General features: G+C 38.8%; 1 long non-coding RNA gene across 1 annotated transcript; it reads right to left on the bottom strand.

Moving 5' to 3' along the window:
- Positions 1-31179: 31179 nt before the first annotated feature.
- On the bottom strand, positions 31180-47014 carry LOC122703660. The gene is made up of 3 exons (XR_006343555.1): positions 46887-47014; positions 44200-44241; positions 31180-31648 (listed from the first exon to the last, which is right to left on the bottom strand). It is a non-coding gene; the product is annotated as an uncharacterized LOC122703660 (long non-coding RNA).
- Between the last annotated feature and the right edge of the window lie 25075 nt (positions 47015-72089).

The following is a 72089-nucleotide window of genomic DNA, read 5'->3' as shown; positions in this document are numbered from 1 at the left end:
CAGGATTCAGACCAAGGTTGGCATTACAGTAAACTACAGGTCCCCCCGTTGTGCCATGCTGCTGCTCATAGTGCCACATTACTGTTCCCTGTCACTAACGTTGACAGAGGAGAAACCCATTTTCTTGCATCCATCCCAGGGTCATGATCAACCCAACAGCAGAGATAAATGGAAGGTCTAATCCATCTCTACATCCAAAATACTATCTAAGATGCTGTAAAGAGGATGCTGCAGAAAAGGGACCTTTAGCAGGAGATGTGTTTGTGATTTACCTCTAGCTTACTAATTGCATTTAATAGAGGGTGCTTACACATGCGACTTCTCATGAAGCTCTGAGGAAAAATAGAAGGGAAGGACGTTAAAAAGAAGAGTGCCATTCCTGTGGACTAATGAAGGCATCTCTATCTGGTGTGACCACCTTTTCATGTGTTTCTTTTTAAACTGCAATCAATGGAAAGGACAGACATTCTCAGTATTAATGGACATTTGATTAGGCAGAAGTATATGCCTTCCCCATGCTAATGATCGGTAATGTTCCTCTGTACGTGAATTTCATTGCCCTGAGAAAAATACCTCTTTCATTTGCATGATTTAAAAATCCCTCTCAATCATCTAACATTAATTCAGTTAATATTTTTAACTCAAAAGGTAGTTCAGTGTAACGGGGCATGCCTTTTCCCAAAATTGCTTTGAATTTCTAAGTGCGATACCTTGAAAATTGGGATCTCTGTGGACTTTGATGGTGACACTGACTTTAATAGCAAAAGGATTTCTACCCCCACCTCATTGCTTTCTGTTCTGATCCTGTTCTCAAAATTGCTCACAGCTAAGCCCAGTTGGAGCCCAGGTGCCATTTTTGTAACTTGCCCAGCAGCTGTGTCTTTTAAATCATCGCCCAGCCATTGAAGAGGGGACATTTTAAGCACATTTTTCAATAAAGAGGGTATGTCTGGCAGCTGTATAGGAGCTGATCTCATCCTTTCTCTTTTATCTCATATAACACTCACCACGGACTAGCATAATGATCTTCATCCTCTAAAATCTGTAATTCATGCTAGCCGAAGAACGGGAAAAGTTAATGAAAGAAATGATCTTTTCAAATGTTATTCCTTTTCCTTCATTCATATATGAAACACTGAAACTTCAGCTAGTCATTGTAAATGGAGGCATAGAAAAGGAAGCAAAAATAATTCTTAAAGTTGAAAAGAAGAGGTTGGTATATACAACAAAACAGATAGGGTATAAATGAATGACACCTTCCATTTCTCCTCCACATGGTGAACTGCAGAATCTCGCACATATTGAAGATTGGTGCTCTTTTTTTTTCCCCCCAAATAAGCTTCAAATACTTTAATATGATCTAGTCCAAGCTTAGAGATGGGAATGTAGTCCTTCTGGTAGGAACTTATTCCATGTTTTCAGAAAGTCATAAATCTTTGCTTCTTTAATAATAGTTCTTTAGAAAGCTAAGATCAGGAAAAGTAATTATTATGTATGTTTTTATGTTTACTACATGAGATTACAGTTTTCTTTTTGAAGTTTGCCTTTTGTTCTCTCAATTTGCTGTATCCGTGACTTCATGGTGAGATGCAAGTCTATAACTTTGTCCATTTATGAATTCATTATATATAATATATATATATATATTTTTTTGCCCTGTGCTGGATCATGTTGGGCACACAAAGGTGAGTAGCTAATGAAAATATGGGGAGTGATTAAATAAAGAATACAAACGATACCAGGCATATTTTTACTGGAATCAAGTACTAGTTCACAATAAGTGCCACAGAATTTTACAGACGGATGGATCACAGGTTCTTGGAGAAATTGAATAGGTTTCCAAAAGGGAAGTGGTACTGGCTGGACCTTCTTGTGCAAGACTGAGGCAAGCATTGAAAAGCAGGTTGGGCTTTAGAAATGATGCTTTTGCTATGGACCAGGCTCTGAGTTGGAGAAACATGGACAGCATTCAGAGGGGAGCAAATACTAATACTCCTAACTGTGGGATGAAATGATCATCAGGGATTAGCAACAGAGAGGTTCTAATGAGGAATTTGGGGTTGGATTGGGGAAAACTCTCTAACTCACAACAGCCTCTAGAAACTCTAAATATGTGAAGAACTGGTATGAAAACCAAGTTTCTTTTGAGATGACATCACAATATGGTTATCTTATTTTCATTAAGACTCCACTTATTTGGCACCATCTAACACAGAGCACTTACAATGCACCAAGAATTCCATGTAAATTACTGTATTTAATTCTTATGCTAAGGCTGTGAGCTAGACCTTATCATTGCCATTGTAAAACAGAAGAGACTGGGACATAGTAATGAAAAGATTTTCCATAAAAATCACAGGTTTAAGAACTGTCAAAGCCAACATCTGGTCCACAGGTCAGGACACTGATGTTTACCTCAAAGTGCTCCCGCACAGGGAAGCGGTAAGCAGTATGGCCCCATAGTTCAGAGAAATTTCAGTGAAAGGAATCACATCTTTATAAACAGTTCAATTAAACGAGATAAACAAGAAGAGAGGTCTCCCCTGGTGGCTCAGCAGTAAAGAATTCGCCTGCAAAGCAGGAGACGTGGGTCAGATCCCTGGGTTAGGAAAATCCTCTGGAGAAGGAAATGACAACCCACTCCAGTATTCTTGCCTGGGAAATCCCATGGACAGAGGAGCCTGGCGGGCTACAGCCCATGGGGTTGCAAAGAGTCAGACAGGACTGAGCAACTAAACAACAACACAGCAAGGAAGACAGAAAAAATATTAAACAGGAAATGTTTTATTGGGTTGGCCAAAAACTTCCTTTGGGTTTTAAGATGGTACCAAAAAACCCAAAGGAACTGTTTGGCCAACTCAATACATCTTCCAATTTAGATACTTTTCTCTCAAGATCTTTATCATTGATGGAATATTATTGACTTTCCAGAAACATAAAAAGGATGAGATAAACAGCCCAGGATCAATGGGAATATTACATGGGCACCACTTTTTGATTTATCTAAGTGATACTTGATGCAGAGGGAAAAAAAAATCTGTGCATTAGAAGTATCATTTTTTCCCTTCTAAAAATGTTTTCAGATGTGGCAGCTACCAACTGTGCATCAGGCAAGTAGAGGGTAAAATCCTTCTGTTGGGCTAAAAAGAATTAAATGCTTTGCTGAAAACTCACTAGTAAAAAGTCTTGTGGGAATGATATCAGGGAGAAAGCTGCAATGCATGCAGCCTGCAATTATGAATTCAGTAGGGCTGCGTGAGGATGGAAGTGGGAAATAGCAGACCCCCAGAATCACGGTTGCACTTCACCTGTGCTCAGTCGCGACCCCATGGGTTGTAGCGCACCAGGTTCCTCTGTCCATGGGATTCTCCAAGCAAGAATACTGGAGTGGATTGCCATGCTCTCCTCCAGGGGATCTTCCTAACCCAGGGATTGAATTTGTGTCTCTTGTATCTCCTCCCGCGGCGGGCAGACGCTTTACTGCTTGAGCTACCTGGGAGCCCACACTGCGCCTGCTCCGATGCTCATGCTTCCCTCAGCTCCGTTCTGTTTTCTTTTTTGTTGTGTGTGCGTATTTGTGTTTCTTACTTTTTTTTTAACTTTTACTTCATAAACATTACATCTTTTAAAACGCTAGGAATCCAAAAACTAGCACAGTGTTCAAAGTGAAATTAAGTCAGTGGTGTATATCGCATAATGTCATAATATTTTCCATACTATTTTCCCTTGCCTTATTAATATAACCATCAGTCTATTAGCTTTAACTGCTGCTGAAGACTGAGCAGATGTCTTCAATGAATGCTTCCATCCATAATTATCCTTCTTTTTTTTCCTGAGAAGTTCAGCTAATTCAGATCTTACCAATGTATATGAAAAGTTTAAATGATTTTCCCCCAAATGCATTACCTTTTTCTTATCTACATTAAATTCCATCTGTCATTATGTTGCACAGTCTCACACTTTGATTAGATCCTTCTGGAGTTTTTAACAATCCTTGCTAGCTTTTTTTTTTTTTTTTTTAACTAACCTAAATAATCTCACAGCATTTTATAGAAGAACTTTTTTAACAGTTATGACTTTTTGCCAGCCTTGCCCTTGCATGGATTTGCTATTAGTATTGGGTATGCATAGAAATGTGTTAAGCGTGACACTTCAGCGATGAAAAAGCATAGACATTTAAGCAAAAACAAACAAAACAAAAAGGAAATAAAATCAAGTCTGGAAACCTTTTACTGCCTTTTTGTGCAGTGTTCACAAATCTGTGTTTCTGAAATAATGTGGATTAATTGCCACTAATGGAATTAGGAGAACTCATTGGCAATTGTGTCGTCTACCAAAAATTGTGAGTATCTGAAAATCCTATTATCAATGTTTTCCAAACCAATAGAAATAATTTTAACTGGAAAAAAAAATCCTTTCTTGACCCTTATTCTTCAAAAATGTTTCAAGTAAAGATATTTGTTTATTATATTTTTCCCTCTAAAAGGAATCTATTGTTTGATTTCTAAAGCACAGATTGGTTACCTGGGTCTTAAGAACCCCTTCGAGAAGGCATTTTGAGGAAGAGAAGTCATTGTTTCCTTGCAGTTTGCTTTAACCAAAGGCAGAGATGAGAAGTTATCTAGTTGGTTTAGTTCCAACTTGTACTATTATTTTTCTACTTCCTAATCAGGATCACCAAATCTAAGAAGAATAGCTTCTTGAAGTTGTAAGGGATTCTAGTCATCTATCTTATACTCCACCTCAATGGTGTCATCTCTTCTATTTGTTCATTTATTCAAGAAATAGTAAGTGAATCCCAATGCTCTCTCTCAGGACTGAGAATACTTGTGAACAGGACAGACATGGTCCCTGCCCTTCTGAGGTATTCTTGACTAGTGACCATAACACTGGTCTTTCCATTCGTAGGAAATAGTTCAATGCAATTTCTTAAGAGCTAATTATTTCAGGTATTATGTTAAGCAATTTGCCTGTATTATCTAATTAAATATTTATTAATATCTTATATGGATAATTATTCCCCTTTTAAGGATAAAGAGATTAAAGTGTAGAAAGGTTCAGTTCAGTTCAGTCACTCAGTTGTGTCCGACTCTTTGCGACCCCATGAATCGCAGCATGCCAGGCCTCCCTGTCCATCACAAACTCCCGGAGTTTACTCAAACTCATGCCCATCGAGTCGGTGATGCCATCCAGCCATCTCATCCTCTGTCGTCCCCTTCTCCTCCTGCCCCCAATCCCTCCCAGCATCAGGGTCTTTTCCAATGAGTCAACTCCTCGCATGAGGTGGCCAAAGTATTGGAGTTTCAGCTTCAGCATCAGTCCTTCCAACGAACACCCAGGACTTATCTCCTTCAGGATGGACTGGTTAGAAAGGTTAACATCATGCTCAATATAACACAACCAGTCAGTAAATGAGCTACAATTGGACTCCAGCTATATCTCAATTCCTAACCCGTTGCTAAGAGATCCATTCCTTTTGGGTAATGGTCATTGCTACAGATTCTATTTTACACTGATCTCCTGTCACATTCTTGGAAGATTTGATTCATTGTTCATGGTTTTGCCATATGAAATTATAAAAACTCCTTTCTGATTCATCTAGAAATCCCTGAAATCACTGAAGATCATTTTCAAGTTCATCCTATTTTTCTCCCCAATAAACTTAACTTCCCACAGGCTAGCAGCTGTAGTTCTCTTAGAATTGAGACCAATTTTTTTCTGAATTTATGCTTTTATTCAGTTTCCTTCTTGAAATATTTCATCAAGAACTCCACACCTATACTGCCTAGTAGAGTATTATCTCATTTCATGACCACAAAACTTTTGAATTATATATTCTCACTTTCATTGAAAAAAAAAACATGTATTAGTGAAATTAAGACATTAAATCAGAATACACAAAAAGTAAGAGGCAGAAAATAATGGCAGTCCACCAGGAGTCCACCAGGCCAATTATAAAAACAACTATTTCTATATGAAATGATAATAGACATTTGTTTATTGATACTTGAATGTCAACAACATTAAACTTCTTTTCAATAAAAATAAGCATTTATGTTCTCTGGAAATATACAACTAACTCACCTATAGTTGTGCTCATAACTATTCCAGTCCTTGTATGAAGGTAGTGTCCTAGCTGCCTAACTTCTCATGTCCAGAAAAATACAAGAAAATTCTGTTTTCATGTCAAGCCAAGATCAAGTCCAAGTTTTGGAAGCCATTGGGAGCAACTAATCAAAGTTACTCTGTGGGGAGAGAGAAATGAGGGAGATGCAAAGAATACCACGTTGAGACCAGATAAGAAGAGAGAGAGGCAGTCACAAACATATCATAAGACTGAAGAGATTTACACAGTAAAGGACAGAGGCAGTCCTATGACACCCACCAGTATGTGGGCTCATTCAACAAGATTTCACTGAGCTTGTCCATCACCAGGTACTGGTTTCTGCTCTGATGGAAGCAGAATATAAGGTACTCTGCTTTCAAATAATGCACATATTTATTCATATACACAATTTATGTATAACTTACTGTTCATACATATACATTCATAATATATATTCATTGATTACATAGATTCATGTATAAATACATTATTTAGATTAGAGTCAGGTTCTTTTTTCTCCTGTTTCAAGGAGCAACTCTATTGACCCTATAGCAAGTGACACCTCTTGAACACCAAGCATTAGAACAATCACTATTTGCTGCATCCCCAAAAATGCTTCAAGTCACTTACACACCCTTGGAAGGTGCTGGTGCAAGAATATTTTTATATGAGGTGGTTTTTCAGAGTCTTCTCACAGCGAGTATTTCAAATGAGCACATTATTTTGACTGGTATTTTCATGTACAGGTCATTATCAGCATTCAGCATAGAGGTTTATGTAGACCGAACAATTCAATAGTCTTTTTCTCAAGGTGAGTAGTAGTATCTATCCAAACTCGGTTTCAAGTGACAGATAAGGAAAATGCCCTTAAGAATGAAATCTTCTTTACATCTGCACTTCTTCCCATGGCTCAGAGAATGAGCTGGAGAATCAATTTTAAGGGTTGGTGCAACCAGTCATGACCCTTCTCAAGACCAGAAAAGGAGGTGTACGTCTATTTTAGTATATGTGCTGCCAAAGGGAGCACGGGAGGTGTACGTCTAATGAGACAGTTATCATCTGCTGGTGCACATGGCTTCTGTGTATTTTAATAAAAATAGTTATCTAGACTTAAAATGGATAGAAATGCAAAAATGCATTGTAGTTGATAAGATTAAAAAGCAGTTGGCCTTTTTTTTTTTTTTTTTGAATGAGGTATCTAGAATAGTCAAATTCAGAGAGTCAGGAGGAACACTGGTAGATGTTGTGGGCTTGGGGGTGGGGAGGAGGGGAATGGGAAGTTAGTTCAATGGGGACAGAGTTTCAGTTTCAGAAGGTGAAAAACTGGGGAGGTGGATAATTGTGAGAGTTACACAACAAGGTGAAGGTGCTTAGTGCTATGGAACTGCACAGTTACATGGGGTTAAAATAGCATGTTTTACACTGTGTGACATTTACAACAGTTAAAAAAGAAAACTTTTTTTTTAAAAAAACAGTTGGTTACCTAATAGTCTGTTCACTTTTATTTCCCAATGATGCTAGCTTTTCTGGAAGATTTTCTCGAATGCTCCTGGCATTTGCATATTTGTGAACCGTAGTGGGGTCAATAATTTCTCTTGGCCATTTCTCCTTAGTTGACTTTCATTTTTATCAAAATCCAGTTGCAAATCTGTTACAAAAAAAATCACTTCTACATTTTGCTAAGATGAGTATAATACAGTCCCCAAAGTGAGTGTCTTTCAAAACAAGCTTGAAGGAGCCTCTACTTTACTGCACCTGCTACAGGATACAGCAGAACTTGTTTACAATCCCTTCCCATAACCAACTCATAACACTTTAATTTAATGGGATTTGCAACTCATGTTTCAATTAAAAGTAAAATTATTATGTTCTTCAGTTTGTGTGATTTTTTATAGAATGGTACATTTATATGATAATTTTCCAAAGATCAACTTTATTTATTGGTAAGAAGCTATTCCAAGATTGTTGTATATTTTCCTCGCTTCTGAAATGTTATCACATTTAATTGCCTGATCTTATTTGGGTTGCAATCATAGTCATTAATTAGTAGGAAGGTGAAGGACAGCATCATATCTAACTATCTGTTATGGCTGCTTTAATGAGGAAAATACCTGCCATCATTTTAAAGGCATCCTGTATACTTCACAAATACAGCTTGCTATAGCATTCTCATTTAGGCTGCGAACATCAAAGGAAATTGATGTCAGGTGTGAACAGAGCTGTTGACTATATCTGCTGAGGAAACTGAGTGGTGTGTCTGGGTAGGAGAGATGAAGGGTAGCTTATAACATTAACGAAACTACAGGCAATTAGTGTAAGCTTTCAATGGCTGGTATGTCTGAGGAATTAAAAAATGTTATTTGTGTGTGTGGCCTATAAAACTACAGAAGTTTAGGATATTTCTATTCTTTTCATTTTCTACTTCGATAGGAAGGTAGGAAATAAAACTGAACAATGAAAATCTGTAGAGAGAGACTACGGTTTAGAATCAAAAAAGAACTATGTTCATAACTATAATCAAAATAACAATTTATGAGTTTTAGATATTTTTTGGTTGCTGCTATCTTATTAAATTCAAAGAATAAAACCATTAAAAATAAATTATTGATTAATTAATGAAATAAAAGGCTTCTTTGGAGAGCAAAATAGGTACCCTAAATTTGCAATGTTTTTTAATGGATTTTTTTAGAAGTAAACTTAGATGCGTGGCATGTGTGTGCAGGCACTGTGCCAGAATAATATTTATGTACCCAAAAAGAGTGTTATAATGCATTCTACCAAAAATAAGCTTCTTTAAGCAATGCCAAACTACAGATGTACATGGCAGGATCATCTGTACTTGCTCAGTTCTGTCCAACTCCTTGCACTCCCAGGGACTACAGCCTGCCCACCAGGCTTCTCTGTTCATGGAATTTTCCAAGCAAGAATAATGGAGAGTGTTGCCATTTCCTATTCCAGGGGATCTTCCTGACCCAGGGATTGAACCAGCATCTCCTGCATGGCCTGGATTTGTAGGCAGATTCTTTGCTACCTAACCACCTGGGAAGTCCCCATAGTAGGGTTAGGGAGGAAGAAGTTTTCCTCTATTCTTTTAGGTTCTTTTGGTTGGTCTAAGAATTAAAATTGACAGGGGATAGACTAAGAGGAGAACATCAGACAAAAGTTTAACAGCATGTATATATGGGCCTCCCAGGTGGCTCAGTGATAAAGAATCTGCCTGGTAATGCGGGAACCGCAGGAGACACTGGCCCAATCCCTGAGTGGGGAAGATCCCTGGAGAAGGGAATGGCAACCTGCTCCAGTATTTTTACCTGGAGAATTCCATGGACAGAGGAATTCCATGGACAACGGGCTACAGTCTTTGGGCTCACAAAAAGTCAGACATGACTGAGCAACAACTTCCTTGGCTTGGTATAGGTAGATTTCAGTTCCTAACCCATCTTTTTAACATTCTGAAGTTTCTTATCCTTCACCTTCTTTTTACAAAAGGAAACGTTATAATGTACAGTGTTATCTGGAAATAAGCTCCCAAGAAATTATGCTCCTTTGTATTCCATACTACTTTTTCTATTTTGAATAAATGATTTTAGACATCATGCTTGTGATACATGAGGTTACTCTTTTTTAACTTTTTATTGAAGTAGGGTTGATGTACAATGTCGTGTTAGTTTCAGGTGTAGAGCAGTATTCCAGCCATATATAAAAGTAAGTGTGTTAGTCTCCCAGCTTTGTCCAATTCTTGTTAAGTGCCACTTATAAAGTGCCAGCGTCCAGTACCCATCCTCAGTTCGGTGTACGGGCAGCTATAATACAATCTCAATGCCAACATCTTAATGGAAAGAGGAGGCCAGGGACACTGTGGTTATTTGACATAAGGTCGGGCAAACCTGGGTTTAAATCTAAGTTCTGTCGCTTAATGGCTCTTTATTATTGAATAAAATATTTACCTACTGTAAGCCTCAAAAAGTTTTTATATTAAGAGGATCAAATTAATGCTTAGGGATTAATGCAGTGGATTGCTATTGGGAGGACTCAGTATGTACCAAGCACAATTCCTAGCACACTGTAGTCATTCCATTGGCTATAATGATGATATTATTAATTTCAAATCAGACGGTAAGTCTGGAAGCTGCAGGATGGAGACTTTTGATTCATGTAATACATGTTTCTTGATATCCCAGGTTGCAAAGTTCCAATTTAAGAAGGAGCTATAGTCAAGATATTGAAGATGTAGTAGGGAACAAGTGTTTGAAAGTCTCTTCTCTTGGATCTTATTTTATAATGGGCAAGGGGAGGAATAGATTCTGAAAAATCAGATGATGGTAGTTGCTGTGCAGAAGATTTAAAAAACGTAACAGAGGTGTCCAAAAACCCACTTTATATTGCCCTCTCTAAGGAGGTGATACTAAAATTAAATCTGAATGATAGAAAGGCCACACAAAGTATCTTGTATTCCCACAGTCATGGGTTTATTAAACTAATCTAGTAAAGATTCCATCCTATACTTCCTAGTTGTTCAGGTACAGCTAGGAGTTGGAGAGATATAACTTTGGCTGTAATTTGGAATGGAAGCATGCTAGAGTAAATGTTCCTAAACCAACATAATAGTCTTTATTGTAACTCTTTATTCCAGAAACAATATGAAGGACAATTCTGAGGATAAAAACATAACTACTCTAAACTCCATGGAATTTTAAGGTCCCTTTAATTTTTTTAAGGTCCCATTAAAGGGAGAGAATAAGGCCATATGTATCCCCACCACTCAGGTAGAATGGCCATCAGCAGAGACACACAGAAGCTCCTGACTGCCAAGCCCAGTGGATATGTTTTTCATCTTTATCCTGTGAGGCATTACTACTGCATTTGTCAATTGCTCCTTGATTTCAGTCACAACCTGCACTCTTTGCTTTCCTCTCTTCTTCTCTTCCTTTTTATGAGACATCTCCTCAACTTTCATGGTTCCAATTACTATCTGTAGGTTGACCCCTCCCAGAGCCACAGCCCCAGCTGCAAACACTTGCCTGAGTTTGAGGATCATGCCCAACGGTGTAGCGCCCACTTCCCCCTGAATATTGCACAAAAGCATCAGCTTCTCACCAAGCTGACCTCCACTCTCCCTCCAGCTTCCAAACTCACTCACCTCCCACGCTCGCCCTCACAGAGGACAGCAGGCCAAGCCCAGAGCCTCCCAGGTTGGAAAAGTGACCTCAGTTTACAGGTTGCCCCTCTTTCTAGTCTCATGCTTACTGTTTAAACCAAGACTCTCAAGTAGGCTGACTACTAGAGATGTCCAGAGTACAGAGGACACCAGAGGACCTGTCTGTGGCAGAAAAGGCCGCTCTGCCTTTCCCTTAACAGAAATATCCTCCCTCTCAGCTTTAATTTGACTGTGGGAATCGTCACAATTCCTGGCATCCGGTGATAGTTTGTACATCTCACTCTACATGTGGTTTTGCTCATAGAACTGTCTGTATATAAGTAAGATATGGCCCATATACGCAGGCCTGCTAAGTTGCTTCAGTCTCGTCCAACTCTTTGCAGCCCTATGGATGTCGACCACTAGGCTCCTCTGTCCATGAGATTCTCCAGGCAAGAATGCTGGAGTGGGATGAATTATGAGATTGGGGTTGACAAATATATACTATTGATACTATGTATAAAACAGATAATTAAAAGAACCTACTGTAGAGCACAGGTAATACTATGCTGTGCACTGTGGTGACCTAAATGGGAAGGAAAGTTCAAAAAAGAGAAGATATAAAGATATATATAGATATATAGCTGATTCACTTTTCTGTACAAGAGAAACTGACACAGCAGTGTAAAGCAATTATACTAAAAAAAAAAAAAAAGATATCTCATTAAAAAGCCTGTAGATCCGGGGAGAGAGATATAGAATTTACTTAAGCCTGAAAAAGGAAAAAATGTGAGTACAAATATGGAAAATATAAAAGATGAAATGTGTTGGGACAATGTGTCCTGGAGAACAGATGGCTGTTGGAGAGAGATGATTAAATAACTGTCCTCAAAGAACAGGAGAGTCTATAATAGGAAGGTTCTATATAAATCTTCCCAGAAAACTAAGGAAGAAAAATTTAAACTCGGGGTTGAACTGAATGTGTTTGTTTCTTTTTTTTTTTTTTCTTTTCCAGAGCCCAAAGTCGCTGACTAAATCGGCATTTTCTATACTTCAGTTTCCTTGGTTCATTTGTCTGAGCAAAACCAAACATGGGTAAGGCACTTCTAAACATCTTCCACCTCTCAAGGCAAATCCACCTCCATGTTTTTAAAACTGTGTCCTCCTCTACTTCATCCCTTTTATAATTTTCTATTTCCTTAGGACTTTTTCCTTTCAACTGAGAAATGAAATCGTGCAATCATCATTTTTATCTTAACCAATAAATTAGCCCCTTATATTGTCCACATAGCATGTTGTTGCGTGTTAAGTCACTTCAGTCATGTCCGACTCTTTGCAACGCTATGGACTGTAGCCCGCCAGGCGCCTCTGTCCACGGAATTTCTCGAGCAAGAATACTGGAGCGTGTTGCCATTTCTGCCTTCAACCCTGATCGCAGGATTGAACTCTTGTCTCTTACATCTCCTATGATGGCAGGCAGGTTCCCTACCACTAGCACCACCTGGGAAGCACAGAGTTACACCTAACTGTGGTGGACCACGCCTACCACTACAGAAATACTCTAAGGAACCCTAACATTAATCCCCGTTAGTTTCAATAAAAATTGAAATCCTTAGAAACAACCAAATTGAACTGAAAAAAAAATTTCATTCACTATCCACCAGTCACACATTTAAATAATTCAAAATATATTCTATATATTCATCTTATGGACCTGAAGGGGATTCCAAGAAAAGCCAGAACTGAACCCTTCTGCTGTGTGAACCATTTCCTCTGTGAAGTTACAAGTAGAAGAGACTTCCCAAGGTTTTCCCATGTGTTTTTTTCTGGACACCTGCATGAATGTACAGTAATTAAACATATGAAACATCGACTGACCCAGATAAAAGGCTAGTGCATTCTAGGGAAGCTCTTGAAATGCCTTCATCCTTATGCAGCTGTCTTTCTTCATCTCCATGAGAGCTAATGTCAGCACAGCTCTGGATCACCTCCTTATTCAGAACAGTGTCTGCAAACTGAAATGATTGACTCCCTGAAAAATGACAAAGTCATTTCAGTAATGTCTGACACATTGCAACCCTAGGGACTGTAGCCCACCAGTCTCCTCCATCCATGGAATTTTCCAAGAAAGAGTGCTGGAGTGGATTGCCATTTCCTTCTCCAGGGGATCTTCCCCACGCAAGGATCGAACTGGCATCTCCTGCACTGGGAGGCAGATTCTTTACCACTGAGCCACCAAGGAAGCCCTTAATAATTCCATGTAGGCAGCTGCTAATAATGACTGAAGGTGCAGAGTATTAGAAAATGAGTTGCTTTTGTAGGAGCACCTGGTCAAAAAGCATTAAAATATTCATTTGTTTAAATTTCATTTTTATTTGAGTCAGGTCCAGCCTCCACTTTTGTGAACATCCACTTCCCATCTCCTTGTTCCTGGGGTGGCAGGAAACCACCTGCAGGGCTGGCCATGGGTTGGTGGTAACGGACAACAGCTGGAGCGCATACCAGGGATGGAATATTTTGGGGAACTGACAGCTCTTTAAGCGAGGAGCTTTGTGGCATTTTGCCCAACACCTGGAACGTGGCCTGGCATGGAGTAAATCCTAAGGTCTCCGTTTGGAACTTTGGATGCACAACAAAATCAGCTGGGGGATTTGTAAAGACATGAATGCCTGAGTCCATTCCTCAGGGGTTCTGATGGAATTGGTCTAGGCTGTGACCTGGTGGGACTTCCCCAGTGACTCTGAGGTAAGGAATTCATCTGCCAATGCAGGAGATGCCAATCCGATCCCTGGCTGGGAAGATACCCTGGAGGAAGAAATGGCAACCCACTGCAGTATTCTGGCCTGGAGAATCCCATGGACAGAGAAGCCTGGTGGGCTACAGTCCATGGGGTCGCAAAGAGTTGGATTCAACTGAGAACATACAGTATCCAAGCTCCCTTGCTCTCAAAAAGGTTATGTCAAAAATTCAACACTCATTTATGATTAAAACTCTCCAAAAAGCAGGAATAGAAGGAACATACCTCAACATAATAAAAGCTATATATGACAAACCCACAGCAAGCATCACCCTCAATGGTGAAAAATTGAAGGCATTTCCCCTGAAATCAGGAACAAGACAAGGGTGCCCACTCTCACCACTACTATTCAACATAGTGTTGGAAGTTCTGGCCACAGCAATCAGAGAAGAAAAAGAAGTAAAAGGAATCCAGATAGGAAAAGAAGAAGTAAAACTCTCACTGTTTGCAGATGACATGATCCTCTATATAGAAAACCCTAAAGACTCTAACAGAAAATTACTAGAGCTAATCAACGAATATAGTAAAGTTGCAGGATATAAAATTAACACACAGAAATCCCTTGCATTCCTATATACTAACAATGAAGAAACAGAAAGAGAAATTAAGGAAACAATACCATTCACCATTGCAACAAAAAGAATAAAATACTTAGGAGTATATCTACCTAAAGAAACAAAGGACCTATACATAGAAAACTATAAAACACTGATGAAAGAAATCAAAGAGGACACAAACAGATGGAGAAACATACCGTGTTCATGGATTGGAAGAATCAATATTGTCAAAATGGCTATTCTACCCAAAGCAGTCTATAGATTCAATGCAATCCCTATCAAGCTACCAACGGTATTTTTCACAGAACTAGACCAAAGAATTTCACAATTTGTATGGAAATACAAAAAACCTCGAATAGCCAAAATAATCTTGAGAAAGAAGAATGGAACTGGAGGAATCAACCTGCCTGACTTCAGACTCTACTACAAAGCCACAGTCATCAAGACAGTATGGTACTGGCACAAAGACAGAAATATAGATCAATGGAACAGAATAGAAAGCCCAGAGATAAATCCACGAACCTATGGACACCTTATCTTTGACAAAGGAGGCAAGGATATACAATGGAAAAAAGACAACCTCTTTAACAAGTGGTGCTGGGAAAACTGGTCAACCACTTGTAAAAGAATGAAACTAGAACACTTTCTAACACCATACACAAAAATAAACTCAAAATGGATTAAAGATCTAAATGTAAGACCAGAAACTATAAAACTCCTAGAGGAGAACATAGGCAAAACACTCTCCGACATAAATCACAGCAAGATCCTCTATGACCCACCTCCCAGAATATTGGAAATAAAAGCAAAACTAAACAAATGGGACCTAATGAAACTTAAAAGCTTTTGCACTACAAAGGAAACTATAAGCAAGGTGAAAAGACAGCCCTCAGATTGGGAGAAAATAATAGCAAATGAAGAAACAGACAAAGGATTAATCTCAAAAATATACAAGCAACTCCTGCAGCTCAATTCCAGAAAAATAAATGACCCAATCAAAAAATGGGCCAAAGAACTAAACAGACATTTCTCCAAAGAAGACATACAGATGGCTAACAAACACATGAAAAGATGCTCAACATCACTCATTATTAGAGAAATGCAAATCAAAACCACAATGAGGTACCATTACACGCCAGTCAGGATGGCTGCTATCCAAAAGTCTACAAGCAATAAAAGCTGGAGAGGGTGTGGAGAAAAGGGAACCCTCTTACACTGTTGGTGGGAATGCAAACTAGTACAGCCGCTATGGAAAACAGTGTGGAGATTTCTTAAAAAACTGGAAATAGAACTGCCATATGACCCAGCAATCCCACTTCTGGGCATACACACTGAGGAAACCAGATCTGAAAGAGACACGTGCACCCCAATGTTCATCGCAGCACTGTTTATAATAGCCAGGACATGGAAGCAACCTAGATGCCCATCAGCAGATGAATGGATAAGGAAGCTGTGGTACATATACACCATGGAATATTACTCAGCCATTAAAAAGAATTCATTTGAACCAGTCCTAATGAGATGGATGAAGCTGGAGCCCATTATACAGAGTGAAGTAAGCCAGAAAGATAAAGAACATTACAGCATACTAACACATATATATGGAATTTAGAAAGGTGATAACGATAACCCTATATGCAAAACAGAAAAAGAGACACAGAAATACAGAACAGACTTTTGAACTTTGTGGGAGAATGTGAGGGTGGGATATTTCAAAAGAACAGCATGTATACTACCTATGGTGAAACAGATCACCAGCCCAGGTGGGATGCATGAGACAAGTGCTCTGGCCTGGTGCACTGGGAAGACCCAGAGGAATCGGGTGGAGAGGGAGGTGGGAGGGGGGATTGGGATTGGGAATACATGTAAAAAAAAAAAAAAAGAAAGAAAAAAAAAAAAAGCAATATCTCTACTAAAGAAAAAAAAAGGTTATGTCACTGTATAACTTAACTGAAAGTCCTAAGTCTTGTTATCGAGGAGGTGGGCAGAGAGGGTTTGGACCTGTTGACATTGTCAAAACCTGCTTCTCGATTCATAATATCAATTAAGGAGATCAAAAGTTCTGAAATTCAGAAAGAATGCTTTGAAAAAACAATCATTTTTCAGTGACTCAAATGGCAGTAATCACTTTGAGAATTCAGTAACATATACTCAAGAACAGGATGAAAAAATAAAATTGATGGGCCTTATTTCAAACCTAATGTGATTAATATTGTTTTATCATCTCCAGAGGAATAAGAAGAGTGTGCTTTAAATAACATAAGCAAAAATAAACCCTCATTTTTCCAAGTCCCTTGCAAGGGAAATATACTTAATCTCCATGTTGATATTTTCTCAAAATTCTGACATTTTCTAGAACTCTGCTTACAATTATAGCTATGTACATCAAAAGTCTAGGCTATGAATTTAAATACCACAGCAGGGGCATGACTTTTTCATTCAAATAATGTCTAGGTGTGTGCCAATTTGCAAAGATGATTGGCCAGTTTAAATCATCTGATTCTAAGTTGCTTAGGTTTTTATTCATATCTAGAATTTAAGGAAGTGTGCACACACACACACGTGTGCATGCACACACACACACACATGCACACAGACACAGACACACACACACACACACACTGTTATAGCTGAAACTTCAACCAGATATTCACACACTGACATTACAGAGCATCAGTCACTAATGAAAGTGAACCTCCAGAAAGAATTCTGTATGATCTGTGGACAATTTATACTCCCTGATGGAAAGTCTAAACAGACTTAGAAAAGTACATATTCTAAATTCCAATGTTAACCCAAAGCACAACATTTGAATGCTATTTAACAGTATTACTTAATGGTATGTGTGAAATAGACACTGTAATTTGCTAAAAAAAAAAATGCATTGTGTAAAGAAACACTATGACAATTGTACTAATATCTTAAATCTTTTAAGCATATCACTACATTCTAAAATATTACAAGGTGCAAATCACAGTTAGACTTCTCAGCACATACAGGATCCTAAATAGATGCATCTGTGGGTGTCCTCAAACCATTCTTCTAGGATGAAATAACCTTAGTCGGCTGTAACCCATGAGCATTCATTTCTGTATCTCTCCCATATGGAGAGTTTCATATATTTTGTTAAGACGGCTTTGATGAAACATATTTCATCTTCCTTTATCAGTAGAGAATGTTGCCGTCTCGGGTCTTGAAGCAATTTGCAATAGCACATGACAACATGCCTGCTTTGGATGCTTCTATTGGAATTCTGAAAAGTGGAGTGAAAGGATATACTTCCAGTAGAATCCTTGAAGGAGGAGGGCTTCTGTGAGCTAGTTTTGAACTTGTCATTACACTGGACAGAAACTTCATTTTTTTCCTGCCCAAGTTGCCAGCGTGTGTTTGATCTGGACAGAGCATAACCAGAAGCTCATCTACCTCCTCCTTCCTGGTTTTCTGTCTCGAGCATGAAAAACTATTTAGTTAACCTCCTCCTTTTTAGGGGCAGCAAAGCACAATAAATGCTTTCACGTTTAGCAGACATAGAAATAATAGTATCAATGAGTCAGGCTTGGTTCTCTATTGATTGATGGTCTCGCTTATGCAAGAAAATGAGTAGATGTAGTGCAAAGCACTTTATTAATCATTTTTAAACTCCAAGTTTCTGAATGGCACTCTTTCATTATCCTTCTAAGTGAAATCAAATAACGTACTTTATTTGCCTATATATCTTAAAATTGAGAAAAAAATTAATGCCCTACATTCATATCAGATGATTCTTCAGTGGTTTAAAAACGAGTGGCATGCTGGATTTATTTCCATTAATGAGTCCAGCCATTAACAAACCATAGAAGCAAGGTCTCATTTCTACTCATAGCTGGCGGCTTACTGCCAATGATAACCAAGAAGTCTCTCTTCCTATAATCAATCAGTCAATCGAATGAAATCATTGCAATGGCCTTAATTGAACCTGAAATTCTGAAAAACCTCATAGGATATCTGAGCTGTTCAAATTTGAAGATATTCACAAGACAGAGGTAAAAATGGATCCTGAATGCTTCAATGCTAGTTCAATTCAGAAGCCTGTAAAGCCGATACATTATCAAAGAACTTTATTGGTAGCAACTAAAACTCATCAGCTTGCTTTTATGAAAAAGTACAGAGGACAAGATGGTCCTCACATTTGTACAAGTATATATAGTAAGTATTGGCCACAGAAAAGCAAAAGTGTCAGTTGCAGACCTGGAAATTTCATGGGAATATATTGTTTATGTGTTGCCAAGCTTGGCTATACAAAGATTATTAGCCTTTCAATGTTGGATGCTCCCAAGTGCCTGGCATGTAGTAGACAGTCTAGAAATGAATTATAGAGGAAAAGTTAAATGAGGTTTGGAATATGGAGAAAACAAATTTTAAAGAAAACAAATCAGCTTTCAAAGAATGTTCTTCACCTATATTCTCTTTACTCGTGACAAAAAAAAAACAACTTCAACAGAGGAGGTGAAAATTACAAAAAGCAAAAAAATTAAAATGGAAACAAAAAATGTTTGCCAAGGGGAAACACACTCCAGATAAAAATAAACAAAATTCTCTTTGCATTTATGTACTCCTAATTTTTCCACTGGGTACATTTGCACAGTTGGAATTAGGGGGAAAAAAATCAAATTTCCGCTAGCACATTTGTGAGAAGAGGAAAAAGGGGAAAAGCACCATAGGTCAAGTTTCATAGAGAGAATGCCAAATGTCTTTGTGTCCAGTTATTCATGGTTTCAGATAATTGTACAGAAAATATCAAATTTGCATAGTGTGATTATTGCTGATTATTTATCTAGCAGTCAAAATGTTTCAGTGGTTCCTAGGATGACAGATTGACAAGTCCTTAAAACTCATTCATTTTATGAAATTTGCATGTAATTAGGCAATAATGAAGGGATGTTTGTGGACAGAGGATTATACTACAATATGCTGGAAGCAATTCAAACGCTTGACAAAGTGTTAACATTATCTTCAGATTCAACCAAGCCTTAAATGCTTGGCTCAAAATCATGAAATGTATGAATTGGGAAAGAAGATTTAGAAAATTATCAATGGTGTGAAATGCATTTTTTTTTTCACTTTTTAAAACAGACTCACTCACTAGAATTAACTATATTGGGGACTACTGCCACATTCTAATTAGTCAGTCATGGTCTAGGATTTGAAGAGCAAAGGTGGGGGAAAGCCAGCTTGAGGAGGTGAAAAAGGTATAGTCCAGAGTGTCCCCAGTCTTGTGGGTGAGCCACACACAGGCCCCTGTCAAGGCGTGTGACCTCGGACAGGTTACACCTGACCCTCAGTACCTGTAGCTCCTGTTCTATATAGATTTGAGATGATAATCTATTTCTTTGTCTGAAAAATACATGTTTTCCATGCATTTATAATCATTTTTAAAAACATGGATGCTTCTTGCCATTGAGGTTTTTATTTAAGATAATAACTGCATTTCTTTTGTCCAATCCTGGAAAAAAAAAAGAAAAAAGTTGCATATTTCAATTCACAGCATCTTTGAATTAAAGAAATTTAGTATTTATAAAGTGAAAAGCACAAAGCCTGATATTAAAAGTGCATCCTTAAAAAGTGATACCTATTATTCCGTGGTCTTCTTCCTGCTGAAATCCTGTGCCATTGCTTCTCCAGAGTTGAGATGGACATTATCAAATCTGCATTTGAAAGTTACAGATTGTATCTGATCTTCATACAGAAACGTCTTTTCAAGCAATTGATGTATATTATGTAAAATGACTTCTTTCAAAACCAGACTACCTGAAATATTGGGTTATTATAGTAATTTAAATCGATGAAAATCTTAACAAAGGTTCATGGAGAGTTATAAGAGGAATAAAAGTTATTTCTTTTTACTGACTGATGGATCCATAGTTTATAACTTGATCAAAGAAGATATGTGATTTTACTAAGGACTTTCAGTGTTGGGTGGTGGGGATGAAAGAAAAGGATCACACTTTGAAACTCAAAAAATAGTAAATGGCATCTCTATGCAAATTGTTCAGTTCAGTTCAGTCACTCAGTCGTGTATAACTCTTTGTGACCCCATGGACTGCAGCACGCCAGGCCTCCCTGTCCATCACCAACGCCTGAAGTTTACTCAAACTCATGTCCATTGAGTCGGTGATGCCATCCAGCCATTTCATCCTCTGTCGTCCCCTTCTCCTCCCGCCTTCAATCTTTCCCAGCATCAGGGTGTTTTCAAATGAGTCCATTCTTCACATCAGGTGGCCAAAGTATTGGAGTTTCAGCTTCAATATCAGTCCTTCCAATGAACACCCAGGACTGATCTCCTTTAGGATGGACTGGTTGGATCTCCTTGCAGTCCAAGGGGCTCTCAAGAATCTTCTCCAACACCACAGTTCAAAAACATCAATTATTTGGTGCTCAGCTTTCTTTATAGTCCAACTCTCACTTCCATACATGACCGCTGGAAAAATCATAGCCTTGACTAGATGGACCTTTGTTGGCAAAGTAATGTCTCTGCTTTTCAATATGCTGTCTAGGTTGGTCATAACTTTCCTGCCAAGGAGTAAGCATCTTTTAATTTCATGACTGCAGTCACCATCTGTAGTGATTTTGGAGCCCAAAAAATAAAGTTAGCCACTCTTTCCACTGTTTCCCCATCTATTTTTCATGAGGTGATGGGACTGGATGCCATGATCTTAGTTTTCTGAATCAAATTGTAGAAGGCCTTGAATGCCATTCCAGAAGTTACTGCCCATGGTCAGTTGTCAGTGAGAGTCTTCATGTGTTTTCCATCAGGAAACTCACCTGCTCATCCATACAGGCCAAGTGATTTCAAATTTTAAGAACACCTCAAAATCCATCCATTGATACAGCTTTACATCTCTTTCCATAACTCATTATAGGTAAATTGTAAGCATTGTATTTCAATACTGAAATCTTATCAAAATACTAACCAGATTGTTGTTGTTTAGTCACTCAGTTGTGTCCGACTCTTTTCCAACCCCGTGAACTGTAGCCTCCCAGAATCCTCTGTCCATGGAATTTCCCAGGCAATAATACTGGAATGGGTTGCCATTTCCTACTCCGGGGGTTCTTCTCAACGGAGTGATCAAACCCACATCGCCTGCATTGGCAGGAGGATTCTTTACTACTAAGCCACCTCTTTTCTGGAGAAGGAAATGGCAACCCACTCCAGTATCCTTGACTGGAAAATCCCATGGACGGAGGAGCCTGGTGGGTTACAGTCCAAGGGGTCGCAAAGAGTCGGACACGACTGAGCTACTTCACTTCACTTCACCAAGTAAGCCCACTAAACAATCTAGGAAATATCTATCTTAACCAGAGACTGTAAGGTCCTTTCATTGAGAAGGTTAAATTCAAGGTTAATTAGTCACGGTAAACTAGTAATTATAAAAGAGAGCCCCCACAGTCCTAGCATCATCTGTCAACATGAAAATTCCTAAGTGGGTTGTTGGCAAGGCTTTTCTCCACATAGACTCTTAAGACCCCACCATCCACAAACTCTCTGAATCCTTGCCAGATCCAAGCAATCAGTCATAAATGAAGGAAAGAGAAAAAGCTGGAGGATGGGATAGGACATATTTTCAAAGTTGAGGTCCAGTAAGAAAATACAGCATTGCCAACCACATTTCAAGAACTAGAATCTGCTCACACCTAGTGAGCATGCAAAACTAATCTCTAGATGTGTGCTTAGCAGGACAAGGACATAGAGGTCAAAGAATACAGCTCAGTTTCCGTCACAGTCAAGTCTGTGTATTCTAACAGCTGACCTGGTCTGATCATTCTGTCCATTGACTTCTAACTCTTTGAAGCAAACTTCCTGATGAGAATCATCTATATTGGTCTCTCTAGCTACTTGTGGGCTTAGTAGTTCAGAAAGTAAATAAAAATCATGAGAACTAGAAACAGTTATATGACAACAGACTGAACAACCTAGAAGAAATAGGCACATTTCTACACTTCTAGAAGCATACAAACTTCCAAGACTGTACCAGGAAGAAATAGACAATCTAAAAAGACTGATAACTAGTAGTAAAACTGAATTTGTATTAAAAAAAAAAAAAAAAACTTCCAGCAAACAAAAGTCCTGGACCAGATGGCTTCACAGGGGAATTCTACCAAATATATTAAAAAAGGTTGAACTATTCCAATAAAATTATGAGAATGGAACACTCCCAAACTCATCCTGTGAAGCTACCATTACCTGATACTGAAACCAGACAAAGACAGTACAAATATATGTGTGTGTACATAAAATGTAAGTATGCACACAGGAATCTGGTCTGCTGATATGTTCTTTTGTTATGTTTATTATTAAGGCTGCTCCATTGGTAACAGGAAAAAAGATGGAGAGGGCAAGAGGAGCAGGAGGAATGGGAAGAAATACTGGGAGTGAAAACAAACATTTGTTGTGTATCTACTATACATCATTCACTCTGCTAAAAACTTTTATCACTCTTGCACTAAATTCTCACAGTAGTTGGATGCTGGTTCCCATCATCCTACAGAGGAGAAAACTGAGCCTGTGTTCAACTGATCTCTCAGAGTCTAATAGCGCATCTGAGATCTTCAAAACCAGATTTGCCCAGTGCTAACGTCTGAAATCTTAGCCAGGCTTCCCTGGTAGCTCAGATGGTAAAGAACCCGTGTGCAATGCAGGAGACCTGGGTTGGATCCCTGGTCGGGAAGATCCCCTGGAGAAGGGCATGGCAACCCACTCCAGTATTCTTGCCTGGAAAATCCCATGGGGAGAGAAGCCTGGCAGGCCAAAGTCCATGAGATCGCAAAGACTTGGACACAACTGAGCGCACACACATTCATGAAATCTTAACTGCTGTTCATGTCAGGTTCCCTGATTATGTGCAATTTTTATAGTAAGAAAATATGTTTACTATATCATATTCACTTGCAAATCATATATATCGAATGCAAAGTACACAAATACCTTATGTAATGACAAATACAATGAAAGTCTTGTTTTGAAAGGTAGTAGATTGAACCCTATGAAACTGACTTTATTCTGAGTCAAAAATGGTCAAATATGGGCGATTTCATATGGCTCAACTTACTTCTCACTTCAGAGTTAAGGTAGAACTTGGCTCTGGGCTTGGATTCCATGCAGGTAGGTCCACGTTGTGAAAGTGCCTCCAAGGTACACACAGAGGCCTGCCCAGCCTGGAGATCCTGATCAAGCCCAACAAGGACAAAGATTTCCATTTATGAGGCTGCAGCCGAGGAGGGTCTTCAAAAGTATTTACATATTCTTTGCCAGTGATGTGTTTCATATTTGGGTACAAAATATAAATAGGCTGAAAAATATTTATTTGTTAGTTTAGGGAATTTAGAACCTGGGTAAAATGCCAAGTTTAACAGCCCCAGAGACTAAAACGCTTTATGTATTCACCTGCCTACAAATGGAGCTTGGGACCAGCAGTGCTGGCCTCCTCCAGGACTCTGCCTTTCCAGTGGGTTTGAACAATGAATGGAAAGAACCGCTCTTTACCATAAAGAAATCCACTGATCTTGGGGTGATCTGGTTCATGACCTCTGGTCCGAGATGCAAGAATTAGTGTCAGTTCTAATGGTCACCAGTCTGAAATTCCCATTATCTGTCACGGGACAGTCTGTAGAGGGTCATCTCCAAGTACTAAGTGGCCCAGAAACTACTAACCAGCAAAGTGAATCAACTATACCTATACTGGTCAGTAGTTTCTGGACCACTTAGCATTTGGAGATGACCATCTATAGACCATAGAAACTAACACAACATCCTAAAGCAACGGTACTCTAATAAAAATTTATTTTAAATGAAAAAGAAAAGGGAAAAAAAAAAAGAAACTTCTAAGCAGCAGAAATTATTAACTAAAGAAACTATTAGCAGGCATTCACAGTGGGAACTCACTGAGAAAGGTCTGTCAGAAAACTCAGGACCTGAAGCCAATTCATGGACACGGCCCCCTCGTGATGCTCTGGATCCTGTCATCCTTACTTGTACCCTCTCACAGATGGAGGTGCATCCAGGGTGGACGGTTGGGTGTTTAATGCTGATCTTGGGGACGTGGACACTGGCAAAGGTCACTGCTCAGTCCTATCTTATGAAGCCTCGGGAAGAATGGGAAACACCTCTTAACTGAACCAGAGCCTGGGAGAGCTGAACACTGCAGACAATTCCCGCAGTTGCCTGTCACCCCATCTGTGACTCAGGAACAGTGGACCTTCCAAGAACCTTCCGAAAGCAGATTGTTCTCCCAGCCTGCTGGGGGGAAAACACAAAGTTTGACATTATCAAAAGACGTATCATGGGCTTACCTGGTGGCTCTGTGGTAAAGAATATGTCTGTCAATGCAGGAGACACGGGCTTGAACCCTGAGTCGGGAAGATACCTTGGAGGAGGGAATGGCAACCCACTCCAGAATTCTTGCCTCGGAAACCCCATGGACAGAGGAATCTGGTGGGCTGCAGTCCATGGGGTCACAAAGAGTCGGACACGCAGAGCATCTTAACAACAACAACAGTTCAACGCAATCGCTTACAGCAAACCCAGGAAACTAACATATCCTGTAAGGATCCATTCTTTCAACTGCTTTTTGGAGATCAACCTGTTTCAATAATTCCATACCAAACAAGAGAGTATCTAGTACAGTTTATGGTACGATTTGGAACATGTTTTCAATACAGAGGAATCATGTCCGACTAATTCATTCAACAAATATTTAGCTGTTCAACAAATATTTATTGAATGTGTTCTCCGTGCCAGGCCCTGTCATGAGTTCTGGAGATGAATCCTGTCCCTCGGGGATCTTACGTTCTAATCTTAGTAGAGCTCTTTGATGAGGGCATGAGGTGTTTATAAATAAGCAAATAAATAAGAGACAGCTGGTGGTCCTGATGCAGTCAGATTGAAAAGTAGCCTGCAAAAATTCCGGGCAAGATAAATGTTCAAAATGGAAGTGGTTTGGTGTCAGAGTAAAGCATGGCTATGGAAAAATGACCAGCTCAGAAAAGGGGATCAAAGAATAGAAATGAATGAGAAACTGTGAACTAGAACTACTCAAAGAATAATTCTGCAACCCAGATTATTTTTTGAAACAATTTGGAAAGTTGCTGCTGCTGCTCAGCTGCTCCAAGTAGCGTAATGCTAAATTGATAACCAGGAAACCCAGGAAGGAGTCGAAAAGTAGCCAATGAACTTTGACTGAAGCAAGAACAAGGGAGATATTCCAGAGGGACAAAGAATCAGCCAAATTCTGCTCCCAGTGACTATCTATCAGTTTTCGTTTCTTCAGACCATCTGGACGTGATTCTAAGTCTGTAGTCTGAAGTTCACTCCCATCCAGCCCACCCTTCACCTCTCGGAAATAATTCCAGAATTTAGGACATGCTTAGGAAAGTAATGGGAAACAAAAACAGAAAACAGAACCAAACCATCGAAGAACTCTTGTACTCCTGCTAGCACAAATGGATTAACTTTGCCTCGTCATGGCCGTGAAATGTTCATTGAATAAACTGTGCAAGGACATGGAGGCTTGCCCTATGAGGACAGAGTAAATAGAGAATATTCTATTTAAATATAAAGCATATCATCTGGGTTGGTGAAGGCTATACACATTTAAGGGATGTGGATGATCATTACTGATATTCCTACGAAATCTTAGAATTAAAATGCTCCCTTTACAGTTTACTGAGAGTGTGTTCTGTGTATACATATATATGTAGAAGACATTCAGTGTGTGTATATAGGCTGATGGTTAATTGAAAAATACACAGAGCAAATAGAAGAGGAGCTGCTTCATCAGGCTGGTAGTACCTTTAAGGAACTTGCTGGCACAGAGCTGATATAGTCTGACCACAGAAAATGACAGTGTCAGTCACTCAGTTGCATCTGACTCCTTGCGACTCCATGGGCTGTAGCCCACCAGGTTCCTCTATCCATGGGATTCTCCAGGAAAGAATAGTGGAGTGGGTAGCTATTCCCTTCTCCAGGGCATCTTCCTGACTCAGGGATCGAACCCAGGTCTCCTACATGGCAGGCAAATTCTTTTGTCTAAGCCACCAGGGAAACGCAACCACAGAAAAAGACTCAAAACTGAGCTCCAGAAAGTTATTTGCATAAATTATTGTTTGCTTGGGTGGGAAAAATGAAGTTTGCTGGGAAAGGGGCAGGAAAGAGATGTTGTTGTAACCATAGCAACATTTGTTGATCAACATTGTGAATTTCACTCAAAGAAACACAGTTAAAGAGATGCATATTCTGACTTATATAGAATCTCTTCTTTTCCCTACAAATATTTCAAACTTGAAAATTTGTCTTAGAAGATAACATTTTCATATGAGTTAGAAATGTTATAAGGCTAAAAGTGTAGAGGGAACATCTCTCTTGTGTATCTGTCCCCAGTTGCAACATGTGTACAGATATGCATGTACACACACTTATATCCTCCCCACAAAACCACCACACAGTCTGCAGGCCTTGCATCTTGCTTATTTTCCCTTGAAGATTGTTCTGTATATGTGCACAAAGAATTCCCTTGCTCTTTTGTAAAACTGTATAATATTCCATTCTATAGACACAGAACAATGCATTCAATAAGACCGTAGTGATGAATACTAGGTTATGCCTAACTTTTACTACAAATAATGCTGCAACAAATAAATGATTTTATGTGAGGAAACCTGTAGTGTAAAATTTTCCTAAGAGAAAATTTGCAGAGTCAAAACATATGTACATTTGTGATTGTAGTAAATAGTAGATAAATGGTCCCAGATTGCCTGCCAGTACAGTATATTTATACCAATGAAATAGATAGCATTTCTTATGTTTCCATTTTACCATCCCCTCTAACACTAAATCCTGACAGAGCCTTGCAACTGGACTCTGGATATTTGACCACATCATTAGCATCTCCTGTGAACTCGTGATGGAGCATGTCATTTCCCTTGACCTTGTTTGAGAAGACTTTCAACAGAGAGCCAGCTTGTGTGTGGTACTTGAGAAAAGTTATTTGATGTTGATAAGAATGATAAATGGCATTTTAATTTACCAAAAGAACAAATCAGAAATCTAGATTCTCACTTAAAATAATACTTCATAACAACAGTTTCTCTGGCTATCCTTTTCCAGGGCAGCTAATATAAATACTTTCCATACATCAGTTTTGTTTAAATAGTATTCAGTTGGCATTAGTTATGTATTTTTATAACCCTCTGTTTGCACTGGTTCCTGAGTAAGGAAAGCAGATTTGCATTTGATAAAATACTTCATCCTCTATTTCCTCTGTGCTTTCTGATACACAAAATGCATTAATAAAATGCAAATTGCCTGTTAAAAATAAGAATGGCTAGGGTCCCCCAAAAGTGATGTATCACGATCACATGGGTAGTCAGCACATCCCATGCTGTTATTCTGGCAGCCACAGACACCAAGATAATCTCACATGAGATGGTTTCTGACATATAGAGCAATTCACAGGAGCCTCCAAGTGAAATTTTACATCAGATCCTAATAACACATAGAATTGTGACAATGGTTTATTTGAGATCTCATGACTCAAGGCTGGGCTGCAGAGAAGGCAGTTATGCATTCAACGCCTTCCTTTCTGAAAGCTCGCCTTGTCGGAGTCAATGCTGGGCAAATGATCAACGTGCATATAACTTCATAGAACAAACAACATGTCAACATTGAGACAAATCTAAAATGAGAGCACTTACACGTGGGGAAATAAAACATGGGTATCTAATGTAAACAACCACCGGAAAAAAACAAAATCAAAATGAATGAATTCAGTTTAGAATTTTTAGCCATCACTCAGTCTAGGACACAAGCAGTCAGATCTCCTGCCACGGTAGGGCCGGTTGGTAGAAATTTCTTTCTATGACTCCTTCAAAGAGTGAAAACTGAATGAGAGAGATAAGCTAAATAGGACTCAGAATATCTGTGACTGAAGCAGAGCAGAAGAGAGAGGTCAGGAAAGGTATAGATAGGAGAGAAGTCACGATGGGAAAGAAGCAAAAAGAGATAGGAAATGCAGTGCTCGGGAAGAAAAAGGGAAAGATTGCCAAGGAAATACCCTAGGCTGGAGGATAGAAGGGAGGCCATAGAAAAAGTAGGAGTTTACATTTTAAAAGGTTTTTCTATAAAAGGGAAGCAGTCTGTATGTACCTGCACATAAATTAAATCATAAATTCCACAGAATTACAAGACGAGAAGATTCAAGAGATTTAAAGAAGAGAACTGAAGCTTTGTAGACCCATTAGCTTAAAAAACACCTTCATAACTGTTCTTTTTTTCCCCTCAATTAGATGAAATTGGAGGAATTCCCTGGTTGTCCAGTGGTTAGTACTTCACCTTCCAATGCACGTGGTCCGGGTTTGATCCCTGGTGGGAGAGCTAAGATCCCACACGCCTCGCAACCAAAGAAACAAAACATAAAATAGGAGCAAACTTGTAACAAATTCAATAAAGACTTTTAAAATGGTCCACATCGAAATAAATTCTAAAAAATTTTTTAAAAAAATGAAATCAAGGGAGTGACTTGGAGGGGGGATCGGGATGGGGAATGCATGTAACTCTATGGCTGATTCATATCAATGTGTGACAAAACCCACTGAAATGTGAAGTAATTAGCCTCCAACTAATAAAAAAAATTAAAAAATTAAAAAAAAATACACCTTATTTTTTGTAACTCTTCTGATGATGCAGCTAGGATGACTTCAATTAATTGTAAGAAGTCAAAAGTGGATGGTTGATAGTTTTCAATCATCTCGCTATGACCCAGAGAATGTGATCTATTCCAGCAACAAAGGGCTGTCAGTCAGGGTCCTGGCAGGAAATATATAGGGCACAAGCTGAATGAAGACATTTCCAAACCCACGGGAGGACCAAGGCAAGACACCAGGCAGACTGAAGCGTCTGGGGCTGGTCACAGCAGGGAGACAGTCCCACAACCAGGCCTTAGGGCAAGCTGGTGGCAGAGTCGTCTGAATCACACAAGAGAATTTATGACCTCCAGAGAGAAAACCGCGACTGTCAAATTCAGCCCAGCAGAAGGCAGAAGAGGACCAATGACCCAAGGCACCATCTTCCCTCCCTCTGATCTCTTCCCAGCTCTTTCCTCTGGAGGAAGCAAGTGGAACCAAAGGGCCAGGGAGCCATGAGTACAAACCCATAAGGGTTACTTCCCCGAGGTGAAAAGCAGGGTAGGGAAGTAGAGAGGGACTGCACAACCTAATGGCCATCTCCTAGCACCAGGGATAATAAACTTTTGGAGAAATATGTTGAAAGTCAAAGTTACTTGTCCTGGAATCATTTGCATTGTTTACAGAAGGAGTCAAACTCCCTAAGAGCAACTTAGACAGTGGAGATGTCTGCATTCACCCTTTGTCCCAGAAGACCCCCTATGTAATAGGATTGCTTCTTTGATCCCATTGTTCACAGTAAGCCAAGAAGAGGACAGTGCCGGTACCAACTCCCTACCTGCCACAGAGCTCTTGGTTCTGTTCTGCTCTGTGATTCCAAGTTAAACCTTCAAGCCATTGTATAAATTTTGTCAATATTTCCCCACATGGAGAGAGAGAGAGAGAGTGGGGATTAGTAGATACAAATCTTTTAGGCTTCCCTGGTGGCTCAGTGGTAAAGAATCTGCCTGAAATGCAGGAGATGCAGGTTCAATCCCGGGTTTGGGAGAAAGAAATGGCAACCCACTCCAGTATTCTTGCCTGGGGAATCCCACGGACGGAGGAGCCTGGTGGGCCAGAGTCCATGAAAGCCTTAAGAGCTGGACACGATTGAGCACGCACACACAGTTGCAGGTATACGCTTTGAAATGCTAACCTTGCAAACTCAAACCTAACAAATAACAACCAAAAGGGGCTGATCTTCAAGAAGGGATAAGGAAAGGTAAAACTCATCCATTTGAATGGGGATCAGAGGAGGGAGCAACTCAGTGGGGTTTGTGGTGCCAGGTCAGGTTCTATGGAGAAAGTAAGACTTGGGTTGAAAGAGTGAAGCTATTGATTCTGGATGCCCTCACAGCCTTACAGTTAGTAAATGAGCTATTAATAGGAAATTCTGCTAGTCCCTGACCCTCAGTTTTCCATGAGTGTCATCTTATCATATCTCCAATTTTATCTCCTCTAGAATCTAGCAGTGCTTGACACACAGTAGTCTTTTAACAAAGAACTTCTGTATGAATTCTTCTCTGCTTCTCTTCACTAAGACACCTGTGTAAGTCAAATATCACTTCATTACCGAATTAATTCCTTAGAGGGAAAGCATTAAAACTAGCAAGAAACTGAGAGTATAGACATTATTTTTGTAAAAAAATCTAAAGTACAGTTGATTTGCAATGTTGTGTTAGTTTCAGGTGTACAACGAAGTGATTAGTTATATATACACACACTCACACACACACATGTATGTATATCAGTATACTTTTTGTATTCTTTTTTGTTGCAGGTTAATATAAGATATTAAATATAGTCCCCCATACCATATAGTAGATCCTGACAATAGGAAACAAAACCACAAGAATGACTTGATTAGGTTGGAATTTTATTTAAATAAAAGTTAATATTAAATTCTGAGTACTTAAGTAGTTTTGTTTGAATGTTCTGCCAGTTTTTTCAGTTATTTCCTTTTATTTTTTAGGGGAGAAGGCTACATCTCACCTTCACAGACAAGGATTCCAGACGCTGAATCCTCCAGAACTAAACAGGATGTCCTGAAGGTACTTAAATAACAAAGAAGAAAATAGGAGTCAGAGAAACCAGAGGTTTTGGGGAGCAAGTGTGACCTGATTTTGGTAGGGGGATTAGGAAGGATTGGGATAATTAGAAAGCATTTTGGAAAGACTATCCAGCAAGAGGAGGTCTGCAAAGAAGCTTGTGGGAGGGAGTGAAGGCTGAGGCTGGGGGCAGGGAGCCCCATACGCGACTGCACAATTCGGTAATTTTCCTCGTGAACTCATGACACGATTTGTCACATGACTCCAGAATTCTGCTAGGTAATTCATCTTCATCTGCATTTCCCTGTGTGTCTGTTGAATAAATGAACAAATATATAAACGGTCATTGCCCACTTCAAATTAGTCATTGTAAGGTGGCCTGTATATACTTGATACACAATGTACAGTATATGTAAATAAATATTTGTATATAAATATTTTATTAAATATTATATTTATATTGTGTTATATTTATATCATCTATAATATAAATATTTATTTGTGTATAGCAACCCACTCCAGTACTCTTGCCTGGAAAATCCCATGGACAGAGAAGCCTGGTTGGCTACAGTCCATGGGGTCGCTAGGAGTCAGACACGACTGAGTGACTTCACTTTGACTTTTCACTTTCATGCATTGGAGAAGGAAATGGCAACCCACTCCAGTGTTCTTGCCTGGAGAATCCCAGGAATGGGGAAGCCTGGTGGGCTGCCGTCTATGGGGTCGCACAGAGTCAAACACGACTGAAGTGACTTAGCAGCAGCAGCAGCAGCATTTGTGTATACATATATATAAATTTATATATGCTACATATCAAATATAAAATATATATCAAATAAGTATCAATTTGGGCTTCCCTGGTGGCTCAGACGGTAAAGAATCTGCCTACAATGTGGGAGACCTGGGTTCAATCCCTGGCTTGGGAAGATCCCCTGTAGGAAGGCATGGCAATCCACTCCAGTATTCTTCTGGAGAATCCCCATGAGCAGAGAAGCCTGGTGGGCTACGGTCCATGGAGTCACAAAGAGTTTACACAACTGAGCGCCTAAGCACAATGTATCAATTCAGTTGTAAGGTAATCTGTATATGTTTGATATATAATATAAAATATTTGTATATAATATATATTAAATGTATATCAAATATACATAAATTTAGTTACAGGATACATATATATTTGATACATGCATACATGTCAAAATAGATATATGTTCTAAATATACAACTGTTGCATTATGCATTCTAAAATCCTTCAGATATTCTCAGCCATAAGTCATGTCTTTCAGCTTTTGAGGGTAGATTGGAAATTTGTAAAATGTTCGAGCCATTCATAATCAAATGCAATAAAGAGCAGATAAGCTGGATAATCTATATTTAGATCATTAAAAGGCAACCCTAGTAAAATGAGACAGGGGTCCTCGTGTGGTTTGAACATGACAAAATGTGTGACGTTAAAGATGCTCCTCAGGGTGAGGGGCCAAGAAAGACCAGGAGGAGCTGCCTGGCCTCAGTTGTAAAATCTTGACCATAATGGTGACCCCTCCCATCTGACAGTCTCCTAATTATGGAGACTTCCCTTGTTTCGACTACTTTGCATTTAAAACTCACTTAATCAAAACAGCAAACACAAAATCTGGACCAGAAAAATATGTTCCAATTGAATTCTACTTAGAAGATACAATGGAGGGACTCTTTTAAATACCTACTTTTGGATGTACAAAATAAATCTGCAAGTTAAATAGTTGGGTTCCTCACCTACATATTAGATATTTTCAGCTGAAAGAACTTCCAATATAAAGTTTTCCATCCTCCCCTTACAGTTCGTACTATTTTAAGGTCTGTGGTAATTCATTCTTGTGTGGTTAAATGTCATTCTCATTGGAAGGTGTCTATGTTTTTAATTTCACCTTCTTTCCTGGACGTGGGACTAGAGTATAAAAAACAATGACTACTTTGTTCAAGTATTTTTTAAATTTATTTTTCAGCCATTTAAAAAATACAATATTTTTTGTTAATGTCTGTTTGAGACAGGCGGTTGCGTATGAGTCTGTTATTTTTCCATTTTTCTGTGAATTTGGAGTATTTGACAATTATAAATAAAATTATTAGATATAATGCATTAAAATACATTTAAAACTCTTACAAAAGGAGCATGGACAACTTTTGCAAAAAGGAGAAAAAGGTACTAATGAATCTTTTCATCATGCCTGATACTTTAGGAAGTCAATTATGAGATCTATCCACAGAAAAAAAGATAAATATACAACCTATCTGTTATGTTGATTCACCTGGTCACAAAATTCTCAACCATTTATTTGCAGGTACAAATAAAACTAAATCTGGTCCATGTGAAGAATAAACAGAAAGGTTTTAATCCATATTTCTGGATTCTTTTCCCCCTTGAAGATCCACCTATGTAAATTAATGCTGCTTGAATAAAACAATATCCAAATTCACCAAATAATACAAACATCTCTTAGATATTAAGAAGCTGCATTCAGAGGGCAGTTGAACCTGTCTGGATCCTTTCATGAGAAAACTGATTTCCTTATTTACCCACGCCAATATTTTTTTGAGTCATTTGTCATTTACATAACACTGAGCAACCAGTACTGGGAATGTCCAAAACAACAAAAAAGCCTCTATAACAATTTTTGACACAGGGGACTTCATGGAGAAGCCCATATATTCATCAGCGGCAGATTCATGGCACTTTCTGTTTAGATGGCCATTTCCTTGTGGAGTCATGATGTTTTATTTGGCTAGTAACTACTTCAGGAACAGGAGAGCAGTTGTATTCATGAAGCCAACTATTGGAAGGAATTTCCTTGCTTATTTTTTTCCTCTGTGTGTGTGTGTTTGTGCTTGTACATGTGTGTGTTTTTCTTCAAGATCTTGGGTGCAAAAGCCACCTTATTTATTCTTGAGAAATTTGAAAACATGTCAGTTACCTAGCTTATGTTTATGATTCTTCTGTAGTCATTTCTCGCACATTGTTTTACTTTAAACTCAACAGATATATTTTAAACTGTTTGATTAACTGTTCTTACTGCATCAAATTTGTATTAATATTGCTATTTTTAGCCTAAGCCCTTTTTCAAAGACAAAAATGGAAGGTGGGGAAAAGGAAATCTAATCATCACTAACAACACAATTGTTTTAATGAAGTTTCATTTCCTAAGAAGCACTAGGTTATAGTCAATCTTAAGAGAGAACTGTGGTGTTGGAAAAGATTCTTGAGAGTCCCTTGGACTGCAAGGAGATCAAACCAGTCAATCCTAAAGGAAATCAATCCTGAATATTTATTGGAAAGACTAATGCTGAAGCTGAAGCTCCAATAATCTGGCCACCTGATGTGAAAAGCCGACTCACTGGAAAGGACCCTGATGCTGGGAAAAATTGAAGGCAGGAAGTGAAAGGGGATGACAGAGGTTGAGATGGTTGGATGGCATCACCGACTTAATGGATGTGAATTTGAGCAAGCTCTGGGAGATGGTGACAGACAGGGAAGCTTGGCATGCTGCAGTCCATGGGGTCACAAAGAGTCAGACAGGACTGAGCAGCCGAACAACAACAACAAAGAACTATCTGTTTTCACATTTAGTATCCTTTTTTTGGTCACCTCAGCAATCATAATATGAAGTTGATGTTTTATTGATAGTCTGCCTTTAATAGGTCTATCTTGCAAACAAACATTAAATTCTGGCCTTTGAAATCACTTTTTCTGTTACTGACTTTTACACTCTTATCTCTGAAGCTGTATTTAATTAAATCTATAGAAGAGAAAATGATAGTAATAAAAGTGAACAATTTGCTTTTTTTTGATATTTGATTCATTTTTATCCTCTCTTTCAAGAGAGAGGCAATATTTGGAATAGTCAGGCATATAAAACCATCTCATGATTTGGGTCTCTTTTAAGTGCATGGACAGATTAGCATGATTTGATTTATTTTGACAAGGGATGGTAAAATTTTTTTTAAGAACAACAGTCTGCTGGGAGTGTTTTAAGAGTCTTCAGTGCTACCAGTAGAATAAACCATGTCAGGTATTTCTTGGGACTGAAAGATGACCTTCAATCCTTTTTCTCCTTGTTTATCCTGATGTTTTTGAATAATCCTTAAGATAATTGAGAAGTTATTAACATTGCTAAATACAGTACACAAGAGTCACATTCACATTGAAAAGCTGGTTTGAAAGAATCACAAGGTAAAAAGTGACCTTGGTTTTCTTTCAATCCAAGTCACAGAGCATTTAAACTCTGCCAGAATAGTTTAACCTCATTCCTGAAGACTCTAATGCTGGGAAAGTTTGAGGGCAGGAAGGGGTGACAGAGGATGAGATGGTTGCATGGCATCATTCACTCAATGGACATGAGTTTGAGTAAACTCTGGAAGATAGTGAAGCACAGGGAAGCCTGGCGTGCTGCAGTCCATGAGGTCACAAAGAGTCAGACATGACTTAGCGACTGAACAACAACAACAAAAGATCGCTAGGAAATATAATTATTCAGTTTTCAAAAAAAAAAAACAAAAACCTACTTGAATGTGCCATACTTTTCCTCAAAGAGACAAAATGTCCAAATGAAACTTTAATTCATAAGTTGAATGTTCCTCTGCGACAATCTCATTTATAACATTCTGAGGTCTGTGTAGACAGCTGGATATGGCAGTTACACACCTGGCTTGCTGGGGTTCAGTTCTCTGAGTAAATACCCTTTTCATCACTAAGGTCAAAGTCATGCAGTATTTCCAGGTCTGATGTGTTATTCTCAGTTGTGTCTGACTCGTTGTTAGCCCTTGGACTGTAGCCCACCAGGCTCCTCTGTCCATGGGATTTCCCAGGCAAGAATACTGGAATGGGTTGCCATTTCCTCCTCCAGGGGATCTTCCCGACCCAGAGACCAAACCCACATCCCCTGTGTCTCCTGCATTGCAGGCAGTTTGTTTACCCACTGAGCCACCTGGGAAGCCCTTCCAGGACTGATAGACTTATGAACACTGGACAGTGGTAAGGAAATAGGCAGACAGATCATTCACAAGTTATCCACATGAATTACCAACCCATAAAGGGTGCCATTCATTTGAAAACCCATTTTTTACTTTGAGATACAATCATATTATCATGGGCAGTGATGGGGCTCTTGCATTTTTCACAGGAAAAATTACAGACTGGGACCTCCCTGGTGGTCCAGTGGTTAAGTCTTCTTCTTCCAATGCAGGGAGTGCAGATTCAATGCCTGTCAGGGGACTAAGATCCCACATGTCTCGTGGCCAGAAAACCAAAACTAAACAAAACACTCAGAAGCATTATTGTGACAAATTCAATAAACTTTTAAAAAACCGTCCACTTCAAAAAAATAAAATATAAAAATTTTAAAAAGAAAAAGCAAAGATTGAAAGTTGAGGCAAATGATGACATAACATTGAGTCCAATATTTTAAAACCTGTATTGTACCTGTCAAATTAGTTGACATGGTCACTAAATACAATTTCCTATAGGAAGTGATTATGAATTCGGATACCAAAAATCCATACTGATTCTTAAGAATCATTCAAGGTTTGTACTGTCCCTTCTCAAAAATATTAGAAGTACTTTGTATCTTGCATATTGCATGTGCGCTTATTTGTATTTGACTCTTTGTGATCCCATGGACTGTAGCTGGCCAGGCTCTTCTGTCCAAGGGATTTTCCAGGCAAGAATATTGGAGTGGGTTGCCATTTCCTTCTCCAGGAAAAGTACTTTAGTAATAATTAAAGCTATGTAGCAAGTAACCATATGAGAAGTCCAGTTCAGTTCAGTCTGTCAGTCATGTCTGACTCTTTGCGACCCCATGGAACGCAGCACGCCAGGCATCCCTGTCCATCACCAACTCCTGGAGTTTACCTAAACTCATGTCCATTGAGTCAGTGATGCCATCCAACCACCTCATCCTCTGTCATCCCCTTCTCCTCCTGCCTTCAATCTTTCCCAGCATCAGGGTCTCCTCGAATGAGTCAGCTCTTCGCATCAGGTGGCCAAAGCATTGGAGTTTCAGCTTCAACATCAGTCCTTCCAATGAACACTCAGGACCAATCTCCTTTAGGATGGACTGGTTGGATCTCCTTGCTGTCCAAGGGACTCTCAAGAGTCTTCTCCAACACCACAGTTCAAAAGCATCAATTGATTGGCGCTCAGCTTTCTTTATAGTCCAATTCTCACATCCATACATGACCACTGGAGAAACCATAGCCTTGACTAGATGGACCTATGTTAGCAAAGTAATGTCTCTGCTTTTTAATATGTTGTCTAGGTTGCTCATAGCTTTCCTTCCAAGGAGTAAGTGTCTTCTAATTTCATGGCTGCAGTCACCATCTGCAGTGATTTTGGAGCCCAAAAAATGTCAGCCACTGTTTCCCCATCTATTTGCCATGAAGTGATTGGACCAGATGCCATGATCTTAGTTTTCTGAATGTTGAGCTTTAAGCCAACTTTTCACTCTCCTCTTTCACTTTCATCAAGAGGACGAAAAGTTACTCAATATCATATGTTATTAGAGAGTTACAGATTAAAACACTAATGAGATACCATTATATTCATCACAGTGGCTAAAATCTACTGACAGCTTGAAATACTCACAGAATTGAAGCAATGGGAACTCTCATTCATCATGGTGGGAATTCAAAATGGTAAGAAGCCCCTTTGGAAGACAGTTTGGCTGTTTCTTATGAAAATAACCATGTGTTTACCATGTAATCCAGGAATGTGCTCATTGAAATCCACCCAAGGGAACTGAAAACTGTGCACATGGAAACCTGCACACATATCTATAGCAGCTTTATTTATAAAGAAGCAACCAAGATGTCCTTCAGGAGGTGAATGGATAAATGAATACCCATACCATGGGATATTAATTAGTGCTAAAAAGAAATGAGCTATGAAGTCGCAAAAAGAAATGGAAGAACCACAGAAGCCAGTCTAAAAAACCTACATCCTGTATGATTCCAACTGCGTGACATTCTAGAAAAGGTGAAAGTATGGAAATAGTAAATAGATCAGTGGTAGCCAAGGGGAGAGGGGGAGGGAGTGATGAATGGGGGGCACAGTGAAACTATTTTAAGGCAATGAAACTGTTTTGTATGATACTATAATGGTGGCCACATGTCATTACACATTTATCAAAACCTGTAGATCAGTATAACACAAAAAATAAGCCCTAATGCAATCTACAGATTTTAACTAGTAATAAATAGTGTATTAATACTGGCTCATCAATTGTAACAACTGTGTCACACCAATGCAAAATGATAATAATGGATGCTGAGGTAAGATAGAAGGTTATAGGAACTCTGTACCTTCTGCTCATTTTTCCTGTAATCATGGAACTGCTCTGAAATAATGAAGCTTATTCATTAAAACTGGTAAAGTACATATTGAAGAAAATGAAAAAATATTGCAAAAATCTTATCTTTGAACCAGTTATTTACAAGACAAAAATCGTCTAATGCATTTTTATATTGTGTCCGCATTTTTCTTAGTGGAGTTGAGTTGAAGGATTTTCTGAACAGGCACTCAGGGGGCACAGTGGTAAAGAATCTACCCAGCAATGCAAGAGAAACAAGAGATGTAGTTTCAATCCCTGGGTTGGGAAGATCCCCGGAGTAGGAAATGGCAACCCACTCCATATTCTTGCCTGGAGAATCCCATGGACAGAGGAATCTGGTGGGCCACAGGCTACAGGGTTGCAAAGAGTCAGACACGACTGAGCAACTAAGTACGCACAGCACAACATCCTTCACAAATAGAGTCGACTGAAAAGAATGACTCGGTGTCTCCTTAATGATAGATTTCTGGAAAGATTGGCCAATCCAGCTTCTCAAGAGATTCAGTCTTCCCCATGAACTGCGTTATTTCTTGGCCAACAAAAATAATTAATTCTACATTACTAAAGCTTCACGTTTCAGTGGTGAACATTCCAATCTAAGGTGGTGAAGAAATTACTAAATAAGTAATAGTGTTAGGATGCATAAGTTCATTACTCATTTTTAAAATATAAGTTCTACCCATTAAACGTTCTTTATACAAATAAAGGAAGATGGAAAATTATATAAAACTTGAGAAATGCGGGTTCCTTCCACCTTGATAACTGCACAGACTATCCAGAGATTATATGCATTGGGGAACATTGATAATTTTAATCCATTGAGGTCTGACCTTCCAATGAGGGGCAAAAACAAACCATTAGAAACTTTGAGCTGTGTTATAAGCATTTTTGTGTCAAATGTTTTCACATACCTATTGAAAACATTTCAGAGCAATAATTTTCTGGGCATGGCAGTTGCTGAAGTAACAGGAAGTCATCTGATTTTCTATAATCACCAGAAAAATTCAAAGATTTCTGGCAAAAGATTGCAACTAATTCTGATTAAAGGAGTTAATCAAAGAGTAAATTTTAGAAAACACCGAGAGTACAGGGGTTCACTGTGAGCATTCATTTGCCTATTTCATTGTTTTATTCATTTCACAAATATGTACTGAAAATGTTCCTCACTCAGTCATGTCCAACTCTTTGAGACCCTATGGACTGTAACCCACCAGGCTCCTCTGTCCATGGGATTTCCCAGTCAAGAATACTGGAGTGGGTAAGCCATTCCCTTCCCAGGGGATCTTACTGACCCAAGCATTGAACCTGTGTCTCCTAATTGAAGGCAGATTCTTTACCATCTGAGCTACCAGGGAAGCCTAGTAGTAGGTACCAGGTACTGTTCTAGAAAATTGCTAGACATTTGTGAAGAAATACGAATCTGCATTTTTTATCTTGATTCTAGTTTCTGAAGTTTTGTGCTAGAGTAGTTTAGGGTGGAATTAAACCCAGTATATATACTTTAGCCACCTGATTCAAAGACCCAACTCATTGGAAAAGACCTGGCTGCTTGGAAAGATTGAAAGCAAAAGGAGAAGGGGGCAGTAGAGGATGAGACGGTTAGAAATCATCACTGATTCAATGGGTATGCATTTGAGTGAACTCCTGGGGATAATGGTGGACAGGGGAGCCTGGCAAGCTGCAGTCCATGGGGTTGCAAAGAGTCAGACACGACTGAGCAACTGAACAGCAAATATATATATATATACACATATATAGGTATATATATACCTATAGATGTATTTAGACTTGATAAACAAGATCTAATTTTTTAAGATATCCCTGCCTTTTGAGAAAATCCAACATAGAGTCTTCTGTGAAAGTCTAAGAACAAAAGGAAGGAAAAAGGAAGTAAAAATTTTTAAAAAGAGAAAGACTAAATCAGGATTCAATCAACTCAAGGAATTATGAATGTGTGAGAAACTTTATTTTTAAATATTTGTAACACTGGAAATGCATTAATCTAGGGAAGGCCTAGTCTATGTTAGGCATTGTACTAGGTCTCAAGAATAAAATAGTGAGCAAAAGATACATAGTCTCAACCCCTGAGGGGCTGGCAGTCTACATGGAAGCAGGAGCTCATCACATGAAAACACCCATCTATCATTAGGAATTGCAAAGCATGTTATTAAAGATGTCAAGGGGGCCGCTCAGGAAAGACTTTCCGGCAGAAATGACATTTGGACTCAATGCAGGAGACCTGGGTTGGATCTCTGGGTCAGGAAGCTCTCCTGGAGAAGGGAACGACAACCCACTCCAGTATTCTTGTCTGAAGAATCCCGTGCTTCATGAGGAGCCTGGCAGGCTAAAGTCCAGGGGGTTACAGAGGGTTGGACACCACTGAGCAACTAAAACTCACTTTCTCAGAAGGAGAGAAGTTGACACATTTTTAAAAGGCTTTCTGTTTCCATATTTTTGGTTGTACTGGATCTTCATTGCTGCAAGCAGGGGCTACTCTCTAGTTGTGGTGCACTAACTTCTTATTGCAATGGCTTTTCTTGTTGGACTTCCCTGGTGGTCCAGTGGTGAGGAGTCCCTCTGCCAGTGCAGGGGACATGGGTTCACTCCCTGGTCCGGGAAGATTCCACATGCCACAGGGCTGCATGCACCACTAACTAAGCCCATGCACCACAACCACCAAGCCCCAGCTTAGAGCCCAGGCTCCACAACAAGAAGAATTAAATGTTACAACATTTTAATCAAAAGGAACCCTGACATAAAGTAACATATATTCCAGCAGAAGTGTAACTGGAGGGAATCCCCTGGATGCTCTGATGGTTAGGACTCTGAACTCTCACTGCTAAGGGCTGGGTTCAATCCCAGGTAGGGGAACTAAGATCCCACAATATACATGATGTGGCCCAAAGGAAAAAAAAAAAAAGTGAAAAAAAGTGCAATTGGAGTGCTAAAGTGAATGAGAGGAATGGGTGCAAAAAGTAAAGCCTGTATTCAGAATACATCTTGAAAATGATGATATTTAATAGCTGTGTAGCACGGACATGTATGAATAAGCTGTCTTCTACACAAGATTTCATTTTTTATTTTCCTATTACCTGGAAAATAATGAACATTTCTGTTGACCTTTCGCCCATGGATTTGGCATTTACCTTGCTATTGCGAAGTCGCTTCAGTCGTGTCCAACTCTTTGAAGCTTTATGGACTGTAACCCGCCAGTCTCCTCCGTCAGTAGGATTTTCCAGGCAAGAATATTGGAGTGGGTTGCCATTTCCTTCTCCAGGGAATCTTTCTGACTCAGGGATAGAATTGAGGTCTCTTACGTCTGTATTCTCAGTCACTTCAATCATGTCCAACTGTGTGAGCCTATGGATTGTAGCCTGCCAGGTCCCTCTGTCCGTGGGATTCTCAAAGGCAAGAATACTGGAGTGGGTTGGCATGCCCTCCTCCCGGGGATCTTCCCAGCCCAGGGGTTGAACCCGCGGCATCTCCTGAGGCTTCTGCATTGCAGGCGGATTCCTTACCACTGAGCCAACTGGGAAGCCCTGTGCGTTGGCAGGCATGTTCTTTACCACCAGGGCCACCTGGGGCTTGTTCCTTGGTGATATCTAATTTTCTCACAAGAGGCTCACAATTCTAGATTGATAGCAAAGAAATGTTGGTTGTCAGAACAAGCCATCTTATCAAGGCATCTGCTTGCTGTTTGGGTGACAGTAGCAGAATTGTCACTTTATTGATACTTAACAATTGAAATTTTAGTTCCAAAAAAGGTACAATGTGCACACAACAATCTTTTGGATACATATACTTGCACATAAAGAAAAATGGGAGATTACAGCTTGAGAAAGGGGCTGATCATTCCGGGTGGTTTTTGCTAGCATAAGGAAACTGATTCTGTCCCTATGGTGCCCTTCAAAGAGTTGGAGCAGAGAGCAGAATAGGAAATGAAGTGAGTTCAGTGACCCTCGCTGGCCTGAGCCACAGGAGCCAGTAAACACAGGATTTCCACTCTATTCATAGCCTGCTTTGTAGTGGCCTTTTGCTATCTTTGTACAAGCGAGACTTTCCCCCTAAAAAAATAATAAATATATTGATATGGACACATGCAATGGCTTTCTTGTATACCACCACGTTATTTTGAATTATTGCCACAAGGATTGAGGAGCAGTGTACGGTTTTAAAAACAAATTTGAAGTAGAGTGCAGACAAGTCATGTGATTTGGAGGAGGGGGGAGGTTATTAGTAATAAAACTGCACTTTCTTCACCTAGCTCTCCTTGAAGAATGATATAAAATGCAGCTTTCACCCAAGCCTATAATTTTCAGTGTAATGGAGCTGCTCCTTTGTCACATATCAGAAACAGTGCTCAAGGAAAGAGATTATGAGCGCAGCCATATCATGATGTCGTACAAGAGAGGCTAGCCCTTGTCACCTGGATTGGTTTTCATATCAGCCTGGAAACTTCTTTACCAATACTGATAAAAGGTTTAAATGACATTTGTGTCCTTCCCTAAAATGATATGTGTATGAACATATTATACACTGGACTATAAGCGTAGAAAATCACATCTAAGTACCAAAGTGCCAGTGATCAAGCATCATATCCTTGTAAAGATTGTTTTGCTTTGTTTTTCTATAACCAGAGATTTCTAGATCTTCAAAAAGAACTCCCAGGTTTTGGAGCTATTCCTCCTTAGGCAGAAATACATGCGTAGTTTTATTCAGTTTTACTAGTATTAGACATGAGATTGACTTTCAAAAACTTTCCTTAGAGATGAAGAAAGAGCTCAAATTAAATTAATACATGGAGATTAAAGAAAAAGGCTGAAGACCCAGCCATTACAAAACATTTGAGTAAATGAGCATGCAGTGTTCTGACTTTTTAAAAATTTTTACATTTTTAATTTCATCTTCAAAAATGTAGTTCAAAGACTCAAGACTTAGCGCCAAGAAAATACTACAAATAGAGCCTAGGATTCCTGATTTTGGCCATGACAGAGTAGCAAATATTGAAATAACCTCTCTTTATAAGCAACCCTAACACTGGACAAAGTTTTTAAAACAACCATTTTCAGAATTGATGCTTTCAAACCGTGGTGCTGGAGAAGACTCTTGAGAGTCCCTTGGACTGTGAGATCAAACCAGTCAGTCAATCCTAAAGGAAATCAACCCTGAATATTTTTTGGAAGAATTGATGCTGAAAATGAAGCTCCAGTACTTTGGGCACCTTATGTGAAGAGCCAACTTATTGGAAAAGACCCTGGTGCTGGGAAAGATTGAAGGCAGGAGAAGAAGGGGGCAGCAGAGGATGGCATCACCAACTCAATGGACAGGAATTTGAACAAACCCCAGAAGACAGTGAAGAACAGAAGAGCCTGGCTTGCTGAAGTTCATGAGGTCTCAAAGAGTTGGACCTGACTTAGTGACTAAACAGCAAAATGACAGCTTCTTACAAAATAAGATGTATTTTTATCATACAGTCCAACAGTAACACTCTTTGATACTTACCCAAATGAAGATAGAGCTAAACCATGCCTGGATTCTTGACACCTGGAAATTGTGAGATAATAAATGAGTGTTTTTAAAGCCACTGCATTTGTGGAAACTTACTGTACTGTGAGAGAAAAACTAATAGAAAGTCAGACCTAAAGATTACTGAAAGCTGCTATTTATATAAAGTTCTGGATCAGGCAACATGGATTATGGGGGAAGGTTAAGAACACTGGATGCCTCTGCTAGGGAAATGAATTGACTGAGAAGAGGCCTGAGGGAACTTTTCAGGGTGATGGAGATATTGAAACAATACACTTAAGATCTGTGTGTTTCACAGTCTGTAAATACATCTCAAAAGTCAGACTTGTGTTTCTATGCACCTCACTTCAACAATGCCCCTGCTCTCTGGTATTCCTCAATGCAGGCTCATCTGAAGCCCTCCAGCCTACCTCACCCAAATCATTTCTAGTCATTCACGTGAGTACAGGTTGGCGGGTTTACCAAATCAATTTTCACATCAAGATTATTTTTAATCTAAGACAAAATGTAGGTAGTGAGCTGTCTCTTGAGACATCTGGAAATTTATGTTTTACAAACCATGTAAGGGACGTCCCTAGTGGTGCAGCAGATAAGACTCTGAGCTCCCAATGCAGGGGGCCCAGGTTTGATCCCTGGTCAGGGAACTAGATCCCACATGCCACAACTAAGACTCAGCACAGCCAAATAAATAAATATTAAAAAATAAAAACCACACAACAGATGAGCTGTGTGACCCCAAAACATATTTTACAATCTTATACCAAAGTCAGTAAACTGTGGCCATGAAGATGAAAGTGACCTGTTTATAGCGATGTCATGTACATGTGATAAATAAATATCACGTGGGATAGTATATTGTGGAACACATTTTCCTGTAAGATGACTACTTCAAATATTGGTTTAAAATAAGCATCTGAAATGTTTAGGATCCCTCTAGCCTTTGCATGTTGTGAACTTCTAGAGAGGATTATGGCTGGCAGGAATAAAATCCTCTCTTATAACCCTATTGTCATTGTTGTTGTTCAGTTGCTAAGTCATGTCTGACTCTTCTACTCTCATGGACTATAGCCCTCCAGGCTCCTCTCACCGTGGAATTTCTCAGGCGAGAATGGGAGTGGGTTGCCATTTCCTCCTCCAGGGTATCTTCCCAACCCCAAGGATGGAACCCGCGTCTCCTGTGTCTCCTGTACGGCAGGTGGATTCCTTACTGCTGGGCCACCTTGGGAAGCCCCTATCAATTATCATCATAATTATTATTCTTAATTATATAATTATTAATTTTATATAAAAATTATATAAAAATATAATTATATAATTAATAATTATTAATTATTCTGCCTCCCACACTTCCTAATGGTGTGAATTGGACAAGTTATCTAGTCTTTAGAGACACACCTTCCATCCCTAAGACAGGTATAACAATAGTACACATTTCAGTGTTGTCTTGAAAATTAAATTAAATGAGATAAAAATATAGGCACAGTAGGGTCCATAGCAGGCACTTTGTAATAAGAGTTCTTTTCTTTCTTCTGTCTCTTCCTCTCCTCCCCACCTCTACACCATTTCTGTACTCATATGTAAATGTTAAAAATTATCAATTATTTGGATTCAAATTTGATGTACATTTCATTCTTAACTATTAAATGAAATGCTAGGGAAAAAAAAAAGAACACTCTTTTCTTGGGGGTCCAGTAACTAATTTCTAAAAGTTAATCCTTTACATAAATGAGGAGGATTTCTCTTTTTCTCTGTTGAGAAGTCTTATTTATTTTTTGACGTTATAGATGATATTGACATATGGCAGGACTTTGCTATAGGAGTTTGGCCTGTGGAAAGTCACATTAAATTCCTTGACACAGAATTCTTATGTATAGGATCTATTATTTTGATAAGGACAAGTCTCATATCGGACAACATAATACTCAAGAAGGAATCCTGAAAGTAAATGCTTCGGAAGGGAATCAATGCAGCTGTAATTCTGCAGAATAGCTGGTCAGAGTAGGAGTTCTTGAAAACAATGGGGTTATTTAAATTCCACCTTGAAAACTGAGTGACAGTTTGCCTTGGGAACTATTGTGTTTCAAATTCTGTCTCAGGACAGGCCCTGCCTTCCCACAGGCCACTGAAAAGCCTTTTATTTTGTCATCCTCTTCTAAAAGCTCATTCAAAACCTTCCCAACAAACCAGGATTTTCTGCCATCAAAAACAAAAGCTATTTTTTTTTTAAGAAAAGAAAATATTACCTCCTTCAAATTAAGCTTCATGACACTGAGAATTCTAATAAATTCTTGGCAGATTTCAGAGACTACACAATTTGAAAACTTAAAAAATTTATCTTGTATCTAATGGTTTTCATTTCCTTTTCTTTGCCTTTTGTACTGTCCAGTTATTCTACAGAAAAACTAGATAATACTGTAAGGGTAAGCACACCTGTTTAATAAAATCAAGCACCTCAGAGTGAAACTTGACGGAGAATCTATGTTTAAGAGCCACCCACTTAAATTGAATTTTCTAAATAATCATAAAATTTTTAGAATAATTACATTTTGGAAGGTACTCTCAGAAATTACCTCCCTAACAAACCTCTAATTGTTTAGAAAGAGTATTGTATAGTATATAAACGTAAATACACATACACACAAAGTCTGTAAGGCGCTACTTACTATTTTCATTAAAAACTGTTTCCATATTCAAGAGGTACAACTTCTGAGAACCAGGACCAGCTCTAAAATTAACATTAAGAACTTAAGAGTGATTGTATTTTGCAAATCAACCCAAAAATACTCTTTCCCAAAGTCACCTCCAAGAAGAAATGTGAAGCACACAGACCTTCAACAAGATTCTGGTTTACTGCCCAGACTGGAGGAGGAGCCTCCTCCACACACACACAGTGAAAATACAAAAATAAGGACCAATTTGCTGAAAAGAAAATGCTTATTTAAAGAAAGTAAACTAAAATAGGTATAAGTGACTATTTCTTGAACAGTTCCTAAAACAACATCTCAATTAGGAATTTTTAATTAAAGGCATTGTTATTTTAAAAATATTCTGCCTTCTATGCTTTTATTTTGAAGTATAAATAAGTATACTTAAAGAATAGTTGATTTATTGAAGTATAATTGATTTATATTATATTAGTTTCAAGTGTACAGCATAGAGATTCAGAATTTTGATAGATTATACCACATTAAATATTATTATGAAATAATGGCTGAAATCCCCAGAGCTGAATAGTACATCCTTGTTGCTTATGCAGTTTATACATAATTTGTATCTCGTAATCTATTAACCACTGTCTTACCCCTCCCCCCTGCTCTCCTGCCATGGGTAACCACTAGTTTGCTTTCTATATATGTAGAAGTCTGTTTCTGTTTTGCTATACACATTCATTTATCTTATTTTCAGTTTAGTTCAATCACTCAGTCGTGTATGACTTTTTGCGACCCATAGACTTCAGCACACCAGGCTACTCCATCCATCACCAACTCCCGGAACATATTCAAACTCATGTCCATCGAGTTGGTGATGCAATCCAACCATCTCATCCTCTGTCACCCCCTTCTCCTCCCACCTTCAATCTTTCCCAGCATCAGGGTCTTTTCCAGTGAGTCGGCTCTTCGAATCAAGTGGCCAAAGTATTGGAGTTTCAGCTTCAGCATCAGTCCTTCCAATGACTATTCAGGACTGATTTCCTTTAGGATGGATTGGTTGGATCTCCTTGCAGTCCAAGGGACTCTCAAGAGTATCTCCAAAAAAAAAAAAAAAAAAGAATCTCTCCAACACCACAGTTCAGAAGCATCAATTCTTCAGTGTTCAGCTTTCTTTATAGTCCAACTCTCACATCCATATGTGACTATTGGAAAAACCATAGCTTTGACTAGATGGACCTTTGCTGGCAAAGTAATGTCTCTGCTTTTTAATATGCTGTTTAGGTTGATCATGGGGATCTCAAGGCAAGAATACTGAAGTGGTTTGCCATTTCCTTCTCCAGTGCATTTTGTCAGACCTCTCCACCATGACCCATCCGGGGTGGCCCTACACGGCACGGCTTAGTTTCATTGAGTTAGACAAGGCTGTGGTCCATGTGATTAGATTGGTTAGTTTTCTGTGATTGTGGTTTCAGTCAGTCTGCCCTCTAATGCCCTCTCTCAGCACCTACCATCTTACTGTGGTTTCTCTTACCTTGGACATAGGGTATCTATTCATGGCTGCTCCAGCAAAGGGCAGCCGCTGATCCTTGGACGTGGGGTATCTCCTCACCGCTGCTAGCCACTCCAGCACTGCAAAAAGCAAAGTAGAAAGGGAAAGATATACCCATTTGAATGCAGAGTTCCAAGGAATAGCAAGGAGAGATAAGAAAGCCTTCCTCAGCAATCAGTGCAAAGAAATAGAGGAAAACAATAGAATGGGAAAGGCTAGAGATCTCTTCAAGAAAATTAGAAATATGAAGGGAACATTTCATGCATACATGGGCACAATAAAGGACAGAAATGGTAGGGACCAAACAGAAGCAGAAGATATTAAGAAGAGGTGGCAAGAATACACAGAAGAACTGTACAAAAAAGATCTTCATGACCCAGATAATCACGATGGTGTGATCACTCACCTAGAGCCAGACATCCTGGAAAGTGAAGTCAAGTGGGCCTTAGGAAGTATCACTATGAACAAAGCTAAGGGAGGTGATGAAATTCCAGTTGAGCTATTTCAAATCCTAAAAGATGATGCTGTGAAAGTGCTACACTCAATATGTCAGCAAATTTGGAAATCTCAGCAGTGCCCATAGGACAGGAAAAGGTCAGTTTTCATTCCAATCCCAAAGAAAGGCAATCCGAAAGAATGCTCAAGCTACCACAAAATTGCACTCGTCTCACACACTAGTAAAGTAATGCTCAAAATTCTGCAAGCCAGGCTTCAGCAATACGTGAACCATGAACTTCCAGATGTTCAAGCTATTTTTAGAAAAGGTAGAGGAACCAGAGATCAAATTGCCAACATCCACTGGGTCATTGAAAAAGCAAGAGAGTTCCAGAGAAATGTCTATTTCTGCTTTATTGACTACGCCAAAGCCTTTGATTGTGTGGATCACAATAAACTGTGGAAAATTCTGAAAGAGATGAGAATACCAGACCAACTGACTTGCCTCTGGAGAAACCTGTATGCAGGTTAGGAAGCAAAAGTTAGAACTTGACATGGAACAACAGACTGGTTCCAAATAGGGAAAGGAGTAGGTCAAGGCTGTATATTGTCACCCTGCTTATTTAATTTATATGCAGAGTACATCATGAGAAACGCTGGGCTGGAGGAAGCACAAGCTGGAATCAAGATTACTGGGAGAAATATCAATAACCTCAGATATGCAGATGACACCACCCTTATGGCAGAAAGTGAAGAAGAACTAAAGAGCCTCTTGATGAGAGTGAAAAAGTTGGCTTAAAGCTCAACATTCAGAAAACTAAGATCATGGTATCTGGTCCCATCACTTCATGGCAAATAGATGGGGAAACAGTGGAAACAGTGGCTGACTTTATATTTTGGGCCTCCAAAATCACTGAAGATGGTGACTGCAGCCATGAAATTAAAAGATGCTTACTCCTTGGTAGGAAAGTTATGACCAACCTAGATAGCGTATTAAAAAGCAGAGACATTACTTCGCCAACAAAGGTCCCTCTGGTCAAGGCTATGGTTTTTCCACTGGTCATGTATGGATGTGAGAGTTGGACTATAAAGAAAGCTGAGCACCGAAGAATTGATGCTTTTGAACTGTGGTGTTGGAGAAGACTCTTGACAGTCCCTTGGACAGCAAGGAGATCCAACCAGTCCATCCTAAAGGAGATCAGTCCTGGGTGTTCATTAGAAGGACTGATGCTGAAGCTGAAACTCCAACACTTCGGCCACCTGATGGGATGAGCTGACTCATTTGAAAAGGCCCTGATGCTGGAAAAGATTGAGGGCAGGAGAAGAAGGGGACAACAGAGGATAAAATGGTTGGATGGCATCACTGACTCAATGGACATGGGTTTGGGTAGACTCCGGCAGTTGGTGATGGACAGGGAGGCCTGGCGTGCTGCGGTTCATGGGGTCGCAAAGAGTCAGACACGACTGAGAGACTGAACTGAACTGAACTTCTTGGGGATGGTCTTGATCACTGCCTTCTGTACAGTGTCACGAACCTCCATCCATAGTTCTTCAGGCACTCTGTCTATCAAATCTAATCCCTTGAATCTATTTTTTACTTCCACTGTATAATAGATAGGGATTTGATTTAGGTCATACCTGGATGGTCCAGTGGTTTTCCCTACTTTCTTCAATTTAAGTCTGAATTTGGCAATAAGGAATTCATGATTTGAGTCACAGTCAGCTCCTGGTCTTTTTTTGCTGACTGTATAGAGCTTCTCCATCTCTGGCTGAAAAGAATATAATCAATCTGATTTCAATATTGACCATCTGGTGATGTCCATGTGTAGAGTCTTCTCTTGCGTTGTTGGAAGCAGATGTTTGCTATGACTAGTGTGTTCTCTTGGCAAAACTGTGTTAGCCTTTGACCGGCTTTTTTTTTTTTTTTTGTACTCCAAGGCCAAATTTGCCTGTTACTCCAGATATCTCTTGACTTCCTACTTTTGCATTCCAGTCCCCTATAATGAAAAGGACATCTATTTTGGGTGTTAGTTCTAGAAGGTCTTGTAGGACTTCATAGAGTGGTTCAACTTCAGCTTCTTCAACATTACTGGTCAGGGCATAGACTTGGATTACTGTGATATTGAATAGTTTGCCTTGGAAACGAACAGAGATCATTATGTTGTTTTTGAGATTGCATCCAAGTACTGCATTTTGGACTCTTTTGTTGACTATGATGGCTACTCCATTTCTTAATTTTAGATTCCACATATAAATGATATCAGACAGTATTTGTTTTTCTCCATTTGACTTATTTCACTAAGCATAATATTCTCTAGGCCTACCCATGTTGCTACAAATGGTAGAATTTTGTTCTTTTTATGGCTGAATAATATTCCAGTATATGTATATAATATTATACATGTAGTATACATACATATATATATTCACTATGTATATAGCCCATCTTCTTTATATATTCCTCTGCTGATGGACACACTTGGGTTATAGGGCCTTCCCTGGTTGCTCAACGTAAAGAATTCACCTGCAACACAAGACATAGAGAAGATGCAGTTTCACTTCCTAAGTTGAGAAGATCCCCTGGAGTAGCAAATGGCAACCCACTTCATTATTCTTGCTTGGAAAACTCCATGAACAGAGAAACCTGGAATGCCACAGTCTGTGGGGCTGGATCTGAAAGAGTCAGACACAGCTGAGTGACTGAGCGTGCATGCACACATGCCATGTACTGGCTACTATAAATAGTGCCACTGTAAACATTGGAGTCCATCTATCTTTCTTTCCAAATTAGCACTTTCTTTTATCCCGGTGTACACTCAGGACTCAAAATGCTGGATTATATGGTAGCTCTCTTTTTAATTTTTTGAGGATCCCCCTTACTGTTTTCCATAGTAACTGCACAAATTTACCTTCCTACCAACAGTGTACAAGTGTTCTCTTTCACCACATCCTTGCCAATATTTATTTGTAGACTTTTTGGTGATAGCTTTTCTGACAAGTGTGAGGTGATATCTCATTGGTATTTAAAGGCATTGCTATGAAGTCCTGGGGGCTTCCTCTGGTGGTTCAGATGGTAAAGAATCCACCTGCAATGCAGGATACCAGGGTTCAATCCCTATGTTGGGAAAATCCTCTGGAGAGAGGCATGGCTACTCACTCCAGTATTCTTGCCTGGAAAATCCCATGGACAGAGAAGCCTGGCAGGCTACAGTCCATGGGGTAGCAAAGAGTGGGACACGACTGAACGTCTAAGCATGCATGCATGTATGAAGTCTGAACAAGACAAGATTATCCACTGTTACCAGTACTCTTTAACAAAACTGTGAAAGAGTTATTTAAAAGTAGAAATTAAAGGCAAAAAAACCTGTAAAAGAGAGGTAGTTATCTCTATTCACAGATTATATGATTGCCTATTATAAAAATCAAAAGAATGAAATGGAAACCCATTAGAAAAAAATAAGAGAATAATTACAGTAGTATGTAAAATGCAGATACTGAAATAGATATCATATCTATAAAATATTAATTAGAAGATGTAACAGGAGGAAAATCACTTAATAACACAAAAGAATAAAATATCTAAGCCTATACTTTAAAATACTTGTAGAAAATTTTAATGAAGAAAATCCTAAAGTATTTCTGAAAGGCAGAAATGTGGACTTGAAAGCGTACAAAAATATGGCATAGGAAAACACACCCTAAAGATCTCAGTTTTGCTGGGTTAATATAAATGTGTTGCAATTTCCAATAAAAATAGTAGCTTTTTTTTCTTCTTTAGTTGCAGAAGTAGATTATAACATTTATATGGGAAAATAAAACAACAAGAATAGACACAAAAATCCTATAAAAGAAGAATAGTAACTTGTCATTGGTCAATGAATAGGTGGTTAGAGCAATAAAATGATTACTTAAAAGTGCTAACCTGTATTGCTTAAAAATACTAATACTGTGAAGTAGAGTGTATATTACAGGAGCTAGCAAAGAACAGCAGATTTCTCTGAATATATCATATTATACCGTTTGCCTGTGAACACATGTCAGGTGACTATAGAACATAGTTGGGTGTTTCCCTGGTTGTTCAGACATTAAAGAATCTGCCTGCAATCTAGGAGACAGAAGAGACCTGGGTTTGAACACCGGGCGGGGCAGGTCCTCAGGAGAAGGAAGTGGCCCCTCACGCCAGTATTCTTGCCTGGAGAATTCCGCGGACAGGAGATCCTGGTGGGCTATAGTCCGGGAGGTAGCAAATGGTCGGACATGACTGGGCGACTAACAGGCATACACACATAGAGCACGGGATGTGACATGAACATCTGCAGGTGTACACAGAGGAAGATATTCTAAGAACACATAAAAACTCTAAACATGTCTTTAAAGACTCATAAGTCCATTAGTAGTAATATTTATGTAAATTTTAGAATCATATGTGTATTTCCAGGTAACACACAAAAAATCACATAATATTGTTAGGAGTAAATACTTTAGAGGATGATAAAAGCATGTGAGTATAAAACAAAGATATCAAATAAACATCTGGATTCTGGATGTTGGAAGTATCTGTATAAACTGCTGTTTTATCTTAAACAGCTCTGTTCTAGCTCTGTCTCCTGAAATGCCCAGAACCAAGGATAACTCAACAGGAGTGAAGAGCCCCAGCACCCAGATTGTGTTTTCCAAATGCCATTCTCCACTGAAATGAATGAGGGTTCCTTAGAGTTACGGCTAATTCCAGTTGTAAAGTGGGAAATAAACATGCTGAGCGTAGAAACATCTTGTGCCAGAAAACACGAATGTGATCAAAGACGGATGGGTTGAACATGAAAGACAGAGAAGGCAGCATGAAGATTTCTCATCAGCCGAGAGCCAAAGACAGAGCAACTTTAGCATCAAAAAGAATAATTTATTTAAATATATTGCATATGTAAAGTTCACAATGATATGAGAGAGAGGGGGCAGAGAAGATATCTAGGGCACCGACTCTGTGCACTGAAAATGGAACGTTATCAACCAAAAGGGAAAGTTAGGCATTTATTCTGACTTTCCCATACACACTCTCATTCACACAAGGCTAGTATTTGATATGACACATTTATCCTTTACAGAAGGTAGCCAATAGATGTGTAAGGAATGACAAAATTAGAAAAGTACCGTTTTGCAACACCTAATGAATCAGTTCCACTGTGACAAGATCCACAGTGGGATGAAAGATGGATGAGAAATTTGTCAACGACAAGATCAGGTTTCCAGCATCTGAAAATTATAAACCTCAGTATCTCTAAAAATGGGGCAACTATATGAAGTGCACAACTGCTTGAGATGGATTTTTAGAAGAAAGAAGCATTTTGAACCTGGACCTGAATTTAATCAAGCCTCTGGAACCAACAGCAATGTTTACAAGTATAAACAGAATGAAGGGAGTGGAGGAGGGGGAAGTTGCTCTCGCTTTTAAAAGTCTTAGGTGTCAAGACAAGTAAATATGATGTGTGGACTCTATGGATACTGACTTGAGGAAACAATTTTTGTAGATTTTTTAAAAGATTTAATTATTTGTTTATTATTATTTTGGGTCTTTGTTGTTGCATTCCTGCTTTCTCTATTTACGGCAATCAGGAGCTACTCTGCCTCCCTTTAGGGGCTCAGGTTTCTCATCATCGTGGCTTCTCTTGTTGTGGAACATAGGTTCTAGACACATAATTCAGTAGCTATGATCACAGACTTAGTAGCTCCAAGGCATGTGGGATCTTCCCAGACCAAGGATTGAACTGTAAGATGGGTTGTTAACCACTGGACAAGAAGGGAAGCCCCAGGTATTTTTCAGGTTGATGTTTAGTCACTAAGTCGTGTCTGACTCTTTGGTGACCCCATGGACTGTAGCCCACAAGACTGCTCTGGAGTCTTGGGATTTCCCAGGCAAGAATACTAGAGTGGTTTGCTATTTCTTCCTCCAGGGGATCTTCCCGACCTAGGGATCTAAACCGGGTCTCCTGCAGTGGCAGATTATATCAAAGAATCATTGTTAACTTTGTTCGGTATAATAAAGTCATCGTTATAAAGAAAAACTTTATTTTTAAAAAATATATGAAGAAATATATATGTGAAAAGACATGACATGTAAGGATTGCTTCAGAATACTATCACAAAAGAAAAGCAAAGATAGACATAGACATCAATGAGGAAAATGAGGCAGAAATTTGATAAAAATGTGTCATTTGATTGATATTCAGGTTGCTTTTCATATTATTCTTTGTGCTTTTGTGTGTGCTTGGAAAGGTTTGTAATATACGTATTTTTTTTAAAGGATGTCACAGAGAGGCAGACTGCTATCTCAGAAGAAAGCATCAGGTTTGATTATTAGACAGATGTGAATTCAAATCTAGCTCATTGACTTTTTGTCTGGAGAAAGTTATTTTCTTTGTGCAATTTCTACTAACCTTCATTGCTCTGTCTACTAAAAAAAAAAAAAAAACTATAGATTTTCTAAGAGGATAACTGGAAAATGGAGCAAAAATTCTCCTCTTAATAATAGGTCACTAACGAGGATTAGTTAGGAAGTTTCTGACTGCTCTCACCACGTCTAAATCACCTTTTAATCTCAAAGGAGCTGCTAAGTCTTCCTTAACCTCTGACGGTTTTATAAAATATACCAACCCTATGCATTGCTAGTCTAATTATCATTAACAAGAAACTCTCCCACTGAGGATTTCTTAGAAATAGTGTCATTATTAAGGCAGCTAGCATGATTACCGTGATGTATTAACAAAATTGTGGTGTGTAATTACTTCACCCTATCAACAGTGGCTAAAGTGAGTTTTAGCCGTTTGGGCAAGTATGCCTGTCTGTATGAGGAGGCTGGAGAAGGGCGAGAAAGAATTAACATTAAGGAAATGTAAATGTGATGAAAAAGTTTTAGAGAAATGGAAACTAGGCATTTCTTGTTATGAAATGTGATGATACTGTACAAAATTACCTACAGTAATTTCAAGCAGTGTGGGCTCTACTATAGGACACAGACTCCTGCAGCACATAGCCTACTGTACCACACAGAAGTCAAATAGTAGAAATGAATTTTCTCAATTACAGCTCTCTCTGCAAAATATATAAGGTTATTTAACAAAAAGAATCTCTTAGGGTATTTGAGAATGCTTATTCTCAAGGATAAGAATTATTTATTCCCTTTTCAAAAGAAGGTTTCTGAGAGTCTGCTAGCAAAAAATATAGTACAAGTGGAGGCTACAAAGGATGATTTGATGGGATCTTCTTAAAAAGAAAAGGAAAAAATAACAGAAGTCCCTTTAGTAAAAATTGTTCTAAGGAAATCAGGAATTACAACTTAAAATACATGTGTTGATTATGTTTTATTTCTTGGGGATTTTAACTGGATGCTTACAAAGTTTCAAAAATAAGACATACAATTCTAAAGGAGCAGAATTTATTAAAAGAGACAGAAAAAATACTTAGATATTTAAAATATAGAACTGGTACAAAGAGTTATGGAAAGGAGAAGTAATGAAGGACCTTCTGATTGATCATACATGGTTACAGTAGAAGTCACATCTGAGCTGAGCATGGATGATGAAAGGGAGTTCATCACGTAAAGAAGAGAAAATATGTTGAGGAAGAAACATCCAAAAAGGCACAGAGGTTTGTGTTCAAGGCACGTTGAGTGGTTCTTTGTAACTGAGCAATGGACGACAAGAGGCTTCCCAGCTGGCTCAGCAGTAAATAATACACTTGTCAATGCAGGAGACCTGGGTTCGATCCCTAGGTCATGAAGACCCCCTGGAGAAGGAACTGGCTTCCCACTCCAGTATTCTTGCCTGGGAAAGCCACGTGGGCTACAGTCCATGCGGTTGCAAGAGTCAGACAAAACTGAGCAACTGAATAACAAGAGTGGATGACCACATTCAGAGAGAATATTCTCCCTTCTGAAGGTTTCCCATGGTCCTAGCACTCAATTTCCACTCTTTCCAATCATGGCCCCATCTACTATCTGTCTCTGTAGTTTTGTTCTTTCTAGAATTTCTTCTGAGTGAAATCATACGATAGGTATGATTTACTGTTATTGACTTTTAAACTTCACGTTCTATTTTTAAGATGCATCATGTTGTGTTCTACAGAATTTAGTTTATTCCTGTTAATTGTCCAATGGTATTTCAAAATATGGATATACTATGATTTATTTATCTTTTTATCAGGTGCCTACATTTTTTTTTCTTTCTGAACTTAACAGAAACTGTGTTGAATCTATATAAACCCTTACTCACGTTTAGACACACAACTTTAACAAAATTTTGAATTATAAGGAGGCTTTATATTTCAAAGACACATTTAACTTAACAATGGTATTGAGCAGAATCTTATGGTCCTCCCTGCCCCCACCATGTCCTCAGCCTGCCTTTTGTCTGTGGAAAAACTTTATCCAAAAAATATATTTAATCAGAGAAGTGAGAAAATACAGAAACAAAGTAAAACAGCCAAAGGATACCAAATAATAATAATGTAGTCATTAAGCATACTCATTGGAAAAGATCCTAATGCTGGGAAAGGTTGAGGGCAGAAAGGAAAGGGGGCGACAAAGGATGAGATGGTTGGATGGTATCATCGACTTAATGGACATGAGTTTGAGCAAACTCCAGGAGACAGTGAAGGGCCGGGAAGCGTGTTCTGCAGTCCATGGGGTCGCAGAGTCGGACATGACTTAGTGACTGAACAACAAACTTATACTCAAGGACCTTTAGTTCCTCCTCAAGGGCTGTAGACAGTATTCTGAGCCATATCCCATGAGCTGTCTTATAGATACTCAAACCCCCGTCAGGTGGAAGACATTAACTACACGATGAATAGACTGTGGCCATGATATAAGCCTCCAGAGTTCTGAGAGCTGGCCTCAAAGACATGGGAGCAAACTGACCTTGGAACTGAAGACTAACTAACTAAAATAACCAAGATGATGCTGGTCAGACCACCGATGACTGATTTCAAGATGACTGTCAGATCTGACTATGCTGTTCTGCATGAAATCCCCTCACTCCATCTATAAAAGCTCTTGCCCTCTGCCTGTGTGGGAGCGGACTAGTCAGCCTTTGGACAGATGTCTGCTCTCCCCTTGCCCCTGGGTTGCAGGCATCCAGAATAAAGCAAATTTTCCTTTCCACCATCCCTGCTTCTTTACTAGCTTTTGAGCAGCAAGCAACCGGACCCCACTTTCAGCAACAGTATCTCTTACAATCTGGAGCTTATAAGTAGTCCATTTTCCCAACATTTGCAAGCCCCCAACTTTCTGGCATTTTTCTATTTCTTTTTCATTCTGCTTACAAGCTGGCTGTTCTTTCTAGAGCAAATCTCTTTCTTGTGATACCTTGCCAAAGACTGCTAATAGCTACTGAAATCCATGATTAGCCCTTATTTTCTGGTCTTTTCCTCTTGATCACAAATATCTTAGGTAACCTAAAGATTGCCTCCCAAATATTTTGCACCATCTCCTCCTACATGCCATCATTTTCCTTACCACCCACCACACTGTAGTAAGCCAATGCCAGATATTTTAGGGTTTTGTACAACTCCATGTTTAGCACCAATTTACATGTTATTTTATGGCTCTTTTTTATATTCTCTAAATTATACCCATCTGTAAGACTTCATAGGGTTTTCTCATACATCCTCAGCATATGGTCAATTTCATTCTGTAGGATATTCAAGCTCTAACATATGGAAAAGTTTTTTATATCCATATTCGAATGTCTATTAGGCTAATCTTCTATTATGTCTAATAGCTTCTATTTTTACTTATATAATTTCTAGACAATAATTTAATTTACCAAAAAAAAATTGTGTTTTCACTCTCAATATAGTGACTAATATGTCTATGCCAATGTTAAAAGATACTGGTTGCATATTTTATTCTTGATTTTTATCCATATTTTATTCTTGATTTTTATACCTCCAAGATTTCATCTTTAAATATGAGTTTGACTGTTGGATTTGTATAAGCAGTACTCATAACATGAGACTGTGATCTAAATATGTCAGGAATGGATTTGAATACTATCAAAGTCCCAAATACATCTGATATTAATTATCTAATTTATTTATTAGCTATTTATTGACTTTAATATGTTAAAACACTGAGCCTGCAATGGTGAATAAAAGCAATACAGTTACTGCCTCTGTCAATTTTCTGATCAGAAATGAAAATTATCTTTATCACTTTATTCATGTTCCACTTTAATATAACATCAATCTTATATTACTGGCAGAAATAATGCTTTTTAATTAAGAATATTCTTCTTAAAGGATTAATTTCTGTTATTTTAAAGTACTTTTCATCTATACCAATATATAGACTTAGATTTACATTAATTTTTCAAAACAATATTGTGTTGTGGCTATGCTAGTTTGCTAAATGCACTGAAACATTTCCCTTCATTTCCATTTTCTGGAAGAGTTCTGAATATAGTATATATATTTCCTTGATGGGTTGAAAGAAATTATCCTTAAAACCATCTGTAAGCATTTTTTTTTAAGTTGCAACATCTTTTGTTTACATTTCTTTGTTACTTTCTAATTTATAAAATTGTTTGCTTATTCTACAGTCACTTTAAAAATGCATGTTTTAAAGATAATTATCACTGTAGCACTTTTGGCTTTTCTTAATCCTGCCATTTTAACCTAGTGGATGTGCTATTTGCATTGTTTTAACTCTTTTTATAACAAGTCATTTTAAGCATAATTGTATGAAAAAATATATTTTCTTTGAGAAATATTTAGCACTGCCAATTCATTATTTAAATTTTACATAAAATAGTTTTATACCTAAAAAAATCTTAGGTTTGATCTTCTTTGTCTGTCTTCCATTTTAATTATCTGTTCTATCATTATTTCTATTTTCTTGTGCATCTTCTCAGCACCTAGAATTATATGTATTTAATTTTTTTTGATGTATTTAATCTGACATTTCTTCAAGTGTCTATTCATGAATCCATAAGTTCCTTGATGATAAAGTATGTATATCTGTTTCAAATGACATCAAAGCTTCTTTCATATAGTGGCCCCTCAAAAATAGTGACATAAATATGAATTAGTATATTCACTGAGTAAATATGAGCCTAATTAATGTTGTAGATAACTACTAAATTCTCAAAAATAAATAAAAAATGGGAGCAGAGGGGAAGGAAAAGGATTATCATAAGCTGTGGTAGACACTAATGTCATTTGCTAACCATATAGCATGCAAGCTTATTTAAGCAAAATACAAGCTGGAATCAAGATTGCCGGGAGAAATATCAATAACCTCAGATATGCAGATGATACCACCCTTATGGCAGAAAGTGAAGATGAACTAAAAAGCCTCTTGATGAAAGGGAAAGAGGAGAGTGAAAACGTTGGCTTAAAGCTCAGCATTCAGAAAACTAAGATCATGGTATCTGGTCCAATCACTTCATGGCAAATAGATGGGGAGATAGTGGAAACAGTGTCAGACTTTATTTTTTGGGGATCCAAAGTCATTGCAGATGGTGATTGCAGCCATGAAATTAAAAGACGCTTACTCCTTGGTAGGAAAGTTATGACCAACCTAGATAGCATATTAAAAAGCAGAGACATTACTTTGCCAACAAAGGTCCCTCTGGTCAAGGCTATGGTTTTTCCAGTGGTCATGTATGGATGTGAGAGTTGGACTGTGAAGAAAGCTGAGTGCTGAAAAATTAATGCTTTTGAACTATGGTGTTGCAGAAGACTCTCGAGAGTCCCTTGGACAGCAAGGAGATCCAACCAGTCCATCCTAAAGGAGATCAGTCCTGGGTGTTCATTGGAAGAACTGATGCTGAAGCTGAAACTCCAATACTTTGGCCACCTCATGCGAAGAGTTGACTCATTGGAAAAGACCCTGATGCTGGGAGGGATTGGGGGCAGGAGGAGAAGGGGACAACAGAGGATGAGATGGCTGGATGGCATCACTGACTCAATGGACATGAGTTTGAGTAAACTCTGGGAGTTGGTGATGGACAGGGAGGCCTGGCATGCTGCGATTCATGGGGTCGCAAAGAGTCAGACACAACTGAGCGACTGAACTAAACTGAAGCAGTATTTGGACAAGAAGGTAAAGAGAAGAATTAACTATCTTAATATAACAACCACAATTGTGTGATTTTAGGTCCTATTAAAAGGAAGAAGGAGAAGGAGGCAGCATAGGATGAAACACTTAAATAGTATAACTGACTCAATGGGCATGAGTTTGAAGCAGACTCTGGGAGTAGAAGGACGGGGAAACGTGCTGCAGTCCATAAGGTTGCAAAGAGATGGATGCAACTTAGGGAATGAACAACAACAACAAAATAAGACACAGATAGAAGTCTCCTGAAATAGCTTCTTTAAAGATGCAGTTAAACAACAATAAAAGAGAAGAAGACAATACTCACCACATATCCTAAGACAGCTAGTTACTCATCTTGGATCAGTTTTCTTAACTGCTGATACAACTGCCGTAAGTTAAATGTTTTGTTCAATATAGGCTCTATTGCTGGAAGAAGAAGCTTTCATCCTTACTCATGCCAAAAACTAATTAGAAGTTTCTGATTCTTCTTTCATCTCTTTCCACTCCAATGCTCACTTCCTGTCCCCATAAAACAAAGTCAAGGGTTTGATCAACCAGAAAACTCAACAGTGATCTTTCTAACACCTCAGTGTGGTTGGAGGCACAGAAACACCATTAATCCAGTCTCTGACTGTCCGATCATCTCCTCATTGACATAAACATTAACTGCCCTTATTCCAGGTTTGTCACCTGACCGATAAGTGCCCTTTGTAATGGCTTCTTTTCCTCCAGCATGGCAACCGGGTGAAGGGCAGGTACTGCATTTGCTTCCTCATCTTTCATTTCCTTTTTGAAACACTTCCACAACTTCTCTTTGTCTTCCATGACACTGATCCTTTTGAAGACCACAACCCATCCTGCATCCCCCACTTCTTTTAATAGAATGTTCCTTACTATGAATTTTGTGGAGATTTTTTTCGTGATTAGTTTACAACTGGATAACATCAGTCAGTGGTGAGGAGACCTCCAAAAGGCACTGTGTCTGGAGGTAAAGGAGAGAAGTTTACCTGAGTCTTGCCACGTCTGTGTGTGTGTTCAGTCACTGAGTCATGTTCAACTCTGCAACCCTGTGGACTGGAGCTAGCCAGGCTTCTCTGTCCATGGAGCTTTCCAGGCAAGAATACTGGAGCCGGTTGCCATTTCTAATGCCAGACAATACGTTTGAAGATCTGATCACATTCCCTCATCGCTCAACGTTCCATCAACATCTATGTCACATATTTTAATGTTTTGTGGTGGTTGTTGCTATCATGGTAACATTTGACCTCTAAGTACCAATTCTTTCTTCTTATTCTTTTTAATATACACATGCATGCTCGGTGTCCACCTCTTTGTGATCCCATGGACTGTAGCCCGACAGGCTCCTCTCTCCATGGAATTCTCCAGGCAAGAGTACTGGAGTAGATAGCCATTCCCTTCTCCAGGGGGTCTCCCCAGTCCAGGGGTCAAACGAAGGTTTCCTACATTGCAGGTAGGTTTTTTTACCATCTGAGCCACCAGGGAAGCCCTATACAAATAAATAAATAAGTAAATAAAAACAGGGCCAGGTGAGCAGGTTGGGAGGAGGAAAGAGACAAGAAAGAGGAAGCAACAAGGTCATTCAAGGAGAAAATGAGCTATAAGAGTCTTGTGTCTCACAGTCCCGTCTATACCTGATCGTCACCTGGGGGTTTTGGAAATTCTGATGGCTGAGCCCCAGAGGACCAGATGACCCAATAGTCTTTGGAAGCTGGCATTGGTTTGGGTATTGTTTCTTCTTCACTCAAATAATTCTAATTTAAATGGTCACATCAGGCTTAACTCAATGTATGTATACATATCGTGCATGCTCAGTCATTCAGCCGTTCTGATTCTTTATGACCCCATGGACTGTAGCATTCCAAGCTCCTCTGTCCATGGGATTTCCCACTCAAGAATGCTGGAATGGGTTACCGTTTCCTCCTCCAGGGGATCTTCCCAACCCAGGAATTGAACCTGCATCTCCTGTGTCTCCTGCCTTGGCTGGCAGATTCTTTACCACTGAGCCAACCAGGAAGCCCGTGCATGTATTAATATATATGTACTTACATATGTATGTGCACGTGTGCATATCTGTGTATGCATATATATGTATATATATGATATGTGTTGGTATATCATCTCTTCTATATTTCAAATGACTAAAAAGCATTGTTCACCTGTGATTATTATTGGTTATGCTTTGTGAGGACTTTTTAAATATTACAGTTTTATCTTCTATATTTTGGGGATTTCAATTAGAAGGAACTACCAATTCCTAATGATTCTCATTAATAAAAAAGCAAGACATGACATGGACCACCAGATTTTGTCCAACATAATTTAGTGCTAACTCTGCATCAAGAGGAAGAAAGTTAGGTAGGACCAAGTGAAAAAAGCAGAAGTAAATGAATGGATGGATTAATAGATGGTGGCTTAGTGGTAAAGAATCTGCCTGCAATGCAGAAGATGCAGATTTGATCTCTGGGTCAGGAAGACCCCCTGGAGGAGGAAATGGCAGCCCACTCCTGCCAATATTCTTGCCAGGAGAATCCCATGGACAGAGGAGCCTGGTGGGCTACAGTCCATGGGGTCACAGAGTCGGACATGACTAAAGTAACTGAGCATGCAGCACAAGAAAAGCAAAAATAAATGGATGGATAAATAGGTAGATAAATAGATAGGTAAAATAAAACAAAGCATCTATGCATATGTAAATGTTTTTCTTTTCTAAAATCCATTCTGTATTATTTTCTTCTGAGCTCACAAATCACTTTTCACTGAAGTTTTGTGTGATTAAAAGCTAGGCCATAGCGTTTAGACTGAGTTCCCTGAAAACAGTAAAACTGATAGGTAGTAAAGTCATATGAGAAAAAACAAACAAAATGACCCCTGCAGGACTCTGCTCCAATAAGTAACCTAGGAGGGACAGTGGCTTGTAAATTTCTACGTATCTTGCCTTGAGGGTGCTTCCCTTTGACCAGGGTACGCTCCATACAACATATGGGCTTGTAGCAACAGCAGCTGGGTGGAGCCCTCTATCTAGGAAGAGCCCTGCTTCGTGTGAAAGGGGCTTCAGTGCACCCTCCATGGACCTGCTGTCCTCCTTGGAGCTCGCAGAATCTCCCTGCAGTACACATCAGGTGCATGGTATACAGAACCACAGCAGCACTGCAGGTAGGAGTCTCAATATCAAACAATCCAGGGTTTTCATAGCATAAGAAGGTGTAAAATTTTAAAGTGTATTTTTTCTGGCTGGTAACATTAATTCCTACCGAGCTCAGGGCTCACGTAGAAACAGCCTAAGTGTTTCATTGCCCAGTTAAAGGATGTCCCCATGGTCCACTTATTCATCTTCCTGTATTTTAAGGGCCTTTTCCATCGTTTTTTTTTTTTTTTTAAATCCATGATTTTTTTTCTTTTTCCCCTTGGAGGTCCCCTAACGGAAACACAAAAGCCGATAACATAGAGGTCTCTTACAGCCTGCCCACAAATGGAAAGCCACTAGTTTCTGTCTTTGCATGGTCAAAATTTGAACAAATATCAAAACTCACCTGCTGGAGGTGAAATGTAAAGTGTAGGGTGTAAAATGCACTTTGTCCCAGACTCTAACACCATGTTTCTCCAACTCTTCTGGAAAACTCTGCATTTAAAATGATTTCCTTAGGGACTTCCCTGGAGGCCCAATGGTTAAGACTTCACCTTCCAATACAGGGGGTGTAGGTTTGATCCCTGCAGGTAAGAGTCCACATGCCTCACAGCCAAAAATCCAAAATATAAACTGGAAGCAATAGTGTAATAAATTCAATAAACCTTTAAAAATGGTACACATCAAAAAAAAATCTTAAAACAAAATGATTTGTTTAATGACTGTAGGCAAGGTATTACTTTCATTAGAAGATAAGAGACTTGTTTATGGTCCAAATCCAATATATGTCTTTATGGATTCCTTACATGATTAATTCTTCAAGTTTGTCCTAAGAAGCAAGAGAGAAGGCTGGCCACTTATTGTAATAAATATACTTGGAAATTAGAGGAAGTGATTTATTGTACTGGACAAATTTGACTTTGGGTATGACTGTAGCCATGGACATCACCAGATAGTCAACACTGAAATCAGATTGATCATATTCTTTGCGCCAAAGATGGAGAAGCTCTATACAGTCAGCAAAAACAAGACCAGGAGCTGACTGTGGCTCAGATCATGAACTTCTTATTGCTAAATTCAGACTTAAACTGAAGAGAGTAAGGATAACCACTAGGCCATTCAGGTATGACCTAAATCAAATCCCTTATGACTATACAGTGGAAGTGAGAAATAGATTTAAGGGACTAGAATTGACAGACAGAGGGCCTGATGAACTATGGACGGAGGTTCATGACATCGTACAGGAGACAGGGATCAGGGCCATCCCCATGGAAGAGAAATGCAAAAAGGCAAAATGGTTGTCTGAGGAGGCCTTACAAATAGCTGTGAAATGAAGAGAAGCTAAAAGCAAAGGAGAAAAGGAAAGATATTCCCATTTGAATGCAGACTTCCAAAGAATAGCAAGGAGAGATAAGAAAGCCTTCCTCAGTGATCAGTGCAAAGAAATAGAGGAAAACAATAGAATGGGAAAGACTAGAGATCACTTCAAGAAAATTAGAGATACCAAGGGAACATTTCATGCAAAAATGGGCTCAATCAAGGACAGAAATGGTATGGACCTGACAGAAGCAGAAGATATTAAGAAGAGGTGGCAAGAATATACAGAAGAACTGTACAAAAAAGATCTTCATGACCCAGATCATCACAATGGTGTGATCACTCACCTAGAGCCAGACATCCAAGAATGTGAAGTCAGGTGGGCCTTAGAAAACATCACTATGAACAAAGCTAGTGGATGTGATGGAATTCCAGTTGAGCTATTTCAAATCCTGAAAGATGATGCTGAGAAAGTGTTGCACTCAATATGCCAGCAAATTTGGAAAACTCAGCAGTGGCCACAGGACTGGAAAAGGTCCATTTTCATTCCAATCCCTAAGAAAGGCAATCTGAAAGAATGCTCAAACTACTGCACAATTGCACTCATCTCACAGGCCAGTAAAGTAATGCTCAAAATTCTGCAAGCCAGGCTTCAGCAATACATGAACCGAGAACTTCCAGATGTTCAAGCTGGTTTTAGAAAAGGCAGAGGAACCAGAGATCAAATTGCCAACATCTGCTGGATCATCGAAAAAGCAAGAGAGTTCCAGAAAAACATCTATTTCTGCTTTATTGACTATGCCAAAGCCTTCGACTGTGTGGATCACAATAAACTGTGGAAAATTCTGAAGGAGATGGGAATACCAGACCACCTGACTTGCCTCTTAAGAAACCTGTATGCAGGTCAGGAAGCAACAGTTAGAACTGGACATGGAACCACGACTGGTTCCAAATAGGAAAAGGAGTACGTCAAGGCTGTATATTGTCACCCTGCTTATTTAACTTATATGCAGAGTACATCATGAGAAACGCTGGGCTGGAAGAAGCACAAGCTGGAATCAAGATTGCCGGGAGAAACATCAATAACCTCAGATATGCAGATGACACCACCCTTATGGCAGAAAGTGAAGATGAACTAAAAAGTCTCTTGATGAAAGGGAAAGAGGAGAGTGAAAAAGTTGGCTTAAAGCTTAACATTCAGAAAACTAAGATCATGGCATCTGGTCCCATCACTTCATGGCAAATAGATGGGGAGACAGTGGAAACAGTGTCAGATTTTATTTTGGGGGGGCTCCAAAATCACTGCAGATGGTGATTGCAGCCATGAAATTAAAAGACGCTTACTCCTTGGTAGGAAAGTTATGACCAACCTAGACAGCGTATTAAAAAGCAGAGACATTACTTTGCCAACAAAGGTCCTTCTAGTCAAGGCTATGGTTTTTCCACTGGTCATGTATGGATGTGAGAGTTGGACTGTGAAGAAAGCTGAGCACCGAAGAATTGATGCTTTTGAACTGTTGTGTTGGAGAAGACTCTCAAGAGTCCCTTGGACTGCAAGGAGATCCAACCAGTCCATCCTGAAGGAGATCAGTCCTGGGTGTTCATTGGAAGGACTGATGCTGAAGCTGAAACTCCAATACTTTGGCCACCTCATGCGAAGAGTTGACTCATTGGAAAAGACCCTGATGCTGGGAGGGATTGGGGGCAGGAGGAGAAGGGGACGACAGAGGATAAGATGGCTGGATGGCATCACTGACTCGATGGGCATGAGTTTGAGTAAACTCTGGGAGTTTGTGATGGACAGGGAGGCCTGGCATGCTGAGATTCATGGGTCGCAAAGAGTCAGACACGACTGAGCGACTGATCTGATCTGATCTGATATGCAACCATGAAATTAAAAGACACTTGCTCCTTGGAAGGAAAACCAACACAAAGCTAGACGGCATATTAAAAAGCAGAGACAACACTTTGCCAACAAAGTCGATATAGTCAAAGCTATAGTTTATCCAGTAGTCACGTACAGATGTGAGTGTTGGACCATAAAGAAGACTGAGTGCCGAAGAACTGATGCTATCGAACTGTGGTGCTAGAGAAGACTGTTGAGAGTCCTTTGAACAGAAAGGAGACCAAACCAGTCAATCCTAAAGGAAATCAATTCTGACTATTCATTGGAAGGACTGATACTGAGGTTGAAGCTCCAGTACTTTGGCCACCTGATGCAAAGAGCTGACTCACTGGAAAAGACTCTGATTCTAGGAAAGATTGAGAGCAGGAGGAGAAGGGGGTGACAGAGGATGAGATGGCATCATGGACTCAACGGACATGAGTCTGAGCAAACCCTGGGAGACAGTGAAGGACCAGGAAGCCTGGAGTGCAGCAGTCCATGGGGTCACAAAGAATCAGACATGACTTAGTGACTGAGCACATGAAAGTTAAAAAAAAAAAAAAGCAGAATCTAAAATTAAATTAGCACTTTTTCATAATCCAAAGGTCATCAATATTCATAAATTCTTTACATATCCTGCTACTTCCATCTAAAAAAAGAAAAGATTATGTACTGGTGAACTAAGAAGAAATTTTTAATGCACCAAAATATCACCATAGCTTGTGAAAATAAAAATTATTTTTATTTTTTCTCTCTTGTGTTTTCTTAATATTCAATAAATATATTACTTTTATAATAATGATAAATATTAAAGTATATGCTTTCTATCTTAGAATTTGGCCATATTTCACATATGTTACTCCTCAGCACCATGAAAGAATTATCTTGCTGATGAGGAAGTTAAGAACAGAGAGGCATTTAATTTCACTTTTATTTTGGAGATCTGCATTTTCACTCAACTGCCAGAAACAGAGGTTGGAAAACTTAATAAATTTATTTTTCCTATACATTTAAATCATAGAATGATGCTATTATGTTGCACATAAATTTGAACTTAAAATTACTAAAAATATGTAATTTCCTGGTGGTCCTGTGGTTAAGAATCCCTGCTTTTACTACTGTGGGCCTAGGTTTGATCCTTTGTTGGGGAATTAAGATCCCACGAGCCCCATGGCAAGGCCAAAATATAAATTAAAAAATAATAATAATAATAATAATAAACATGTAAAGAAATTATATAATGAAAAGAAAATTCACTCTGCTCTGTTATGAAGAATAAATGAAAAGGCAGCAGCAGTTAAGGTTTCTTCAAATAACTTTAACATATCTTTACATTTTAAAAGATGAAAAAGGTAGGGATATTACAATGACATTCTCTTGCTCTTTTTTCCCTTCAAACTCAAGAAAGGTGGCATATCATGATACAGTCATAACAAGTTATCAAGACTTATCCATTATCACACAGCACTTAAACTTATTTTTAAAAATGCTTCATTTTAGAGGAAACAAAACTGATTCTTATGAGAGACTAAATGTCCTGCTCAAGGTCATTAAGATGGATTATAGAATCCAGAATGAAATTTAACTTCCCATTTTTCTACATTTACCATTAGTTACCATTCACAGATCCCCTGGAGAAGGGAATGGCTACCCACTCCAGTATTCTTGCCTGGAGAATCCCATGGACAGAGGATCCTGGGGGGCTACAGTCCATGGGGTCACAAAGAGTCAGACAGCTGAGCAACTAACACTTTCACTTTTCACCATTCATATGATTGGTTTTCTACATGTCACATGGTGTCTTTTTCTGGCTGCTTTCAATGTTTTTCTTTTGCTGAGCCTTTTCAATCTATAAGGTTATGTCTTTCAACAAGTTTGGGAAAAAATTTGGAAATTCTTATTCTAATTTTTGTGTCCTATTTTCTCTTTCTTTTCATTCGGAAACCTTAAGCATGCTTATGTTAGACATTTTGGTATTATTTTCTGTTTGTTTTCTACCTGTTCTTCCAATTAGTCATTTTTATGAATCCACCTATCCACCTTCAATTTCAACAGACTCCTTTCTGTCTTCTTAAATCTCCTCTTAATCACATTTTTTTTTAAATTTCATACTTTGTGTTTTGAAGTGTTGGAATTGCCATTTAACTTTTTTTTTTTTTTTTTTTACCATTTACCTTCTTTTCTGAGAGTTCTTATTCATTATGTTGGTTGCAAGCATATTTTCAATAAACAATAATTGAATTAGAAATTCGGTATGTGTCTCCTCTCTGAGTTGGTCTTTATTGATAATGTCTTCTTTAGAGTTTGGATCATATGTTGTGCTTCTTTGTAGACTGAATAATCCTGGATTATCAGCTAAAGATTTTGAGTGCTATATTATGGAGATTCTGGGTTCTGCCATATTCCTCCAGAGAAGGTTGATCGTTTCACTTAGCAGGCAATTAACTCAGCTAAATAGAAAGTCCGAATCAGTGTGGTTAGGTAGAAGCTGAAATATGCTGTTTGCTCTGGCTGCACTACTTTAAATCTGCCACATCCATGGATAGCCCAAGGTTTAAAAGTTTACATGAGGAATTTTGAACACCTCTGTGATCTTCTCTTTCCAACATTCTTCCCACTCTCTTTTCCAGGTATTGTGAGTCCTTAAGCTTTGTCCTTGGGCTCTTCAAGGTCGTAAGATTGAAAGTGTTCGTTTCAGTTTAGGCCAGCTGCACATGAAGGCTGGGGCTTGTCTGAGGCCAAATGCTGTGAAATTGTTTTCCCCATGGCACTCCCTCTTTCAAATGCAGTGTCCTTCGATTTCAGTCCAGTTTTGGTCTTTCCCCAATTTATAGTTGTTTTCTAAGGAAAGATTTGTTTATAAGAACCACTTGATTATGACATGAAGTAGAACCATTTTAAACTTGACTTTCATCTTCTGTTTAGTTTATATTTTAATCCTTGCTATGGTGAGGTGTGTGGCTTAGTGGCTATGAATAGAATCAGACTACTTGGGTTCAAATATTAAATCCTTGGCTAACTGTGTGATCTCTTTGTTTCTCATTTACAAAATGAAAATAGTTATAATAGAACCAATCTCATAGGCTATTTTGTGGGCTCTAAATAAGATACTAATTGCAATGTGGTTAGGATATCGACTGATACTTCATAGTTATTTGAATGTTGGTAATGGTTAACATGGGGTCCCCAGGTGGCACAGTGGTGAAGATGCAGGAAATGCAGGAGATGCAAGAGACAGGGGCTCCATCCTTGGGTTGGGAAGATCCCCTAGCAATCCACTCCAGTATTCTTACCTGGAAAATTCCATGGACAGAGGAGCCTGATGGGTTACAGTCCACGGGCTCTCAAAGAATCCGACACAACTGAGCACACATGCACTTATGGTTAATGCAATTAACATCCCATTATTAAACTATTACATAATCTCTCCCTCTGGAACTCGGGCCACTGAAATTCACAAAGATCTTTCACTGGCCATTTTTATAATCAACTCTTACACCGTTCCCAACTTACAACCTTCCTTTGAAGGATTAAAGAAAATACATAAACACATGAATATGCTTAAGGACATCTGCCTTTGGGAAATGACTGAATTTTGGATACTTAGAAATGAATTATTAAAATTTCATGAAGTTTTCCCCTCTGGCCAGTTATTTTTTGTGGCTGGCTGACTAAACTGTACTTTGTGGACATGGATTGGAACCTTATTTATTTAGAGGAAGGAACCATGTGTTATTTAATCAAAAGAGCAAGGTTGCTTTCTTAAATTTGGCCACATGACTTTCTACCATCTTTTTACTTCAAGAGTCAATGTTACGGCTACTGGTGAACTATTCAAAATGACTTTAAAATAGTTTAATAGTTTTAAGTTTGCTTTTTCAATTCAAAAAATAACTTTAGAGTCAATCAGCTAATGAATCCCCTCTTTCTCTTTATTTGGACCACCTTCAAATGCTGATCTGCAAGGGAGGGGGGGCAGGGGCTGCAAACACATTAATAGAAAATCCTGATGGAGAGGAGAAAGCTGGTCTGTCTTTTTCATCTTCTCCAGCTGCTGTAGCTGTGGATCCAGTGCTTTTAAAATTTAGGAATATTATGGAAATTATAGAACTTGTGAAGGGGTGCCTCCAGAGAAAAAAGTTATAAACTTCACAAGACTCATGAATCACAGGCAAAATGTATTCAGAGTAGAAACATCCATGATTTTTAGACATCACATCCACAGCGCTTCCTTTGCAGGACCATTTTAGCCTGAAATTCATACCAATGCTGAAACCATGCTATGTCACGGTCATTTTTCCTCCATTGTATTCCTCTAATTTATCTTGTGTTCCTCAGGCAAAGATCAAATGAGGTTTTTCCAAGGTTGGTAAACAATGTTTATATTGTGTCACTTTATTAATATAAAAAATAATAATATTCTATTACTAAGTGTATATTTACAGTAAGGCATTAACAGCAATTTAACAGAAAGCATCAAGACTTAGCATAAAGCAATGCTTAGCAAAATATTATAAAAGTTACCAATGCCTTTAGCTATAATATTTTATTCCATTCCATAAATTTGAAAGATTTTTTTTTTCCAGTAAGAACTGGAAAGTGGAGCTGAATCACGTTATCCCATTTCTATTGCTTTTCCTTTCCATATGTAAGAAATGATGAATGAAACTTTCCTACGTTTGTAACTGAATATTTATACCCAATATTTTTTCTTAATTTTTTCCTTTCAAATAATTATAGCTAAACTTCCCTTGAACTAAATTAAAAAGCAAGATGCAAATTGTCTGTATATT

This window comes from Cervus elaphus, chromosome 11 (genome assembly GCF_910594005.1).
Source record: "Cervus elaphus chromosome 11, mCerEla1.1, whole genome shotgun sequence".
Classification (NCBI taxonomy): Eukaryota; Metazoa; Chordata; class Mammalia; order Artiodactyla; family Cervidae; genus Cervus; species Cervus elaphus.
This window is presented reverse-complemented; position numbering and strand designations above follow the sequence as displayed.